Source organism: Gastrolobium bilobum, unplaced genomic scaffold (assembly GCF_033153095.1).
Source record: "Gastrolobium bilobum isolate Gb01-03AN ecotype WA unplaced genomic scaffold, APGP_CSIRO_Gbil_v1 utg41768, whole genome shotgun sequence".
In the NCBI taxonomy this organism is placed as follows: Eukaryota; Viridiplantae; Streptophyta; class Magnoliopsida; order Fabales; family Fabaceae; genus Gastrolobium; species Gastrolobium bilobum.
In genome coordinates this window covers 1-71,586 of record NW_026896542.1, presented here as the reverse complement: position 1 = coordinate 71,586, position 71,586 = coordinate 1, and the positions used below count along the sequence as shown (strand labels likewise).

The window sequence follows — 71,586 nt, the reverse complement described above, 5'->3', positions numbered from 1 at the left end:
TTTCTGGAGAGCACGGTTTGCTAGGAACTCTGCTGCTGCTTGTGAAGCAGGATCAATACCCTCTCCTCTTTCTGAGGGTAGTTCCATGCCATTTTTCTTGTGCCAGAGAAGTATTCGTCTCCGAGCTAGGTCACACACCTCTTCGTTCGTCATTACATCCCACAGACCATCACTGGCCAGAATGAGACATTCATCATCTTTCGCACGAGCAAGAAACGTAACTTCTGGTTCTGGAATAATCCATGGCTTCAAATATCTATCACCTGAAAAGTCACAACAAGGGTAAGCAGAAACATTTCAGCTGAATAGACAACTGCATAATTATTGCAGGTTTCCCAGTTGGACAGACACGCAAGCTGATAATCATCATTTTGCATGCGAAAAAATAACATTGCAGAACAAACAAAAAGATGCCAATTTTGTGCATTATCCATTCAAATCAAAGAATTAAACACGAGGATTTAGAGTTTTGGTCCGGTAAAGATTTCCAAATTTCGATAGTGCCCTACTGTTACAAATTACAAGCAATAGGTGCTGAAATCACTAGCACAAAGAAAAAGACAAGGACACGAACAGAAATCAAATGTCCATAAGGCCCTCAACATCATGTAAAGTTTCCATAATCAGAAATGTTCAAAATAAAATAAATAATAATAAACAGTCATTAGAAAGAACAATAAGATAGCTACTGTAAGCCAATCAGATGTTCTATATTATTTTTATTAGAAATAGAGAACAAGTTTTTTACTTATAATGAAGTCCCAGTTTAACACCGAAAGGTGCACAATGAAAAGAAGAGGATGAAAGGAGGTACTAGGGCTACTACTTCAAAATTTCCTCTAGCAGACTTTGGTTTGAGAAATATCAAAACCAAATTGCCTATACTGAAATATTTAACAAGCAAAATAATCATAATGTCTTGCCATACATAGACTTGCTTTGTTATTGCAACTATACTAATATATAAGCAATTAGGTCAATTGGACATTAAGTGCAAATTATTCATTGTACCCCAACAAAACCTAACAAAAACAGTATTTATTCTGAAAACCAAAAAATAACATAGATGCGCTAATAGCTCCAACATTTATAGTTTATGTTCCACAGGGTACATCTTCCATAAGTATTGCAGACTGGCTGCAAAGGGCTATGTAGGGTATATTTACATGTTTTGGAGAGAACGGGATGGAATGGGGAAAATTTTCTTCCCCGTGCTTGGATGATTAATGAAGGAATAAAGGGAAAGATAATCCATTATAAGTATAGAATTTCAATATAATCCTTCTGAACTTCTAAGTAGCCCAATTTATGAGGTAAAATCATAAATGACATATTTTAAAATAAAAGCAAAGATATTCCCTCTCATTATTCCAATTCAGAGGGGAACAAAAGTGATAAATTTTTCAATTTAATCTCCCAAATAGGGGAATTATTCTCTTTCAATCCTTCCCCTTTCATCCACTTCACTACCCCTCATCCAAACAAATTCTTAAGTGATTTATAAGGAAAAATTTATAGTCCTGCTATAATACTGAAAAAGCAAGTGCTCTTTCTACCATTCATTTTTTGATAAGCATGTAACTATCTCCTAAATATCAGCATCCAACTCACCCAAGTTTTAAAAATAGCTTACTCGTCAAAAAATGAATGGAAACTCACCATTTCAGTATTATTGTTTGACTGGACATTTATACATTTCAAGTAAATCAAATCCATTAGAAATTAGAGTAAATACAAAGAGAATGCAACTAGCATCTACTTTTTTCATTTGTAAACTAAGATAATAAATACAAATGTATTGAGAAAAGGAAGCCCTTGTATCAGTGACCCTCACTAAAAGACTTCCACGAAACTCAAGATAGTACACAAGAGAAACACCCCAAATAAAGTAAAATCTGTGATTAAGAAGTACATACCAATGGACCTTGACATTGCAAGAACACCAAATACTCGATGGCCATTCCATTGTATCACCTTTCCTCCAGCTGCCTCAATTCTTGCATATTCATCATCTCGGTTTGGCTAAATATCACAGCCACAAATCACCAGTTAAAAATTTAACATTTTAAAGGAGATGCAAAACTATAGCTAGAACTCTAGAAGCAACTTACTTTATGGTCCACTGATAATGCCATGGGTTCTTTGCCGCGACATAGAACCGCTCTTGAATCACCGCAATTTGCAACTATAATATGAGATGAACAGATAACAGCAACAACAGCAGTGGAGCCTACAGTTTCTGGGGCAACAGGTTCATTATTAATTTTTCCTCCAACTTCAGCATCAACCTTTAAGAAACAATTGGTGAAAGCTTTTTTCCACTGATCTTGACAACCATCATTGATACTTCGACTAATTAGACCTTCCTTGACAAGTTCTATTTCCTCAGCCAAGGCCAAATGGATACGATCACGACAATACTTTGCCACCTGAATGAGGAAAGCAAGCTCTTCGTGAAGGGTTACATAGAGAAGGCTAAAGTCACTGGACACAAGAATCTTGTTAAGAATGAACAAATTAAACTTTACCTGAGAGCCACCGTGGCCATCATAGACTCCAAAGAAATGAGTTGTCTGCTGACTAAAACACTTTTTTATTCCATCAACTGCCCGATCACCAATTAGCATTTCAATAGGAATTTTCATAAATCGAGGGACAGTTGCAACAGCATCTTCCATCTCTGGTCTTCTTCCACACATAGATATGAATCCCCAAAGTGGGGCATAATCCAATTCGAAAACACTCCGAGCAAGTGTTCCACTCACCCCTTTTTCCTGAGGCAGCTGTTGAAGAACTGCCGTAGAAGGATTTAGGCCAGATCCAACTCCAGTCTCTTCTTCAAGGCTCACTGCCACAGCAAGGGGCTCACTCATAGTATCTGTGTCAACATTTGACTCCCCCAAATCAGCAGCCTGGGCAACAATATTCACAGCACAGATGCTCTTCTCTATGTCTATGGAACTCAGTGTCCCAACATCTGAAGTAGCATCAAAACTGATGAACTCCTCTCCATATACACTACTGTTCTCACTGACTGCTGAATGAGAACACGAGCTATCAATAATCTGATCACCTTCCAATGACAATGAATCATCCTCATCAATTTCTTGGGTTAAAACTTCATCACCAGGAACCAAAGTGCTTCTATTTTGGGATATCATATCCGACAAAGGACTTTCTCCTTCCATATCCTGTTTTGGTGGTGTAACTTCTGTAATACCAACTTCATCCTCCAAATTGGCACCACTATGACTATCATCAGAACCTGCAACCGTCTCAGTAGAAATCTCAGTGACAGAATTAGATAACAACCCTGCATCTGCCATCAGCTTAAATCTGGATACCTCCATGTGGGTAGCTACGGTTGGGTTATCACAGACTGAATTACCTACTCTTAATGGCACTGCAACCGCGAACGACATCTCCTCCATTGAAAATCCCTATCTAGGTAGGACAAAAAGTTACCCTCCCATCCCTCAGGTATCACAAAACTTGTCATACTTCAACTAATTGATCACCTGCTTTTCTGATTGAAAAGGATCTTGGAATGTGAAGTGTGGCATTTTCCATTCCTAAGTAGCCCTATAAGAAAGAGAATAGGCAAATTCAGGCGATGCAAGGCATGAACTAGCTAAAAAGTTGTGAAAGTGAAATGGGGTAGTCAGATCTGGTCAACAACAACGGATCCAGACTTCCAATTCTGGAAATTTTAACCATACAATAGCTATGCCACACCCTTTTCAAACATTACCAATTTCTTCTCTGAACTCTCCTCTATCTAACTTTGTCAACTCTAGTGAGAGGGAAAAAGCCTGAAAAACATTATTAAAAATAATAAAAAGACAAACTTTATCAGCACAAAATCAGATTGCGCTCAAAAATATTAAAAAGGAGACAAATTGAAAAAAAAAAAAAACACCCCTTATCTCTAAACACAAGAAAGAGAAAGAGGTCATGAGAAAGAAACCCAGAAAAGGTAAAGTCTCAAGAATCACATGGAAACCCTAAAAAGATGACACACTTTTTTTCACATACCACCATGAGTTGCCTGGATCTGAGGCAACGCATCACAGGCGCGCGCTCTCTCTAGTAATGATTACTACAAAATCAATGAATGAAAGAAGGCATAAGAAGGAAGTGAAAAAAAAAAAGAAAAAAAAGTGCCACTACCTAATTTTGTCAACTATGTAGGGTCTGGTTCCTTCCCTTCCTTTCTCACTCTCTTTTCTCTCTCCTATTTCTTCTTACTTTGACACCTGAAACCCATGGATTGGAAAAAAAGGAACAAAGCATCATTAACAACAAAAAAACAAGACAAGGGTGTTTTTTTATTTTTTTTCCTTTCTCAATCTTGACCCATAAAACAATAACAGCTCAGCTATGTTCTTTTCTTCGATAATATTCTTTTTTATATATATCATATATGTGTGTGTGTGCATACCTGGGTGTGGTGTGGGTTGGTGTTGAGAATTGGAAGTTGAAGAATGGGAGGGTAGAAGAAAGAGAGAAAAAAATGACCCCAAAATTGTTTATTAAAAAAAAAATGAATAAAAAATGAAAATTTTATAGGTAGGAAAATGCTTTGAAAAGGAAAAGGGACAATAAAAAAGAGTGTGGTTGGGTTGGGTGAGTGTAGTGAGAGAGTGGACACATGTCAAATCCTAAAGAGCATATTAAAGCATCTCCACACATCCATCCATGATCCATCCATTCATCAAAGTGCATGCTGCCTTGGCTTTTCATCCTCCAATCCATGTTTTCATGTCCTGTGGCTTTAAAGGTTTCATGCATCATGCTGCTCTGTAACTGTGCCTTTCTTTCTCTCACACTCACTCTCTATTTTTTTATTTTTTTATTTTTTTGTCATTATTTACTGCTGCACCAGTTCTTATCTCAGCTGGGACTGGGGTGTCAATATGGGTTTTGACACGCGGGTCGACCCGCGACACGACACGAAAATTCGTGTTTGGGTTGACCCGTAAAAAAATTCGTGTCGTGTTCGTGTTGGAAAAAATGACACGCAAAAAATTCGTGTCGTGTTCGTGTTTATGAATTCGTGTTCGTGTCGACCCGTATTATTTTTAATTATTATTTTTTTATTTTTTTATTATTATTTTTTAATTTTTTCTTTATTTTCGATCTATTCTTTAAATATTTTTTGTCAATTACCATTGTGTCTCCTATTTTGCGTGTTATTCGTGTCGTGTCGTGTCAACCCGCAAAAAATTCGTGTCGTGTCAGTGTTGAAGATTTTGACACGAATGAAAATTCGTGTCGTGTTCGTGTTGATGTATTCGTGTCGTGTCGAATTCGTGTCGTGTCGAATTCGTGTCGTGTCAACCCATATTGACACCCCTAGCTGCGACTCTCTCAGGGGACAATGTGGACCTCAACAATAGTAATTAAATTAAATTATTATCCATTTCTTTTTAATTTTATTACTGAGTAATTTTGCTCTTGTTTGATGGATTTTTGAAATCAGGTAAAGAAAGAAGGGGGCTAAACTATATTTTTTATGTGTTTTCTTAAGGGGGAAATGTTTGTTATTTTTAAAAAACAGTTTTATATTATTTTAAGTTAATTACTGTAGAAAAGAGAAGTTAAAATACAAATATTTTAACAGAGTAATTTCACTTATGACACAAAGTTGTATCAATTAAAATACAAATATTTTGTACCAAAAAAAAAATACAAATATTTTCCCCTTTTTAAAATATTGGAATCTTTAAATATAATATTAATCTAATACATTAAATCTCGTATATTTCATTGTCACATGTCATTTTTATATATATTTGAAGAAAATTAGTTATGTGTAGCATTTTCGTTCGGGGAGGCACGAAAGGGTGTGAAAATCATTTTATTAATATTATATTTGAAGATTCTGTTATTTTTATAAAAAAAAAAAAATTAAAATCATCAAAAAAAAAGGTGCAAAAGCAGGGTTTTTCAAATAAAATTAAATGGAATTTCTTTACTCAAATGAAAATTCCATCAAGGTTGACTTTGCACACGTTAACCCTAGGATTTAGACCAGAGATACCAAATTTACACAGAATTTTCAAGAACAGATTCTATCAAATCGAGATAAATGAATAATTATAATTAAATTATGTAAAATTTGAAAGAAAAAAAAATGCATATATATCATTCTTTGAATTGTCACAATTAGGTCCAAACTAGTGTTAATATCATTATTTTCGAGATCTTTACGATCCTCTTGTAATATAACTTAAAATGATGAAAATTGAAATAAAATCAGAAGGAAACATAATCATAAAGGATGAATCCCCTTGATATAAAGAAAAATATATATACACACAAAACTCTACCATGGATTAAAACCATAAAACCCGAATTAAAGCAACAATTTTATGAAAAAAATTATAAAATAACATATAATCAATGTAACCAAATACTATAAAATCCTAGGTGTCATCTATCATAAAGCAAATAAAATTAAAAAGAAAACAAAATACAAACCTTTCAAACCGTGCTCTTCAAAACCGAAGCAATAATTTGATAGGGGAGATTTGAAACCTCAAAAAAATTGAATCATCTTTAAACCACCAAGTGTATTTAAAGAAATCACCATGATTTGGTGTACATTTTCTTTCAGGTTTGAAATCTCCCACTGTCACATTATTGTTATTCGTAGTAATCACAATTTGATAGAAAGCTTGATATAATCCAATATAGTTTTGCCCATTAACTTTTCACTAAGGAATTCTTGATTCAACGTGAAGAGCATATTTAATAAAAACAAGATTGGGAATGAACTTATGAACAAAGGAAAGCTCACTTGGTTTCTTGGGAGACGGTCTGTTTGCCGAAGAATGTAGGGAGACTTGGTTTCCGTAAAATTAAAGAGAATAATATGGTTTTTATCATGAAGCTAGGTCACCGTATCATGACTGATCGTAATTCGTTATGGGTTCGGGTCCTTCGTAGCAAGTATAAGGTGGAGGAGAGGCTCATTCCAAGTATCTCGGCTTCAACAAATGATTCTAGTTTATGGAAGGCTATTGTTAAGTATTGGCCTCAGATTCTAGAGAATTCTCGTATCATTTTAAGGGATGGGGTTGTTACGTCCTTTTGGATGGATTCGTGGGTGCCAGGATGTCCTCAACTTGTTTCTCTGGCCGTTCAACCTATTCCTCCTATTATGACTCATTGGTCTACGTCTCAATTTGTAACTTGTTATGGTAATTGGGACTGGCATTTATTCGAGCACCTTCTTCCTACTTCAGTATTAGACAAGATTCGTAGTGTGCTCCCTCCTACAGTGGATCCTTCTCCGGACCGTGTTATTTGGGCAGGTTGCCAAGATGGGGTTTTTTTTAGTAAAATCAGCTTATAACTATCTCATGGGTACCTCGCATTATCATCAGGATAGGATTTGGAAGGTTATTTGGGCTTGGCCTGGTCCTGAACGTATTAGACAATTCTTATCGCTTCTCTACAGAGGTTCTCTTTTAACTAATGTTCATAGAGTGCATTGTCACATGGCTACAGATGCAGCGTGTCTGAGATGTCATTATAATCTTGAGGATAGTTTACATGCCATTAGAGATTGTCCTGGTGCCAGGGAATTATGGGAGCATTGGGTTCCTTCTGATAACCGTACTGACTTTTTCTCCATGGATCTTCACCTATGGATTCAGACAAATCTAGCAGGAAGAATTACACTTTCGAAAGCTGTTCTCTCAGCTATTCTAGCCTACACAATGCAAGTTTCTGTTGTTCCTCTCGGAATCTGCAATGATATTGAGAAACATATTAGGAGGTTTTGTGGGGTTCTAATAGAGCATCTACTCGTCCTCATCTGGTTGCGTGGGATCAGTTGTGCATGGATAAAGATCATGGAGGGCTGGGTCTGAGGAAAATGAAGGAAGTTAACAGGGCTTTTATTATGAAAATTGGTTATGGGATCCTTTCTAATCCAGACGCGCTTTGGGCTAGAGTTTTAAAGAGCAAGTATAAAGTTCAGTCTGATTTGGTTCCTAATATTTCTGCTACTCGGAATAGCTCCTCTCTTTGGAAAGCAATTGTTTCGTCTTGGCTTGTGATATTACAGCATTCCAGAATTTTGCTAGGTAATGGAAATTCTACTCAATTTTGGGATGACCCGTGGGTTCCGGGTTGTGGTGCACTCTCATCCTATGCTGCTATTTCTGATCCCTCTCAGATAAATCATCAGCTAATGGTCTCTGATCTTGTCTCATCCTCCGGAAGTTGGATGTGGGGGGCTTTCCAGCATAGTCTTCCCGATCACGTCAATGCTCGTATTAATAACATCCTTCCTCCTTCGGATGTTAATGGTCATGACCGAATTTTGTGGACAAGGACATCTGATGGGAGTTTTTCGCTGAAGTCCGCTTATATGGCCATATCCAGGGGTAACGAGGAATCTACCAATTTACCTTGGAATCGCGTTTGGCAGTGGCATGGACCTGAACGGATTCGTACGTTCCTTTGGCTGTTGTTAGGAGATAAAATTTTGACAAATGAAAGGCGCTGCAGACGGCACATGGCGGGTTCAGATATATGTCATCTGTGCAATTGTTTTACGGAAACTTCCTTACATGCGGTTAGAGATTGTATTGCAGCAAAAAAAGTGTGGGAGATTGCAGTTAAGCGAGAGGCTTGGGAGGATTTTTTTCTCTCTTAATCTTCAGCAATGGGTGTTGTCCAATATCTCTGAGGATCGTAATTGGTCCAATTTGCCATCATGGCCTCTTCTGTTTGGTATCATTTCCTGTTTCATTTGGCAAGCTAGGAATAAGAAAATTTTTCAGGGATCTTCTGTTCCTGCTTATGGCACTTTTAGAGCTGCTATGGTCTATGGTGAAGATTTTTCTTGGTCAGAAAACACGCTTCGGGTTGCTGGTCTTGAGACTAACTCGAATAAAGAGAAATTAGTTTCTTGGGTTTTTCCTTCGGACCCTTGGGTTAAGCTCAATGTGGATGGGTCAAGTATGAATAATGGAGAAGATTCTGCTTGTGGGGGTGTATTTAGGAATGCTAGTGGAAGGTGGCTTGTTGGCTTTTGTAAAAATCTTGGCTGTGGTAATGTTTTGTTAGCAGAACTTTGGGGTTGTCTCCTTGGGCTTGAGATTGCATGGAGGAAAGGTTTCCGTTTTGTCTGGCTTGAAGGTGATTCCTTAGTAGCCCAGTTTTTCATAAGAGAAGGGTGCAGCTCTCATCATCCAGCCTCTAACTTGGTCTTGCGCATAAGGAATATGCTGGATTGGAATTGGAGGGTTAGAATTTCCCATATTCATAGGGAAGGGAATGGGGTTGCCGATTGGATGGCCTCTTTTGCCTACTCCTTTGATTGGTCTTTACAAGAGTTTGACTCGCCTCCTTCTGGTTGTCGTGACAAACTTGAAAGGGACTATGTAGGAGTAGTTTGGTCTAGGAGGTGTTCCTAGTTTCTTTTTTTGTTTTTATGTTTCCTGTTTGCTTTTCAAAAAAAGGTCTGTTTCAAACTGATCGAACTTGACCTTTGTATTTTGGGGTGATAGCTTGGTGTTTGTGGGGGGAAAGAAATAAGGCGATCTTTGATCAAACTAGCACCTCGAAGTATAGTCTCATTAGGCGCATTACCTACACTTGTGGTAATATTCAATTGGCCAATGAAACCCTTATTAAGATTGGTCATCAGGAGCTTAGAAGAGAGGAACGTCTTATTCACTGGAATTTTCCCTCTGAGGGTTATGTTAAACTTAATGTGGATGGTTCCAGCATAGACAGTGGGCAAAGGACTGCATGTGGTGGAGTCATAAGGGATGCTGCTGGTAACTGGTTAACTGGTTTTACAAAATTCCTTGGGAGTGGTACTTCTACTTCAGCGGAAATTTGGCGGTTCTTGACAGGTATGGATCTGGCTTGGCATAAGGGATTTAGGAGAGTCTTTGTGGAGCGTGACTCCAAGGTGGCTTTGGAATTTATAAGAAAAGGGTGTGACGTAAGTCATCCTCTTTCTGCTTTAATCATCCGAGCTCGTAGCATGCTTCAAAGAGACTGAATTATTCAGCTTAGTCATACTTATAGAAAAGGCAATTTTGTTGCTGATTGGCTTGCTACTCATGCACCTCATCAGGATGGACAACTGATTGTGCTGGATGTCCCTCCAACGGCTTGTTTGGAATTGCTTCGTAATGACTTGAGGGGAGTTAGTCTCCCAAGATTGTGCCCAGTATAGGGCTTTATTTGATGTTGCTTTAGTTTTCATTGTATTTCCAAAAATAAAAAAGATTGTGTTAGTTATCCAAAAAAAATTTGGAAGTTCGTTGTGGATATTTTCTTGTGTTAGTTATCCAAAACAAACTTGGAAGTTCGTTATGAATATGGATATACAAAATGAAATAATTCCAAAAGGAATTTTTGGGTAGAGTTTTTCTTTTTAATTTCAAGATTTAAGATATAGTTATCATTTGTTTGAATTTCAACATTTCTCTCTAAAATTTCAAATTGAATAGATTGATATTATTAGGATACAAGCCTATTAACTTAAAAAATTTATTTTATTTTTTGGTAGATAAGTATCCCCACACAAACTCCTTCCCTTCAAGGGAAGGCGGTTTCTATCTGACCCTAAAGAATTCCAATAATTTATTTTGACCAAGGTTTGAACCTTGAGTAAAGCAAACCATTGGACATTTAGCTTTGCCAATTAAGTTACCCTTGGGGTTATTAACTAAAAAATTAATTTTAGTTTATAAGTTTGCTAACATGTCTTGATAAGGATTGATTTTATTTATATTTATCTTAATTGAAAGTAAATATAAAAATAAGGATATGAAAGGATTTACAGAATTTTTTTCAAAATCCTATAACATTTGAAAAATTTGTTGGGATTTAGGAAACTTAAAAATTATGCAATGCCATAGATCATGGAGGCTTGAATATATAAATAGAAATGTGGCCTAAGTGTGTGATAAGACAAAGAGAGAGTGTGTGTGTGTGTGTGATAGAAAAGGGTATAGAGTTATCAAAACTGGTTAGAGTTCGCAGTGCATTCGCAAAAATGTCATATTTGACCTTAACCCATAAAACTCACTTTGTGATATGTTTTTTTTTTCTTTTGCCATAACCTTAAAATATTTTCTTTTATCAAAATGCCAATATTTAAAATACAATAAAAATATAGATAAAAAATTTATAAATTTAAATATTTATTTGGGATAGGATATTGTTACTATCATATCTTAACCGTTAATTTTTGTCAATCAACAATTATTATTTCCACAAATCAAACTTATTAATCATTATTAATTCGCAATAAATGATAATCGTTGATTGATGAAAATCAACGGTTAAAATACGATAGTAACATTAATAGTAACATTATTTGGTAGTAACAATATCCTATCCCTATTTTATTTATAAATATAAAATAAATTATAAATAGAATATAATAATGAAAATATACTTTATTTAGTGGATGATATGATTATCAACTATGTGAAGCACATTGTACATAATATTTAAATAAAGTTAGAGATGTTGTGCTAAATAAAAGTTATTGAAAAAAAATAAGCATGAATGCCATGATATAGGAGGTTGGCTTGTGGCGGCAGTGGTGTTGGTGGCTAGCTGGTGGCAACAATGGTGGTGTTTGCTAGTGGCAATAGTGGTGGTGCTAACTTGATAGAGGTGGTGGTGTCGGCTAATAGCCGATGACCATGGTTGGTAGTTGGTGGTGTTGGATGGCGGTCGGGCTGACTCTTATATCCAAGGAAACTTCAAAGAGGTAGAGGGATATTTTTGAAGATAGAATTCCTTATTCTATAATATTGAATGCTAATCCAAGTCTCTCACTATGATAACTTATAGTTTGTGGTGGGTAGGATAAAGTAAGTCAACAAATTTGCTCATCAAATAATGGATAAGAAAAAAATATGATAATAATGCAAAAAAAAAAAGAAAAAAATATGATAATTGATCCTATTATATCTCCATTATCCTATCCAACAAACAAGCCATTTGTTTGGCTATATTCCCAAATTGTCGTCTTGTTTGTCAACTCTCTTATGGTGGATAATGCTAATTAAAATAAAAAAAATTGATTTGAAAATACAAAACAAAAATACAATAGCATAATGATATTGAAATAAATTTGTAAATTTCAATGTTGTTGGATTAAGAAAGTGTGATATATGTCAACATGGGAAATTTTAATAAAATAAATAGTAAAAAAATAAAATAAAAATTTAATAATAAAAAATTAAAAAGAATAATATAATTGAAAGGATTTTCATAGATTTAAGATTTGAACTGTTCAGGTGCCTGGGTTGTTGGATTCTACAGAAACTTGGATTGTGGCAATGCTCTAATCATAGAACTCTGGGCCTGCTTGATCGGGGTTAGAGCTATGTTGGAACAGAGGCTTCAGGCTTATCTGGTTGGAAGAAGACTCATAGATGGCACTGTATCTGATCCAGCATGGATGTAGCAATTCTCCCCCTTATTTCCCCCTAGTGAGGTGCATTAGAGACACGCTTTCTAGGAGCTGGATTGTTCACATTACGCATATCTATCGAGAAGGAAACAACGTAGCAGACTGGCTTGCATGATATTCATATGGTTTCCAGTGGCAAACACAGGAGTGGGAAGAACCACTGCAAGGATGCTTAGGGAGATTGTTCCATAATACCATTGGGGTTGGATGGCCTGGGGTCTGTACCTATTTGTTACTACTATCTTTTTTTTTAGATTCCTTTTGTCTCTAAAAAAAATAGATTTAAAATTTGAGTAAATTAAAATTATCATGCTTGAATTATAGATTAAACAAATAAGAGAACTGAGAATATTTTTACCACAAAGTAATGTTATAGTATTTTTTTTTACATGAAAATTTAGATTAGGGAAGGTATGCCCTCATATAACGCTAAAGAAGATTACCAACCTGCTAGTCAAAAAAGGGAAACTAAGAATCAAATCTAAATTGCAACCAGTGCGAACCTAAATTGAACGACAATGACACGAGACACATTAATTCTAAAAAATGTTAGATTTTGACACGTCAGGACATATTTTAATATTAAATAAGGTAGAATATTCATGCTACCAATTTTTCTACTACCACAGAACAACCACTCTAATCACTATTGGATTCAAAAGTTATTTTTTTCTCTCTCTTTATAATAACCATAACTTTTAAATTATGGAATTATGACTTGATTAAGGGAATTAATCATGGATTAGAAGGATAAATTTAAATGTGAAATTTAATTAGAAGAATTAAAGCCATTTTAGGCGAAAATGCAAAAAGAGTAAGTATAGGGGCAAAATGGTAATTATACAAAAATTTCCCATAGCTTGAAAATAATGTAGTGTGACGTTATTAAACTATATTAGTGAAGATTGGAATTATGGAAAAATGTTTAAGTCTTGAATTATAAGAGAAGTTACAAGAAGAATAATAAAGTAGTTTTTAGATTAGATATTTTCTAAAATAACCAAAAAGTCAAAAATGGTGGCTTAACTTAATTAAGTGTGTTTAACACACTTGGAGAACACATTTTTCAGCATCAATTTCATGGCTTTTCTTCCTCCTAGAAACTGAACCTCCATTGAAGCCAAGCTTGGAAATGCAACTTCCAATTTATTCACCAAATCAAGAAACTTTGAACATAAAAAATGTCTAGAATCACTTGGTGATCAAAACCCATAAAAGAAACCTCATTGAAAGAGTGTGTGGTGGGATTTTCTATCTTGAAGGTGGTGGCCATTTGGTGAGGGAGAAGCTTGGAGTGGTGTTTTATTCCGTTGGAAGCTTGAAATTCATTTCTATGACCATTGTAAAGCCTTTTATGGTAAGAAAATTTTATTTTCATCTTGTTTCATGATGATTTATTTGTGGGTTTTCCTAAAGAAAGTGTTGCTTGAATAGTGATGTTCAAGTGGTTTTTGGACTTGGTTGTAGTTGGAAAGAATGATAAGGATTGAAAATAATCAGTGAAAATGTATTCAAAATGTCATTTTGAAAATCTTTGGAATTTTTGAATTTTTGACATAAAAGTTTGCTTAATTGTGTTGCAAGTAATTGATACATTGGACTTTTGTTGGTGGAGATTGTGTTCATTTGTATTTAGGGTTGAATCAAGTGAGCAAGTGAGGAGAAACCAATCCATGGAGGTGGATTGAAACTTAAGTTACTTCAAGTATAGGTAAGTTTACAACCTTGTGGAATGATGTGTTGGATTGCCTTAGAGTTATATGAATATATGGTCATATTCATATGTGTGCAATTGATTGTGTTGTGTTATTGATTGCAAATTCACCTTGTTGATTAGGTGTGCACATTCACAAGTTGTTGATTTGTTGATTGAATCAAACTTGTTTGGTTGTTGCTTTTGGATAAAGTTAGTTTTGTGGATTTCCTTTGGTTGCAAAAGAGAGCAGTTGGTGGAGAGCTTCACGGGTAAGCTTTCGGACCTTGGGATTTATCTCTTGATTATTCCACCAAGCCCTGAAAGGGTGTTGGTTTGTGTGGTGTATGTAATTGTAATGATTGGTTGTTTAATGCTTCGATATATGTATATGTATGCTTTGTGTGGCATAGGATGATGGTTCCCTATGTCTGTGTGTTGCATGATGATGCATAATTCATACTTGGTAGATTCCCTGATCAGTAGGACTATTTTGTATCTGAGTATCTTGTGGACTATTTCATAAATTCACCTTCATCATCAACCTGCTGAAAGTGCATTATATGATAAACTAGTGTGGCATAAGGAAGAGCACCATAATTCTTAGCTTTCATCAACATAGAGCATATGTAGGCAGGCCAGTTAAAGTCAATCTCAAAGCGAATCACCCACATAAGAAAGGGATCATAATCATGCTTACTTGGAAAGAATGATAAGGATTGAAAATAATCAGTGAAAATGTATTCAAAATGTCGTTTTGACAATCTTTAGAATTTTTGAATTTTTGACATAAAAGTTTGCTTACTTGTGTTGCAAGTAATTGATACATTGGACTTTTGTTGGTGGAGATTGTGTTCATTTGTATTTAAGGTTAAATCAAGTGAGCAAGTGAGGAGAAACCAATCTATGGAGGTGGATTGAAACTTGAGTTACTTCAAGTATAGGTAAGTTTACAACCTTGTGGAATGATGTGTTGGATTGCCTCAGAGTTATATGAATATATGTTCATATTCATATGTGTGCAATTGATTGTGTTGTGTTATTGATTGCAAATTCACCTTGTTGATTAGGTGTGCACATTCACAAGTTGTTGATTTGTTGATTAAATCAAACTTGTTTGGTTGTTGCTTTTGGATAAAGTTAGTTTTGTGGATTTCCTTTGGTTGCAAAAGAGAGCAGTTGGTGGAGAGCTTCACGGGTAAGCTTTCGGACCTTGGGATTTATCTCTTGATTATTCCACCAAGCCCTGAAAGGGTGTTGGTTTGTGTGGTGTATGTAATTGTAATGATTGGTTGTTTAATGCTTCGATATATGTATATGTATGCTTTGTGTGGCATAGGATGATGGTTCCCTATGTCTGTGTGTTGCATGATGATGCATAATTCATACTTGGTAGATTCCCTGATCAGTAGGACTATTTTGTATCTGAGTATCTTGTGGACTATTTCATAAATTCACCTTCATCATCAACCTGCTGAAAGTGCATTATATGATAAACTAGTGTGGCATAAGGAAGAGCACCATAATTCTTAGCTTTCATCAACATAGAGCATATGTAGGCAGGCCAGTTAAAGTCAATCTCAAAGCGAATCACCCACATAAGAAAGGGATCATAATCATGCTTACTTGGAAAGAATGATAAGGATTGAAAATAATCAGTGAAAATGTATTCAAAATGTCGTTTTGACAATCTTTAGAATTTTTGAATTTTTGACATAAAAGTTTGCTTACTTGTGTTGCAAGTAATTGATACATTGGACTTTTGTTGGTGGAGATTGTGTTCATTTGTATTTAAGGTTAAATCAAGTGAGCAAGTGAGGAGAAACCAATCTATGGAGGTGGATTGAAACTTGAGTTACTTCAAGTATAGGTAAGTTTACAACCTTGTGGAATGATGTGTTGGATTGCCTTAGAGTTATATGAATATATGTTCATATTCATATGTGTGCAATTGATTGTGTTGTGTTATTGATTGCAAATTCACCTTGTTGATTAGGTGTGCACATTCACAAGTTGTTGATTTGTTGATTGAATCAAACTTGTTTGGTTGTTGCTTTTGGATAAAGTTAGTTTTGTGGATTTCCTTTGGTTGCAAAAGAGAGCAGTTGGTGGAGAGCTTCACGGGTAAGCTTTCGGACCTTGGGATTTATCTCTTGATTATTCCACCAAGCCCTGAAAGGGTGTTGGTTTGTGTGGTGTATGTAATTGTAATGATTGGTTGTTTAATGCTTCGATATATGTATATGTATGCTTTGTGTGGCATAGGATGATGGTTCCCTATGTCTGTGTGTTGCATGATGATGCATAATTCATACTTGGTAGATTCCCTGATCAGTAGGACTATTTTGTATCTGAGTATCTTGTGGACTATTTCATAAATTCACCTTCATCATCAACCTGCTGAAAGTGCATTATATGATAAACTAGTGTGGCATAAGGAAGAGCACCATAATTCTTAGCTTTCATCAACATAGAGCATATGTAGGCAGGCCAGTTAAAGTCAATCTCAAAGCAAATCACCCACATAAGAAAGAGATCATAATCATGCATAACAGAGTAATTAGAAGCTCTTGGAGATAGTATATGAGTAATCACATAGTGGAGAATCCTATTTTCCATAGTCAACAGCCTTACACTGAACTTTGATTTAGTGACAATGACTCCAGGTTCCACAATTGACTGAGCAAAATCATTTTTGTTATATTCAGGAAATTCATCAGTGTATTTTCGGCCCTCATAGGCATGACCAATCAGACTGGGCCATTGACTAGGTGGAACAGTAAAATACTTCCCTTTAACATCAGCTTTCAGAGTGTTATTTGCAAAAGTCATAGTGCAATAAAAAACTCGAACCATATCTTCTACATATTGTTCATCCATGATAGCCAAATGAAGCATATGTGCATGACCCGATAATTCACAAATTTCAAACCATTCATCATCAAGAAATTTAATATCTAAAAATTTGGGTTCAATAATATGCCTTTGTGCAAAATTCTTCAAGAAAGAAGCATGGTGAGAGGCATTAGAAAAATACCGACCATGAAGTGTGGAGACCCCTTGAAATTGGACAGACCTTATCCTCTTTCGCTTCTGGTTGGAGGTGTCTGCCATGGAAAACCCTTGGAGGTGTTGCTGATCCAGAAAAAAATTTCGAGAGGCAAAGATAGTGTGAACAGATAGAACATGAAAGTGAGGTCCCATAACCCTTAGAGACGCACCAACAGACCTTGGAGACGCACACAAAGGAGATGAAGATGGGGATGAGTTGCAGGAATAGGGTTTTGTGAAAGAGAGAAGGGAACAATTTTAATGAGGGTGAAAAAATAAAACATATTGGATGGAGGAAGGAAAAAGGATGGAGGTTCAGGAAGGGATGGGGTCACTATTTTGAACCCTAGAGGAGTGGTGGTGGATGATGGTTTTAGTGAAGGAGAGGGGATGAGGGAAAGAGGAATAAGAGGAACTTGGTTTCTTGCATTTTTCAAAATGTTGTCAGCCCGTGGGAATCGATTCCCAAAGGGTAGGAATCGATTCCCAAAGAGGGGTAATCGATTCACCCCATGTCTGAGAGATGAAAATGAAGGGATTATAACCTGTTCTTGATGGATAATGATATTGGATCACATACAAACTAAATGTTATCATTTTAAGCATATGAAATACTTTCTTAAACATGTATAAACGCCTCCAAAACTTCAAAATTAATGATGGATATAAGCAAAAGAATAAAAAGGGCCAATCAATTATACAATTAATCAATCACATATATGATACATGAATTTGTCCATTGAACTTCACATATACTTGTTACCTAAATCCTTTGCTTTTCCATCACACTAAGCAGATGAGGTACCTACAAAATACTTATTGGAAAGTCTCCAATGTTGAAGTTAGTATTGGAATCAAAATATGGTCGAAATTTTAAATTATTCATATATTCACAAGTATGATGGGTCAATTAAACCAATCCCTCTTCTTAAATTATAAAATACTTCATTTGGGAGAGGTTTGGTAAAAATGTCATCCAATTATTTTGCAGATTCCATAAATTCTAAAATACAATTACCATTTTGCACATGATCTCTTATGAAGTGATTCTTAAGTGCATTATGAGATTCTTGGAGAGATTTATGGCACTAGTGTTATCACACCTAATAAGGATGTGATCAAGTTCAACCCCAAAGCCCTTGAGTTGTTGTTTCATCTAAATGATTTGAGCAGAACAACTACCGACTGTCAAATATTCAGCTTCGGCCATGGACAAGGTCACACTATTTTGTTTCTTGCTATGCCAAGAAACTAAAAAGCAACCAAGAAAGTGGCAAGTCCTACTAGTGCTCTTCTTGTCCAATTTACGTCCTGCAAAGTTGAAATCAAAATAGCCTATTAAATCACATGGTGCACCCTTAATTCACCTATTGGATTGGGTCAGTCTTATCATGTAGCCCAAATTATTTATCAAATGAAAGATCCAATGTAGATTGCCTACATTAAGCAGCGTGGAATGTCCAAGGCAGTGACATCACCTCACTATGCTTTTAAAATGAATTGGTCAACTGAAAGCTTGTAATTCCTTTTCTTTTATTGATACTCGGACAAACCTAAAGTTACGTCAATGAGAACTTAAATCCATTTAACGAAGGCGCCAAAGATAACGACTAAATGCAGGAATGAGAAAAGGCAGGAGTTGTGGTCTGATCTTAGACGGTTACACTCGACGTTTCAGGAGCCTTGGCTCCTCGCATGGGATTTCAATGAAATAATCTCGGCTGAGGAGAAACATCGAGGTGCTCCAGTCGATTTAAACAGGTGTGCTTCCTTTGCCTCTGTCCTTGATGATTGTCATCTTTTGGATCTTGGTTCTTCTGGCCATCTTTTCACTTGTAAAGGTCCTAAATTCTCCCACTTGGAGTGAGTTTTCAAGAGACTGGACAGGGCTGTTGCTAATGCTTGTTAGCACAAAAACTTTGATGAAGTTGTTGTGGATGTTATTCCTAGGATATATTTCGACCATAGTCCTCTGCTCCTTTCCTTATTCAAAGTCTCAAATAATTGGGAGAATAGACCCTTTCGTCTCTTTCCCCCTTAGCTTGAACATCCCAACTTTAAAAGTGTCCTGGCTGAAAAATGGAATGAGGAGGATAACACTGCAACAAACCTGGCTGATCTGGTTCCCATTCTTCGCGAGTGGAACAACAACACTTTTTGCATTATTCATAGGAAGAAGTCTTCCATTATTCGCAGGCTTTTTGGTATCCAAAGAAGTCTGGAAAAAGGGGCATAATTTTTTCCTTGAAAGACTCAAGGTGGAGCTGTGGTGCGACTTGGAAAAAACTTTGGAGCTTGAGGAACAACTTTGGCATTAGAAAGCTAGGACTCTAGATTCAAGATGGGGATCTCAACACAAAATTTTATCACACTACAATCACAGCTAGGAGACAGAGAAATAAGATTCTAGCCTTGAAGAATGATGTGGGAATTTGGGTTAGAGGAGTTTCTGACCTCAAGAAGCTGGTGACAAGTTTTTATCACAGACTGTTTGAGGAAGACCATGAGAATAGGAGTTGGACTGATACTTATGTGCAGTGGCCTCAGCTTGAGACAATGCAATTACAGGCTTTGAATAAACTGCTAGCTATTGAAGAGATCAAGCTTGCTTTTCTTTTTTTTTCAGATAGGACCCACAAAGCTCCTAGGCCTGATGGGTTTGCTGCAACCTTTTATCATAGCAATTGGGAGTTCCTCGCGGAGAAGGTGTGTAAAGACGCCAGGATGTGCTTTGACAAGCTTAAGGAAATTCACCAGATAAACAAACCTCTTCTAGTCTTCATTGCTAAGGTGGAGAACACGGAGAAATTGGACCAGCTGCGTCCCATCGCGTTGTGCAATGTGCTTTATAAGGCTATATCCAAAATCATTGTGCAATGTGCTTTATGAACAAACTGATTTCGCCTTTCCAGACCAGTTTCGCCCATCAGAGAGACATTCATGACAACATTATCATAGCGCAGGAAATGACCCAATCTATGAATAGGCTAACGGACAAGAAAGCTTATATGTCCATCAAGATTTATCTTGCCAAGGCTTATGACTGTCTAAATTGGAATTTTGTCAGCAGGGTTCTCTTAGAAGTTGGCATTCCCTCCTCTTTGGTCGGTATAATCTGTAGCTGCATCTCCTCCTCTAGCTTTCAAGTCATCTGGAATGGTAGTGCTTCTGATAATTTTTTTCCTTATAGGGGAATCCGACAAGGTGACCCTTTATTGCCTTATTTGTTCGTACTCTGCATAGACAAGTTGTCCCACTTAATTGCTAAAGCTGTCAGAAATAAGGGTTGGAAACCGATGAAAGCTGGCAGGAATGGGCCCCTAATCTCACATCTTATGTTTGCGAACGACTTAGTTTTATTTGGTGAAGCTAGTATTACTCAACTTGAGGTCATGTTAGACTGCCTAAAGAAGTTTTGAGACATGTCAGGGCACGTTGTCAGCATCGAAAAACTATAATTTACTTCTCTAAGAACACTGGCCAAGATACCAAAGATGTTATCACTCAAGCTAGTGGTTTCTTATCTGCTAACTCGTTAGGTAAGTATCTAGGCTCTATGTTGTAACATGGTCGTGGAAAACAAAGAAATTATTCCAGTGTCATCAATCGAGTTAAATCTCGTCTTTCTAACTGGAAGAGCCATCTCATCTCTTTTGCGGTTTGAGTGACCTTAGCAAATTATGTGTTTAGCTCTATTCCGAATTACCATATACAACAAGGGTCTCTTCCTCTCTTTGTCTGCAATGAGATTAAACAATCCCAACACTCTTTTATTTGGGGCGATTCCGTTGAGAAAAAAAGTGCACCTCATAGCTTGGGATAATCTATGTAAACCCAAAAGGGTTAGGGGTCTCGAAATTCATAACTTAAAGGTTCATAATGAAGACTTCTTTTATAAGGTAGCATGGAGAATTCTTAATAACAGGGAGGTGCTTTGGGTTCAAGTTCTAGTAGGGAAATATGAGAGGAATGTGGGTCTTAGAAGACAACTCATAGCACAGCAGTATGATTCTAATCTTTGGAAAGGAGTGGACCGTATATAGAATGGTTTTCTTAATAATCTCCAATAGAATGTTGGCAACGAGAATGAGACTTTCTTTTGGTTGGACAAGTGGACTAACCTTGATAACCCTCTCATAGAGTATGCCCTGCCTATTGTTGAAATTTTTGATTTAGAGATTAAAGTGGCTGATTTGGTGGATCCCAGGTCTGGGGTATGGAATTTCGAGTTACTGCATAAGTGGCTTCCCCTTGAGGTGGTCCAAGCCATTCGTGCTAGCCTCCCTCCAACAGATGACAGGGGTGAGGATTGCTTAGTGTGGAGAGAATTTGTGAGGTCTAGGTATGTGGTCAAGTCAATCTATAGCAATTTGATGAAGTTCAATAGTTTAGTCCTTGATCCGATTTGGAATCTGAAATGGAAATGGAGAGGTCCTCAAAGAATCCGCTCCTTCTTATGGATGGTATCTCATGGTCGTATTCTTACGAATGAACTCACATCCAAATAGGGAAGTTCCCCTTATTGCCATATTTGTAGTAACAAAGTGGAAGGTATCACCCATGTTCTTTGTGATTGTAGTAAAGCAATGCCCATCTGGAACAGCTGGTTCGCTGGTAACATTCCCTCGAATTTCCTTACTTTACCGTTAGGAGTGGCTTCGGAAAATTTTTCTCGTAGGTACTTAACTGGAGAGACATCTTTGTTACCACAATTTGGTTTCTTTGGAGGTGGAGAAACAATGACATCCATGACCCTTAATTTTCCAGTCCTACTAATCCCATTCAGTTAATCTCTGTTTATATCAGAGACATTAGTGTTAGCCTGAATTCCAATTTGTAGGTTCAGAACTTCAACCCCCCCAGGCCTAGGATAGCTTGGTCTGCTCCTTGCCAAGGTTGGTGGAAACTCAACTGTGATGTTGCTGTTAAGAGGAACCAATCGTTCACCTGTTGTGGTGGCCTTATAAGGGATGATCAAGGAGCTTGGTTCACAGGTTTCAATTACAGGATTGGCATTTGTTCCCCTCTTATGGCAGAACTTTGGGCCATTCTGGTAGGTCTTTGGGTTGCCTAGGATAATAGTCCTCAACTCTTGATGGTTGAAAGTGATAACTTGTTAGCCATCCAAGCCATTACCAGCCCAAAGAATGACTCCCCACATCATCAACTAATTTTCAGAATCAAGCGCTGGTGTAATTTGAACTGGCAGGTTGTCTAAGGAAATTATTGTGCTGATCACTTAGCCAAGAATGCTTTCTCCTCTACAGAGAATTTCATTTTGTTTCCAGTAGCTCCTGTTGAGATGGGTCCTCTGTTGGACTCTGATTCTCCTTTCTCTTAATCTTTGTTTTGGGCTTTGCCCTTTTGTTATACTAAAAAAAAAAAAAAGATAACGACTAAATTTCTAAAAGGGAAAACATGTAAAATGTAAAGACCTCGGTTCAAATATAAATCATCAAATATGGAAAGCAAACATGTAAATCATGCGCTCTTTTTTTCTTTTCTTTTCTTTTTTTTTGGAACAGTATGTCGTGTAAAATTTACATAAATACTTCCAATCTGTCAACGACTTATAATGAAATGTACATGTTTCAAGTTCAATTATATGTTAATATATAGGGGTTCTATTTTCTCATGTTGTTGGAGATAGCTATCACTACTATAGACACACGGGATGGTGGGGGCCACCACCCATTAAAAAAGAAAAAGAAAAACTGGTGATATAATTTTCTATGTGAGAAGAACATGAGATAATTATCTCATGTAAAATGATAGAATGATTTCCCTAATATATATGTAATGAAAAGTATGAGACTTCATGAAGGAGTTAAGGTATCAATATTACACATATCAAATACTTAGGGGAGATTGGTGGATGATCGCCTATAACATACCTGGTAAAACAGTAACCAAAAACAAATTTCATCAGTATAATTTTGTCAATTATAGCACTGGCCTTTGAAAAAAAAAAACTGCTTGTAGTTTCCCTGAAAAGCATTTTGCAGGGAATAAATTAGAGTGATTGAAGAAGCAAGTGTTGTTTCTTTTACTCGGATGCCAACTCTCTACCATTTAACACAGCAATCTATTTAATTTACATGGTCAGGGGAAGCATTATGAACCATGAAGAATGAGTTACATTGACATTAACATGGATTTATCTCTCTCATTTTCTGGTATCAACAGAGCCAACCCAAAAGCCTAGACCAAGTCATTGCATTAACAGGAGGGTGAATATTAACCTGAACTTCAAGCCAAGATGCACAGAACAGAAGCACATAAATTGGGATGGTGGAAGATATGCAGCACTCACAGCTCTCAATCTCTACCTCATCAGTCAAAGCAATTTGCTCAACAGTCATCTCCACTGTATTGAGTTCAAAAGGAGTGACAGGGATCATTCTCAAGTAAGTTAATTTAGCCCTGCTAGTCCAGGAATTTAAACTAACCAGTGTGTCAAAAAATAACATTGCTTACCACTTGGTTTAATAGAACTAGTGTCTGAGACTGAATGAGTCAAACTATGAAACAAATATAACATAACCATAATATGAAATTGAAAGATACAGAAGTACAGTTGCAGTGTGTTATTTATACTAGAATCCTGTCTGCCAAAGGAAGTAGGGCATTGGTTTCATCATTCCCCTGTTAGGAAAAGTGCTTCACCAAACTGATACGAGAGATTAATTAATCTTCGGATATTGATGGATAGGAAAAAAAACATAAACAAAGAAGTAAACTAGCTTCTAGTTCTGAGAATTGGTGGTGTGTAAGAAGCCACAGGCATCATAAAAGCAGAAAAAGGAACAGTGGTCACATAAGCTTTTAAACATTTATGATATCAAAAGAATCCAAGAAAGTAAAGGAATGCTACAAAAGAATGTTTTAATTTTATTAATTAATCTCTTATTTGGTAATTAAAGTATGGAATTGAGCTACAAGTTCGGATCTAAGCCTATGAAGACTATAACCATATATCTGTTGCAGCCTTGCAGGGGCGGATACATCTTTTACAAAACCCCTTCAACAAATAAAGATGAATGACTTCAATATTATGTAAACAAGCAAAAGAATTATGATCTCGAGTAGCAAAATAGTAATCGTTTACAAGGTTTCAGTTAAAGAAAAGAAGTGCCTGCTAGGCCATGGGGCAAAAGATTATGAGCAATTGCATTCCTAGCCTTCAGGGAGTTTACTGATCTCAAAGCAACCTCCAGCAACATCTAATCATCCACGGGATCAATCTTCATATGGGGATCCATTTTTTTCACCCTTCAACTCACATATCTTTACAGCAAGCCCCTAGGACAGAAGGAAAATCTTGCAGCTTCACCTCTGTCCGTTTCTGCAAGCAACACCACCTCCCTTTCAATCTCGCAAATGAATCCCCAGCAACCTTCTGAATCTCTCCAATCTTCTCATTGAATGCATGCTGTGTTTAAGATTCTGCTGAATATAGGGCACCGAAACCCAATCCATCAAAGGGTTCCCGGAGCTTCCAACAATCTACAGATCTTTCAGAAGTCCCCCATTAGCCCTATGGAAAAACGCAGATTTCTCAAACACCTGATCATCAGACAATGAGCCAGTCCACACATCAGTGAGTCAGTGACCACCCCACTAGGGTCAACACCATGAACCGTGATTGAATAGGAAGTCTTCTGATTCCTCTTTGTTGGGTTTCTCCTTAATAAGGTGAGACAAAGCATTAAAGCTTTGTTGACTACATAATTCCAATGCAACCTTGGAACAATGCATAGTGCAGGTCTCCATGCATGGAAAATTGATTTTTTTGCATGGCTCCATACATTAAAAATTCCCCTAATTAATTGGTGAATACTCCAGAGCATAGGAGAGGTTTCTCTTCGCCATCTATAAACAGAGGAGGAAAAGACGGGTTGAGGCAATCCACAATCCACAGGAAAAAGAGATCATCCAAGAGAGAGAGAGAGAGCCACCATTGAGTGAAGAGTTTGAGAGATTGTCATCCTCTCAAACTAGAGTGATTTCTCCAACAAAGGTGAGGGTGATCCACCAAATTAGGGGAGAGAAAATTTGTTGTAATGCACTCTATTAGTGTGTGGGGTGTTGTGTGCAATCTTCTAGCGGTATATTAGAGAAGAAAAATATTCTTGTAATCTGTAAAGAACCTTGAGATACACCACCCCAAAAGCTAGCTCAAAGGGTGGAAGTGCCCAAGACCTTATAAACTCCACATTAGTTGTACATACAACCAATGTAGGACTATATATCTCAACACGCCCCCTCACACAAGAGCCCATTGGGCTTGAAGAGTGGACAATGCAACAGGCCCAACCTACCTGTGCTAAGAAACGCCACAAGAGAAAGTGGGGGGCTGCGAGGCTCTGATACCATGTAAAGAACCTTGGGATACACCACCCCAAAAGCTAGCTCAAAGGGTGGGAGTGCCCAAGACCTTATAAACTCCACATTAGTTGCACATACAACCAATGTGGGACTATATATCTCAACATAATCCTATCATTCTTATACCGGAATATTTGAACCTCCGTTCCCGTGGTTTTTCCCTTCATTTTTTATAGGTTTTGCAAATAAAAGTTTGTGTGTACCGTCTTTATATTTCTCTATTTTCTTGTATATCATAATCACGCAAAGAGGAAAAAGGGTTTGCTTTCGCATTACTAAACTCATTTTTCCCAACAATGGTATCAAAGCTTGACTCAAGGGCACTATGTGATTTAAGAAGGAGGATACCATGATGATGGTGATATGTTCAAACTCAATGGAGAGAACTATTCCCTATTAGAAGCCCATGATGGAAGATCACCTATATCTTAAGGATTTGTACTAGCCAATCACAAATGAAAAGATGTAGGAGGAAAAGAGTGGGAACTCTTAAATCGCGAAACGAGCATGAGTCCATGCATACAATACTCACAAATTATGGACGAAACTAGAGTCCCTAATTCAATCGGTGAACGGCTTACTAATCGGATTCAACAGTATTAAATCAGTACCAGTTTGTTGAACTGGTTTTTTGGACTTTTATGTAAATTATGTAAAGAGTGTCACTATTGAGAATCAAACCTGGGAGCTTTTGAGGGATAACAGAAACATTTACCACTAGGTCAATGCTATTTGTTAGTTGTTATCAAGTTATTATTATATTTATTAGATAATGTTATATAAACTCAATTTGATCGGCCAATGACCCATTACCCTAGTCTAGTCGATGATTGGTTTGAGTTTAATAACATTAGTTGGATTATAAGTATGCTCGAGCACCTAAACACTTGTAAGGGACTCATGTATCAATCGAAAAAGATTGAGATGAAGTTTGATGATGAGTTGCAAGCCCTTCCACTCCTCAATTCCCTACTAGAAAGTTGAGACACACTGGTTGTTACTCTAAGGAAATCTTCCTTGGAAGGGAAGCTCACCATAGATACCTTAGTCGATAGCCTATTAAATAAAGAAGCCAGGAGAAAAGAACAAGGCACATCCAACCTGTTAGAGAATAGTATAAACCATTAAAAAGCCCTCACCCACTAGCTTAAGCTTTTGGGTTGAATTGATTCTTTACATAGTATCAGAGCCTCGTGTCCCGAGTTCGATCCTCACCGCCCCCTACTTTCTCTTGTGAAATTTTCTTAACACAAGTAGGTGGGTCTGTGCATTGTCCACCCTTCAAGCCCAGTAGGCTTTCGTGTGAGGGGACGTGTTAGAGAATAGTATAAACCATTAAAAGCCCTCACCCACCAGCTTAAGCTTTTGGGTTGAATTGGTTCTTTACACAACCAATATGAGGCCAATATCATCATGAATCGTGGGAGAAGTGAGAACCGTGGAAGAAGTAAAAATGACGGTCATGACAAGTCTTGAGGGCGGTCTAGATCTTGCACCAAAATAATTTGTTAGTATTGCGGGAAACTGAGGTACAAGAAATCTTAGTGCTGGATTCATAAGAGATTAGAAGGCTGACAATGTCAAGCTAGACCAAGTAAACCTAAAGAAGATTGAGGTGAAGTGCACTAAGGCCGTCACAACAACTAAAGATGATGATGTCTTCCAAATTGGAGAAGGTAATTACCTCAACGTTGCCTATGATAATTGTTCGTGGATTATTGACTTAGGTGCATCCTTCCATGAGTAAATTTCTAAAGGGGAAATCATGTAAAGAAACTGTAAATTAAATATGGAAAGCATACATGTGAGTCAAGCGCTAGTCATGCCTAAAATTCATACAAATACTTCCTATTCACGGCTTCTATTGAAATGTGCATGTTTCAAGTTCAAGTATATGTTAACATATTTGTAATAAAAATAATGGGACACTTCAAGTAGGAGATGAGGTATCAAAATGACACAGAAAATACTTACAGGAGAGTGGTGGATGATCACATAACCTTGTAAAACAGTAACCAAAAACAATTTTCATCAGGAGAATTTTGTTAAGTACAGCTCTGGCCTTTGAAACAAAGTGCCTGTAGTTTGACTGTAAAGCATTTTGCAGGGAAAAGATTAGAATAATTGAAGAAAATGTTGATTTCTTTCAGTCGGATGCCATTTAATACAGCAATCTATTTAATTTATATGGTCAGGAGAAGCACCATGGCATGAACCATGAAGTATGAATTGAAATGACAATAACATGGATGCATTTCTCTCATTTTCTGGTATCTACAGAGCTAACCCAAAGGCCTAGACCAGGTCATTGGACTAACAGGAGGCTGAATATAAGCTTCACTCTTCAAGCCAAGCTGCACAGAAGCACAGAAAATTGGATGGTGGAAGGAAGATATGCAGCAGTTCTCAAAAGGAGTGATATGGATCATACGCAGTAAGTTAATTCAACCCAGCTAGCCCAGGAATTTAAACTAAACCACTGTGCCTAAAATAACATTCCATTTCAAGTTGGCTTAACAGAACTAGTGTCTGAGTGAGAAGAACCATTAAACAAATATAGCATAGCCATAATGTGAAATTGAATGATACAGAAGCCCAGTTGCAATAAGAATCAGCATCATTCACTAGGTAAAAGCAAAAATGTCATCACACTCACACCGTATCTTTTTCTTACACTTCAATGTCAAGATCCCAGTCATTAAATGATGACCGTTGACTTTAATCAGCATGATTCTATTTTAAGTATAGGTCCATCCATTACGTGTTTTGCTCACGAACAGACAAGAAAAATATGCTTTTGGCGACATTGTACTGCCTGATATAAGCTCCTCTTAGGAATGCAATTTGCTATTTATAATGGAATCCTGTTTGCCATAGGAAATAGGGCTTTGGTTGCATCATTACCCTGTCAAGAAGAGTGCTTCAACAAGCTGATACGAGTAAACAATATTAATTAATCTTCCGATGATAGATAGATAGAAAATAAACTATGAAGTAAACTAGCTTCTAATTCTGAGAATTGTTGGTGTGTAAGAAGCCACAGACTTCATAAAAGAAGAAAAAAGAACAGTGATTATGTAATCTTTTAAAAGTTATAATATGTAAAGAATCCATGAAAGTAAAGGAATACTATAAAAGAATGTTCTAATTTTATTAATTAATTTTTCATTTGGCAATTAAAAGTATGGAATTGGGTTACAAGTTTGGATCTAACCCTATGAAGACTATAATCATATATTTGTTTGCAGGGGCATATACATCTTTTACAAAGCCCCTTCAACAAATAATGATGAACGACTACAATATCATGTAAACAAGCAAAAGAATTATGAACTCAAAGTAGCAAAATAGTAATCAAATACAAGCTTTCAATTAAAGAAAAGAAGTGCCTGCTAGACCATGGTGTAAAAGATTATGAGCAATTGCATCCCTAGCCTTCATGGAGTTCACTGATCTCAAAGCAACATCAGGCAGCATCTCATCATCGACGAGATCAATATTCAGCTCAAGATCCATTTTTTCACCCTTCAACTCACATATGTTATGCAGCACACAGCAAGCCCCAAGGACAACAGGCAAATCTTGCAGCTTCACCTCTGTCCGCTTCTGCAAGCAAGACCACCTCCCTTTCAATCTAGCAAATGCATCCTTTGCAACCTTTTGAATCTCTCCAATCTTCTCATTGAAGGCATGCTGCGTCCAAGTAAGATTCCGCTGAGTATAAGGCACCAAAACCCAATCCATCAAAGGGTACCCTGAGCTTCCAACAATCCACACACCTTTCAGAAGCCCCCCATTAGCCCTTTGAAAAAGTGCAGATTTCTCCAACACCTGATCATCAGGCATTGAGCCAGGCCAACCAATGCACACATCAGTGAACACCCCATTAGGGTCAACAACACCCTGAACAGTAATTGAATAAGAAGTCTTCTGGTTCCTCTCTGTGTGCCTCTTGTTAAAATAAGATGCCACACTAATCTTAGGAGCTATAATGGGAACATGTGAGGTATACATAGACCCAACAACATTAGGAATCCCTGAAATGGACTCAAACTCACCCTTGACCTTCCTCAAGGTACCCTCATCAGGCCACTGCAAATACTTAGGCATCAACACAGTCTTAATAGCCATGCAAACCTCAAGAACCAGTTTGTGACAAGTTGATATACCTAAACCAAACCTCTTCGAAACAATCCTAAGAGGGTCACCAGTTGCTAACCTCCATAAACAAACCGCAACTCTTTGCCTAACTGGGATAGCATTCCTGAGAGTTGTGTCCTCTTTCACAATCGCTGAATTCAGCTCTTCACATATCAAATTAAACGTTGACCTTCCCATTCTAAACGCTTTCCTAAACTCTTCTTCAGGAAAATCATCCCTGTTACACTCATCCCACCATGCTCCTGAACGATCCTTCACCCAAAGCCTCCTCTGTGGACCACCACCACCACCACCACCACCAGATTTAACCCCTTCACTCTCTCCTTCTTCCAACCCTTCACAAGCTGCTGCAGCAACAGCCACAGCACTAGCCATGTTCCGAGATTTCTTCCTCTTAACTCTTTCAGATTCTACAACCTGATTGTAATAACCATCGAGGTTGGAGTAATATTGCAACATAGCTTTGGTCTTCTTCTTGTGATTGGTGTCCAAAGAGAGCTTCTCCTCCTCCGAGACCTTGTTGTGTTGTTCATTGTCATGATTCTCTTGTTCATCGAGAATCAACAAAGAAGTGATGATACCCTTCAATTCTTCCTTCTTCTTCTTGTTGTTCCTGTTCTTCTTGTTTGTTCCTTCTTCTTCTTCTTCTTCTTGGTTGTTGTTGTTGTTGTTGTTGTTGCTGCTTGACCCATCATCATCTTCGTTGTTTTTTCTTCTTCGCTTTCTGGTAGTGGCAGAGTTGTTATTATTGTTGTTGTTGGGGTCATTCATTTGGTCGAATGAACTCTGGAGCAAGGTGTATAGGTAAGACAATGATTCTGGGTCTGCAAATGTTGGGAGTTTCATAAAGAAAATCGAAAGGCACAAAGCTGTTTGGTAGCAATAGTTATGGTTTTGGGGAAGACAAAGTCAGAAACAAAAGAGAAACTCACAAAAACTCACAACTCGCAAGGACAAGACAAAATTCACATTCACTCTGTGCGTTGAGTTTTGGAATATACAATTTTTTTTTTTTTTATGTTATGTTTATATATATATATATAGCGTGTGAACACAAGGTGTGGTGTGAACGCGGAGTTGAAATTTGAGGAAAACAATAAATAAAGATGCCAGCTAAACAATTATTGCTAATCTCATTATTTAATTAACTTAAAAATGGGGCTTTGAACCTTTGGTTTTTCCTTCACTTTGTTTAATCTGCACATTACTTGGTTTAAGAGAATTTAACAAGTAAATGGGAATGGAATTTTCATACGTAAATTCCTGATGAAGTAAAAGCATTAAATATGTGGGGTTATATTAATATTTATGAAAAAAGATATAGATATAAAATTTTTACACAATCACATAAAATGATTCATTCCCATAGTAAATAATATATGAGATAGGTTATTTTATTTATTTTTTTATGTCTATTTTACTTATCATTTTTAAATATTGTTAAATCAAAAGTTCAATTTATTTTTATTATTTTTATCTTCTCTTAAGATTTTAATCTAATAATATTGAAGAATAGTACATAAGATAGTCATAAAAAAAGGTAAGTAAAATAACATATTTCATAATATATAATATATAAATCAAAGCTTAATGTTAATATATATAAATATGTAGGTTGTGTTTAGTTTATTTTTATATTTTAAGTTGATTTTTTTATTAAATTACAAAAATATCACTTTGTTTTTATTATTTCATTTAGAATATCACTAAATCAAACACTTATTTAGTATTAATTAAAGAACTTCAACATATAATATAAGGGGAATGATCTGTTTACAAATTTTTTGATAAATTTTTACAAATTATATTATCTTCTCCCGGGAGAACCTAGTGAAATTAGTGTCCTCCCGAAAGAAGATAATGTGGTTTATAAGAGTTTGTAAACAAAAAAGTTTGTAAATATAACATGTCTCGTAATATAATTACTAATTAATGTGGCATTTGAATCTTCTTTTATCTTTTTAATGTGCATGTGTAATAATCATTATCAACATAAAATGTAAATGAAAGAAAAAAGAAGCGCAAGATGTTTTGAAATTATTATAATTATACGTGATAATCTTTAAAAAGTAGAAAAGAAAATGAAGAGAATTGTTAAAAGGGACCAACGAAGGATGACGTAGAAGTAGATAGGATAGGAGGTTATGACTTATGAGGTAATAGTGGTGGAAGTGTGAACACGATTCAGGATTCGAATATTTTGAGATTTGATTTGGCGGTGTCAGGTAAAGGGCCGACGCGGACTTGGAATTTTCCTAACTCGTGTTCATATGCTGCTTACTTTCATTCATTAGCTGGGATTCTCAGATAATAATAAATAATAAAGTTACATAGGCCACTTATGATATTTTTCATATTCTATCTTAATTAGTTGTTTTTTTTATTCCATCAGACTCAATTTTTTTTTTTTGAAGTGAGTCAAATTATTCTAGACAGATATGAAAATGAGATTGTACAAATGTGGAACTAATATTATTAGAAAAATTTAATATAAAACTATTAAAATAATATTCACTTAACAATTTAAATTTTTAGGTCTTCACCACCTTTATTCTCTTAATAAATATTAAATTGTAAATTTTTTTTAACACAGACATATGAGACTATATATTATTTACCCTTTATCTAATGAGTTTTTGTGTGTCAAAGTAATATTTACATAATAATTTAAATTTTTAGACGAGATAATTATGGAAAGGATATTGTAACAATCAATTAGTGTTACTACTAATATTACTATCAATCAATTTCACTGTTAAATCAATTATGTTGATCCGGTGTGGAAACTTAGCCCTAAACACACAGATCCATTACTAAAATATCAGAGTACAAACATTTTACCTATTGAAGATTCAAACTTTAGCGAAAAATTAGGGGGTGATAAGGTTTTTCTTTATGTAATAATAACGGTGCATGAGTTTACTTTTTGCAAATTATATAAAATCTCTTATCGTAGACTTGGAGGAGACAAAATATTGATCAACCTGCCTAATTGGATAAAGTTTACTTTAATTTATATAATTAATGATAAACATTTTTTACGGAAATAAGAATCATATTGCAGGAATAATACTGTTCATTCATGCAATCATTTTTTAATCATGTGCTCCCGATAACACATAATTAAAAAAAATAATTTTAATATTACAACTACGTACTTTTCGAAAGTACATAATTAAAAATGAGTTGCAGAATATCCTTAACAGAACATTCGATGCATCCATATTTCTACCCCGGTATTTTTTTTATAGTTAGATTAAACTTTATTCGGTATACATTCTAAATCTATGTATACTATTCATGGCGTTTGAATTGACGCAAGATTTTTTAATCTAACATTGAAAATGTATATCTCATTGTGTGATTTCGTCTAATAATATTTTTTGTTTATATTTTGAGACTTACCGTTGGCTCCTTTTAGACGATATTACACTTGATACAATCCATTATAATTTAATAACATTAATTTCACTTGCGTAACATTCGAGTTCTGATCTTATTTTCTTCTGAATTTCTTACTAATTAGAAGCAATTATTAGGCAGACATATGGTTCGTTCTTTTCTATTAAGGCTCGAGCATGCGAGACTTTGACATTGAGCATGCACGTTCAGACTTCAGATTGCCCAAGATGTGTCCTAAAATTCTACACCTTGATACACTAATTCAACAATATACGCTGCTTTTGACCTTTTGTCTGTGTGGCCATACATAGCCAGGGTAACAAGCAAGCGTATGTGCTAAAAGTGTATGTTGTGCTATTATATTCTTATTAACTCAGCATGCACTCTGCAAAGAGTATCACACAATCACATGTATATAGTGCATTTTATGAGGTACTATATCATATGGTAGACGCACCAAACCCCAAATGCCCCCTTTTTCTCTTCTTCTCCACCCGCCTCTCTAAGCTCATTCTTTTCTTCACTCTTGCATTACGTTCTCTTAAGAAGTTGTGGGTTTATATAGTCTAAAATTAGGTTTGTTATATGTAACAAAAAAAAAAAAATTAGGTTTGTTATTGGTTGTGTCAGCCCTACATAGAAGGGATAAATTTTTGATACCATTGTTGTACCAAATGGGTACAACATTTTTCCAATTTTGAAAAAAAAAAGTGCAATTTGACAGAAAAAACAAATTTGAAAAGTGTTGAATTTTTTTTCAAAAGTGAAAAAATGTTGTACCTACTTGAATACAACAGTAGCACCAAAATTTTTTCCACGCAGAAGATATTAGTCTACCTGATGCTTTATGTGACAGTTTACTTTTCTAAGAAGGTTGTGATTTATTTTTATTTCTTTACAAGTGGCACTAGTCAATGCATCATGTGATGGTGTGCCATATGCACTGTATCATAGGCTTAGGTAAATAAAAATGGGAAATAATTTTCTTATGTTGTAGGAAAATAAGTATCTTATATTGTAGAAACAAGATTGTAAGTGGAACCCATAGGTAAGAGGAGAGAAAAAAAAAGAAGTGAGATCTATCCATCTTTTGTGTGTATAAAAAATTTAGTTATCTCATGCAAAATGAGATAAATATAACCCATAAAAAAAAAAAGGTTAGCTTGCTAACATGAAAAAAACGATCCCAATGTGAAAAATAATTTGAAAACCATCCCAAAATAATAAGTAGCCCCAAATTGACCCTAGTTTGATCAATTAGCCCAATATCCGGAGAATTGAAATTCCAAAGTTAGGTCTAAACCAGTTATGAGGACAAATTGTCAAATTACTCAAAAGATTTCTTCAACAAAATCCATAAAGGTCCCACAAACGTATTTGCTCTAGAATCTGAATCTAGAAAGCTTAAGTTAATTTGAAGGTAATATACTACTTGAGAATTGTTAATTAGATTTCCATATTTTAAAAAAAATAAAGTTGTATACAATATTTTTAAAATTTTATAACCTAGTCCTTACAGTTTTAAAAACTTTTAATCGAGTTTTTTGGGCGAAATTTCTTCCATTTTACCAAATGGGAATTTTTTTCTTTTTTTTTGCATTTCTATCCTCTCATTTTTTATCTTTGTATTCCAAAATCTTATCTTTTTTGGCAAAGATGTATATACATCTACTGCACATAAGGTTTTCTCACCTTTGGACCTCCCTGCCACCAGAATGCATGTCAACAAAGTCATAGCAAGATTCCAACCTTCCACCACCAGACACTAGCCTCGACCCCTACGTCACATGCCCAACGGCTGAAAAACCCGAAGTCCCGAACCGAATTCAAAGCTGATGTGAAAGAACAAGGGCGTGTCTCTTTATGGTTCATAACTTATTGAAGTGATTTTTAAGTATTCAATCTTCTCCATAATGAACATGTATAAGTACATCTTAAGATATGTACGCTTTTATTAAAACATTTACTTATGAACATGAACATGCCAATTTAAGAATTTTTCAACTTGTTCCTAAAAAAACACATTGTGTGCACACCTAAATAAATATAACCATTAACCCCTTGAAGCTTCCACCGACGGTCCAACCAAAATATTCTCTAACGCTTGGTTCACGTTAAAAGCCTAACAAAAATTCTGTCGTCCAAGTAACGTCTTCAACTTCAAAATTCGTTGGTTCTACGATAATACAACATCCGTCGTAATATTTAAACATAACAACAATTAGGTGTGTTAAAAGCTAAAATATACATCTGTTGACGTTGCACCAAAACTACAATGAATTCAAAGTAGATCCTTTCACGAGGGCATAATGAACGAGGAAGTCCTTGCATGAGATCCGAGGGAGTTAGGTATGATTCAACAAAGATTAAGATTTGCACAATAACCCCACATCTCACTCACCAATATTAAGATTCGCATACCAAGTTCACTCAACTCCTCTATGCAACAACTTTCTCCTCGGTTTTCCTCAGAGCCAGTTTCCCTACATAATACATGAGACACACCCGGCCACATGAGGCGCTCCCGTCAGCGCAGGGATATGTCAGCCTTCAAAACCAATCAGCTTTGCATATTCACGTAGCCATTTTGGCTCATGCAAGATCAAGTAAGAGATCTCCCAGCCCACTCACGTTCTCGTCTCTTTTGTTTGGCTTGCATCCTATTGAATTTCTCTTTTCCCTTTTCCAAGAGAGGGTCATGCACAACATAGTCATTTGGGTCCTCTTTGCGAGACATGCGGTCCTGCATATTTACAGAAAAATTACAGGCAAGATATAAGGCAGTAGAAAAGGACTCACTACGTTATTAGAATTCAGAAAGGAATTCTTTCAAATTATAAAATTAGTGTACATAGATTTCAACAAAATTTGTCTAGTTTCAACAATTTCTGCTCGGATTGATAGACAAGCTTAAAACTCAAACGATAGGTAAGGTGTACTGGTGTGGATGGAAAATATAATGATTTCATATCTAGAGGTTTATATATCTACAGGTCTTTACAGCCCCTTTGATAAGGAATGCAAAGAGAAAACTCACCTTGCCAGAATCGGGGGCAAAGTTTAAGCTAGCACGTTTCCAGTCAGACAATTCCTCACCATTATTATCTCCAGATTCACCAGTTGTGGGTGCCGCCTTTGCTGATAAAGCATTCGTAAATTTTTCAAGTTTGGCTAGAACCTGAAGATAGACATACAAAAAGAAAAATGTTACTCATAAATAGAGATTGAAAATACCCAAACATTTTATCCCCCAAAATACCCAAAAATACTTAGTGCTATTGTCCCCTACACCCTACTGATGTCCTTTGTAAAGGTTATTTCATTCGAACATCACTGCCAAACAGTAAAATACAACCATGCTGTTCTCCTCCCTGAAACACACAGTAATATGCCCTAATGGAAAATGCTATGGATCATTGATTTGACATATCAACAAAAGTTCAATTAGCTATCATTCATTTCTTCATTTATCTAGAAATTTCGAGCCAATTATTCTTAACATGTTTCATATCATATCAGATTATCAGACAAGCTATCATTCCCTGTTCATCACATTTCTTGACAGTCTAGAACGATCAGCCAGCATAAAGAATACAAAGGGAAAAAGAAAACAGAGGATAGAAAATCTAAATCGAAATATCATAACATACTTCATCTTCACGCCCTTGAATTCTGCGTTTCTTCTGCTTCCGCAACTGTCTTCCTCTCTCACTTTCATTCAATAGCTGCAAATCTGTATCTGCACTAGCCATTCGTTCAGCTCTTGCTTCAGATCCTACCCCCTTTTTCTTCAAGGACAATTTTTCCACCCTTGGTTGATCCTCATCAACACCTACATCATTGGACCTGGCAAGAAGACATTCAACCATTAGGCTACTCATATATGAGCCTAATCATAGATGATATCTTGTTTCATAGCCATAATGCCATATTATACAATTTAAAAGACCTAAAATTGATTTTTATTATATTATAAACCACCACCATTCAAATGTCCGTGCATTGACACTTGTGTGGCAATTGCTAAACAGATATTCAAGTTCTAAATGTGGAATAACAGAATTTCATATATTGATATTTTTACCTGGCTGCTGACGTATCATGGTTCTCTGGGCTTGACCTTCCTGCTTATGAAAATGATAAGATGGTGAGCCTTAATAATACAACAATAATTTTGAATAAGAAAAGTATAAAAAAAAAGGGAGAAAGATATTCTTAAGCTGTTCAAAAGAATCAGCAGATAAAGTGTTGGCAAGTTTAACAATTACAGCATTCACAAATTCGACAAACTTCTGCTATAGACTTATAAATTAAAATACATACCAAATCTCAGTAATCATTAATTCATTGCCACTATGATAATTAAATGTAATGCATCTTTGTATGTTTGTCACATTCATCTACTTTTGTAACTGCAAAATGGAGTAACATTTTCGTAGAGAGTTGAGAAAGCAAAAAGGACTTTATAATTTATAGTCAACATAATGATCCAACACATCATAAGTGGTTGCAGGTGTCTTGATTAATTGATGTCCCTATTGAAGTGTGGAGGGACCTGGGGATGTGACAATTAGTTGGTTGACAAATCTTTTCAATCAAATTTTCCAAACAAATAAGATGCCTGATGTATGGAGGAAAATTATGCTTTAAACCTATTTATAAAAATAAGAGAGATATATAGAATTGTTCTAAATATAAGGGCATTAAACTTATGAGTCATACTATGAGATTGTGGGAGAGTTATTGAACTGTATATCACCTAAGAAGAGAGACCAATGTCTCTGTAAATCAATTTGGTATGCCGGGAAGATTACCATGGAGGCCATTTTCTTAATACGATAATTAATGGAAAGATATCAAGAAAAGAAGGAGTTACATACGGTGTTTATAGATCTTGAAAAGGCGTATGATAGGGTTCCAAAAAAGGTTCGATGGTGGATTGATGGATTCTTGAGGAGAAAAACATATCATCAAAGTATGTAAAGGCAATGAAAGATATGTATGATGGTGCTACTACCTGTGTGAAAACTTGTAATGTAATATTAAATTATTTTCCTATCACAATGGGTGTACACCAACGCTCTGCTTTGAGTCTTTACCTGTTTGCTCTAGTTATGGATGAACTAACAAAAGATATCTAGGATGAAGTGCCATGGTGTATGTTGTTTGCAGATGATATTGTGCTTATTGATAAGACCAAGGCTGATGTTAACAGAAAACTAGAATTGTGTAGAAGCACATTGGAGTCTATAGGATTTACGTCAAGCCAGAGCAAGACTGAGTATATGAAGTGTGAGTTTACTCTGGCAAGAGATGGAGATCAAGATTTTGAGCATTTGCTTGGACAAGAGATACTCAAGCAAGATGCTTTCAAATATTTAGGTTAAATTCTGCAAAAAGGTGGAGAGATTGATAAGGATGTAAATCATAGAATCAGAGCAGGGTGGATGAAATGACAGTGTATCAGGATTTTTATGTGATCACAAGATTCCCCTTAGGTTGAAAGGAAAGTTCTATAGAACAACTGTAAGGTCTGCAATGTTATATAGAGCTGAATGTTGGACTACATATAGGAAACATAAGCATAAAATGAGTAGCGGAAATGATGATGTTAAGGTGGATGTGTGGTCATACAAAGATGGATAAAATAAGAAATGAAGATATTCGACGAAAGGTAGGAGTAGTACTAGTGGTTGAAAAGATGAGAGAACATAGATTGAGATGGTTTGGGCATATAATGCAAATATCTCTAGATGCTCCAGTAAGAACAAAAGTTTGTTACCAAGAACATAAGTTTGTTACCAAAAACTTGACACAAAGAGAGGAAGAGGACGACTGAAACTTACTTGGGGGAAGGTAGTAAAACAATACTTAATGAAGTGAGATATAGATTGGCGGACGATATGTCTTAGGAAGGATTGGAGGAAAGCGATTAGCATTGTGGAGAGTTAGACCCGTTTTTCTTCCTATGTTCCAAATAGTTCCTTTTTAGTCCTTCTTTCCTATGTCTCCTTCTATTTCTTTCTTTACCTCTCTTTTTCTTTTATTTCTCTTTTCTCCTCTCTATTTTTCTTCTCTTGTTTATTTATGTATTGTCTTTTTTTCTTTCTTTTCTCCTCTCTATTATGCTTTTTTTTTATTTCTAATGTCATTTAGATATATTTTCAATTTCATTTATTTTATTTATTTTATCCTTTCTTTTTCTTTTCCTTAATTTTTTTCGTCCTTTTCATTTGGGTTCTTTTGCCACTGACCCCAGCTAGTTTGGGATAAAGGTGTTGTTGATGTTGATAATAACATTAATATCTTCTAATCATTTTGTCAGTTGTTAAGATTTAAGACTAAAATTTTTATCCCTAATCATTCATTGATTCCCTTTTACAGGTGCTGGATGTCACTTCTATGACTTGGATCCTATCTCACCTTGTGCCTTTCACAATTTTCTAATTCTATTTTCAGAATGTTCACTATTACTATTTGTTTCTTGTATCTGTACTGGTGCAACAAGCATTACCAAAAGAGGGAGAAGTTTGATTCCATAATCTTTAAAAGTACCTCATTCCTTTGTTTAGTTTTCAAATTTATGTCTTGGAAGTAGGAAGTGACATAAATAATTGCCAAAACATTCATCTTCTGTCAGAGATGTGAAGGGAATAAACATGGCAATCTGACAGTTACTCTGATAACACAATGTCACAGTTATAAGCTTATAGAAATTTCCATGCGTAGAACCAGAAATACTTCCTAAATCAGAGGCTGGGAATTTACAAGCTACAATATATCACACAGCGATGATTGACGTACCATTTTGCAACTTGGGCTTGGGAGGGAGATCACCTATATCCTTCCGCTTTTTGAGTATTTGCATGCGCATTCTTGCATCAAAATTCGCTTCATCATCATCATCACTGGAATCAAGACGACCAAATTTACCAGTTTCTGAATCTTTCTGAGGCTCTTCTTTCTTTGAGCTAAGCGCATCCCTTACAGATAACTGCAGATTCCTTCTTGACGTACCGTCAGCTGAACTCTGCAAAATAAATACAAGCAAGTTTATATGCACAGCCATACGATGTAATTTTACAACATTAGGTTTACTTTAAAATATGAATTTTCAGGGTAAAATTATCAGAATGACTATGTAATACTGGAACTCTGGAATCTGTAAGCCAAAAACAGCTTCCATAAAATATAAACATATAAAATAATAAAAATTGCAATTAGTATATTGATGGTACCAGATTCTCAATTCACAATATTAACTTACAGATATTGAACACTACGACAAACAGAAATTATATTCCCAGAATACTCGTGCAAAACAATCAGAAAGTGTATCTCAAGGTATATAACAGTATGGACATGACACAAGTGAATTATCAGAAAGGAGAGAAAATCCCACTCCCCTGACCCCCTTACACCCAGCAAATGACACAGCCCATGTATCAATGGCTTCACCTCCAAATTGGCAAAATGCATAACCCACTCATCAGATTCCCCACCTTTTATCAGCTTCTCATTCTCAAAGAATCCTCACCTCCTATGCCTTCCAAAACTCCTTCCTCATTCATAGCCTGCCATGTGGCATCCTCCCTAGCTAACTCTCTTCCCTCTCCCATACTTGCCATACAGTTGTTAACAGTCCCTTTTCCTTGGGCCTTGCTTCTTCGTTCGTGTACTTCTTTATAAGGCTCAAAGGGCCCATCATATAAGCAATGTGTCATGCAAGAGTTCTATTTGAGAAACAGAAGAAAAACTAGCGGAAAGGCCTCATTACCAATTCATTATTAGTAGTTTCGTCCTTTAGAAGACGAGGATCATTCAAGACATCGTGACTGCTCCTAATCTTTTGCTTCACCAATGCCAATTCCTTTTCCTCTTCTTCAGTTTCTTCCCCAAAAGAAAGCAAGTTCAATTTTCTGCAATTTGAATTTACAAAAAAAGCAACATGTTGCTTTAAGAATAAACTTTTACAACATAAACTGCTTCATTGAGTGCAAACAAGAAAGTTAGGTAGGAGAGAGCACTTACTTTACACCTTTCTTCTTTGAATCTTTACTGTCTGTATCAGGTGTAGCTTTAATCTGAGGTTTCTGAAGTGTTCTTGGAACAATATCTTCAAATGGATTCCATAATACCTAGAACAAGTAGTTTAAGAAGATACTAGGGAGGTTAAATTCTGCCTTCCCTGAACACGAACTTTAAATAATTACCCGTGATGTTAATCAAAATCACAATCTACCTCAACTGATAATATCTTTGGAGGTGGATCTAAAGGCCGGTCGTTCTTATCAGTTTCAACTTCACCCAGTCTCAAAAGATTATACATTGTATCTCCCGTCACCTGAAAGAAAATAATAGTGAGAACAACCAATGTATCCCGAGAAATTGACAAATTAAGAAAAAGGTAAAAAAATAAGAAAAGGTTTGCTACAACATTATTGCATTTGCATCTGTTACCTTTCCAAAAATGGTATTCTTCCGATCAAGCCAGTCACAACGGTCTAGAGTTATGAAAAACTGACTTCCATTGGAATGCGGTGATCCAGAATTGGCCATTGCAACCAAACCTCTGTGCTTGAATTTTAGACGTGAATGAAACTCATCAGCAAAAACACTCCCATAAATACTTTCACCACCTACGTTAACAAACAACTTGTTAAAGAAAAGAAAAGAAAACACTACACAATCAGAAGTCAGTAACTACAAACCAAACGGCAATCACAACTCAATTAATCAGTTACTCATGAATAAAACAAAACCCGTATGCCTAGTCTCACCACGTTTCAATGATAAGCAATCAATTTAGTCCCTGTAAAATATATAGTCTTGGAAGATAAAAAGTACCATGTAAGTCTTGAAATATGTACTTTATTAGTCAAATTAGTTTCTGAAAGTGTTAACTCAGGGATTAATTTGACAAATGGAATCCATATCATATTTCAAGGACTAATGTGGTAAGAGATTAAAATTTACCACATTAGTCCCCAAAATAGAGAGACTTATTACAAGGGTCGGTGTTGTCACCAAAACCATGTAATCCAAAAATCACATGTTCCAATCAAGGATATAACCCTCTTTTTGCATTGCAGGAACTTTATAGCACCAGTTTGCTTCAAAATCTCTAAAATATGCATTAGGTGGGTCATATTATTGTAAGAAGCAGTTAACTCAAGTATTAATTTGATCAAATGAATGCATATTTATGTGTTAATTTTTACTGACTAATTTAGTTATTTACTCAATCTCAAAAACATGAAAGACCAAGACTCAATTAGAGCACGTGGGGAATTAGCTGTGACGGAAATTATAGAAGGGGGAAAGTTACCGGTGCCGGTGCCGGTGGGGTCGCCACCCTGGACGAGGAAGTCCTTGATGATGCGGTGGAAGATGGTGTTATCGTAATAGCTTTCGAGGCATAGCTGCACGAAGTTCCTTACGGCTTTGGGAGCCTCTTTGGGCCAGAGCTCAATGTCGATAGGGCCGCGCGTCGTGTTCACCACCACCTTCCCCTTCGTCGGGGGTTCTAGAACGTACACCGTCGACATCTTCTTCTATTCCGATCGCTCCACCGGAATCTTCTTCTATTCCGAACGTACACAGGGTTTGTTTTGGATTTCAGAACGATAACCAGAACTCCCTAACTGAAGAAAAGAGCTTAGCTCGGTGTAATTTTCTTTGGGCCATGGCCCTCCTTATTTACCATAAAAAAAAAAAAAAAGCAAGCTTAAACGACACCCCGTTTTCTCAATTGTATTATTATTATTAAGGATAAATAAGAATTATGTTATATGAAAAAAATTGACATCATGCAACTACTACCGACAACACAAATCTTTGAATTCCATGCATTTTTCATTTTCTTTATTATCATCTAGTTTGTCGTTTTCTTTGTAGGAAAAAAAAAATTATTTCTGTCACAAGACAAAACCAAAGCCCTTATTGTTATTATAGTTAGCGTTTATCTTTTATTATATCACATCACATGAAAAGTTATGTCCTGTCATTCCAAAATTATCCCCAAATTACATAGTTTTAGGAGTTAGGAAAATTAATTAAGGGTGTTTTAATAAAATTTATATAATAAATAAACAAACAAAAATATCAAAATTTTCTTCATTAATTCCCCTAACTTCTAAAACGACATAGTTTTCGGGTGACATGACATAACTTTATGTCATGTGACATAACAAACAATAAATATATATATATGGGTCAGGATCATTTTACACCAGTGTAAGTTACACTCTTAATCTTATCCGTTGATTTCATTTATATCTAACGACTAAATTTTTTTAGTAATGTGAGCCATTAAATACAAGTGGATCAATGGTTAAGATTGAGTGTAAGACTTCTAACTCTTACACCGGTGTAAGAATATCCTTCCCCTATATATATATATATATATATATATATATATATATATATATATATATATATATATATATATATATATATATGAGATAAGATCCTTTTTTTTTGTAATAAAGAGGGGCAAAAGCCCCAAACAAAACAAAAATTACACGACGCGAAAACTTAAAAGATCTACAGAAGCATCCTGAAGAAGGAGCTCTAACAAAGAAGAAGGAGGAGAATGATAAACAATAAGATTATTATCATCCTCAAAATGTCTAGAAGCAAACCAGTGAGCACATCTGTTATTTTCTCGAAAGGTGTGGACCCAACGAACATCCCAATCTTCAGCAAGCCATTTGTGAATACGGGAAACAACCTGAGAGTTTCTGTGATTGTTGCTCCCTTCTTGGATAGTGCTAAGAGCAATTTCTGAGTCACATTCCAACTCCACTCTCCTAACACCAGTACCCCAGGCCAGCTCTAAACCTTTGAGGATACCCCAGACACTACAAGAAAGGAGTCATGTAAAGGCGGTTTGTGTTATATATATAGGCGGTTAATGTTGGGAAAACTCGGTTCCCTCAAGCTCGGCTCAGGGGCCTTTGTGCGGAAGTCAATCAACAAGATCCTGATCTCGGATCTCGGCAATACCTCAGCCTGAACTTCACCAGGTCAGGCAGCGCAGTGGAACAATCAAAAACGAAAAAATCAAAATAGGAGAGAGAGAGAAGAAGAACACAACCAGTTTTAACGTGGGAAAACCTTCTCTAATGAAGAAGTAAAAACCCACGGGACCTAGTCTAGATCAAAAATCCACTATGATGATAATGGTTACAAATAATCAAATACACCAATGTGGTGGTTAACTCAACCTCTCCAACAATTGTGATAATCAAACTACCCTAGAGATGTTTCACTCAAACTCTCTCTAGAGATCTCTCAAATGCAAAGCATAAAGCTTTTGCTCAAACAATCAAATAATTCTGTCAAATTTGTTCTCTCAAATCTGACCTCTCAAAAATCTACCCTCTCAGATCTCACCTTGCCTCCACCCACAACAATGAGTATATATAGAGGAGGTGGAAATTAGGGTTAGGGATTTTAGAAAACCCCTCAAATGGGCTTGGGCTTAGCATTGAAGGAGGAAGCCCAACAAATCTCCCCCTCCGACTTCAATGCGACGGCTTTAGCATCAGCCCGGCTCCTTCACAACAGTCTTCAAATTTTCTTGTTGGAACCGGCTTTGACCGACCTCTGGACTTGTCTCGTCTGTCACGACCTCTACCTCGGCTTTTGCTTCTACCGCGGGAGTCGGATTTCCCTTTGTTCTCAGCAACGTTGGCCTCAGACGTACTCGAAGTACCTCGTTCTCTTCTCCTGGATTCTTCGCCCAGGAGGCTGTCTGTCACGACATCCATCTTCAATTTTCCATCTGGAGTCGAGTTATTCAGGGTCACCACCAGAGTATCCCAGCTTTCTGGCAGCGAGCTCAACAGCAGCAATGCCTGCAATTCTTCATCAATTTTCATATCAGCCTTTGACAGCTGATTCACAATACCTTTGTAGGTGTTCAGGTGTTCAATCATGAACATGTCGTCCTTGTATTCAAGCTTAACAAGTCGGCGAACCAGGTGTGCTTTGTTCCTGGGAGTTTTCTTCTGAATCATGGACTCTAATTTCGTCCACAACTCATACGCGTTCGTGAATTCGGACACGTGCTCAAAGAGGCTTTTATCAATATATTTCCTGATCGTGGCTACCGCCTTCCGACTCAGGATCTCCCACTCCTTATCAGTTTTGCCTGCTGGTCTCACATCAAGGATAATGGGCTCATGCAAATCTTTGCAGTAGAGATGATCTTCCATCATCGGTCTCCAATATGTGAAATTGTTTGCGGTCAACTTGAACATATCTCCATCATGAGTTATGCCACTGGTCTCCATCTCGTCTCCCTCAGAACCCGTCGAACTCGGGCTTTGATACCACTGTTGGGAAAACTCGGTTCCCTCAAGCTCGGCTCAGGGGCCTTTGTGCGGAAGTCAATCAACAAGATCCTGATCTCGGATCTCGGCAATACCTCAGCCTGAACTTCACCAGGTCAGGCAGCGCAGCGGAACAATCAAAAACGAAAAAATCAAAATAGGAGAGAGAGAAGAAGAAGAACATAACCGGTTTTAACGTGGGAAAACCTTCTCTAATGAAGAAGTAAAAACCCACGGGACATAGTCCAGATCAAAAATCCACTATGATGATAATGGTTACAAATAATCAAATACACCAATGTGGTGGTTAACTCAACCTCTCCAACAATGTTGATAATCAAACTACCCTAGAGATGTTTCACTCAAACTCTCTCTAGAGATCTCTCAAATGCAAAGCATAAAGCTTTTGCTCAAACAATCAAATAATTCTGTCAAATTTGTTCTCTCAAATCTGACCTCTCAAAAATCTGCCCTCTCAGATCTCACCTTGCCTCCACCCACAACAATGAGTATATATAGAGGAGGTGGAAATTAGGGTTAGGGATTTTAGAAAACCCCTCAAATGGGCTTGGGCTTAGCATTGAAGGAGGAAGCCCAACAGTTAAAACCGCCTGCGTTTTCTACATTTGGCGGTTAGTGATCCGCCTGGGTTATTACTGTCGAGAATCATACACAGGCGATTTCTATAAACCGCTGGAATATCAGCCAGTAGAATTTGAGGGCGGCCGACGTGACGGCCTATATCGTCAGAGGTGACTTCAGAAATGGCATAGCCCATGTTTCCAAGCGGTTAGATTAACCGCCAGTTCTAAACAAATGCAAGCGTTTATTTTGGCGGTTTATATCGTCAGACTGATTTGTGGAATTGCAATAATAGTTAAAAAAAGCATGCGGTTAGATGAACCGCCAGAAGCTCGAAATGCAGGCGTCTCTGGTGTCCATTAACTCTGTCTGCAAATTGACTATATGCAACGGTCTTTATAACCCGCTAGCAGATTTGCATATATTTCTTTTTTTAAAAAGCAAATATTTTTTATTTTAGTTTTATAACAAATCCTATATTGTAAAATTTAATAGTATCAGAGAAGGGAAATTTAAGCATTGAGTAGGATACTACAGAAAAAGGTAAATATGTATTCAATATTGTCATTAGGATTGATCAGTGCCATACATATTGGGGTGCCACTGAATGACCAAAAATATAAAACCTATTCCTAGGTAATAAGCAAAACATACCCAGGAAATTGCTAACACCCAAAACAGAATGAGTGAGTGACATACATATTGGGGTGCCACTGAATATACAAAACAACACAAAATATAGAACCTACTCCTAGGTAAGCAAAACATACCCAAGTAATTCCTACCATCCAAAACATACCTAGGAAATGCTTAACATAAAAAACATGAAAATTCAAAATATAATGTCAAACATCCAAAATAGCACTCAGTGTACAAGCAGTGGTTTGGGGAACTTAATATCCACAATACATGTTCCATCAAAAACTTTGAAATGATGTCCAATATTAAGATGATGGTGGTGAGGGTCCATGATTTGAAGATTCTGGTCCAAGAGAAGGATTATGACTAGCATTGGAGGACTTTCTAATTCCAGGAGATCCCAAGTCAGGAACCTGATATTGTGGGGGAAAATAAAATAGACATTAATCAAAGAGCCAAAGTGGGAAACAAAATATTTAGGTTAGGAACAGTAAAACAATTAGGCAATAGAACAGATGTATGAAATATTGACTTCCTACCAATTTGAGCTTTAGTGATTTTAGTTAACTTCGTACCCCATTTTCATAATTCAATCCCAAAATACCACAACGCTGAAAATTGTAACATTCAACCTAATTTCCTAAAGGAGCAATGTTGGTTTATGTGACAAGTCAACATGCACTATAAAACGACAAAAAGGCATAGAGTCAAGCAACACACATTAAAAAATGCATGTGATATTCTGACAGCATTGATCCAAGCAACAAATATTGATCCAAGTGACAGCAATTGATCAAACTTTAAGGTACATATACATTTTTTATCCAAGTGAGGGCAATATGATTTATATAACAAGGTGACAATATTTAGACCGGTGACAACAATTATTACAAGAAAATGATGATATAAATTTTAAAACCTAATATTAAATGGACATGAAGAGTTTTATGGCAGATGATAGCAATGTCAATTATATAACAAGGTCCAGTGACAATATGTAAACCACATTGGAAGTGACAACAATTAATAGGAAGAACAGTATTGAGATCTAATGTCAATGTTAATATGAAATGGACATGCACAATGCTGATCCAAATTATAAGGGTTTGTCAACTATATAACAAGAATGAAGATGATATCAGAAATCTCAAAGCAGATTTAAGACACATTTACCTCATTAGATGGCAATTGACTTCCAAAATTTAGCAGAAAATGTGCCATTTGTGCTTTTAATGTGTCAAGCTCTACCATCTTGTCTTTTATAGTGTCCAACTCTTCTTTTAAGGCATCATATTCAGCTTGTGTAGGACTACTGGAAGAAGTTGAGGCTGAACTAGTTGATGTTCTACGTATTTGGGATGGAACCACCCCAAAACCCATGCCTCTAACCCGACCTGGGTGTTCCTTCCCAAATACATTAATAAAAGCCTCTACTTCAGAATTGGTTTGTTGCATCTGTACTAGTAATTGATCCTGCATACAATCAATTAACGATCAGAAATTGAACTTGAAAGGTATGACAGTAATTAATCAAAATAAATTACAACAAAAATTGGTTACATTTTTCAGCCTAGCTTCCTCATTCACAAAATTTCCACACTTTTTCTTATGAGCAACAACATATATTTCCCCTCTGGTCATTGTTGTTCCACGTTCTATTTCCTGACATTTGGCATTGCACAATAATATTAGTTCCATAATTCTACAGAAGTGAAATATATTAATACTAAAGTGGCAATTTACATTATTTAAAGACCATACCAGCTCTCTTTTCCTCCTTGCAATGGTCTTTGAGCCTAGGGTATGTGGGATAGTTTGTTTCTGTCTATTAGCAGTATTGATTCTACTATATTTCTACATTGTATAGGGAAAAAAAATTAAGGTATTTGTTGGATACAAGTGACCACAATAAAAAATTAAAATCATCCTTCATTACCTTTGCTTTCTCACTTGTTTTATAAGTCAAGAAACTACCCCATTGTTCCCTTGTCATCCCATCAGGGAAATTTTCTAGATTTTACTCAAAGCTTTTGTCTTTTTCATACATTTCATTCGCTAGCCTCCACCTGTTGTCTTTCCATTTCTTACCCATATTGCCCATACAGAAATGATAATGGTCATCATTATCCACAACGAATCTTTTCTGGAAGAGAGTAATAAGCTCAAAATTAGACACAATAACGACATAATTATAACACGGGCCTGTTACAAAAGTTATGAACCATTGTTACCTTAATAGTGTTTAGCCAAACATCTTCCTTGTAGATGGGGGGTATTTTAGGCCACCTCTCATAACTTATAGGGAATATGTTTGGGTTGCATGCAAGGTGACCCAAAAAACCAAGCAATAGGGCAGCAGCCTCCCCGACAGGCTGATTGTCCTCATTCCATTCCACTACTACTTTCTTATGAGGAGGAAGTACCAATACATCCCGCACACGTAGTCTTTCCGCATCAGTCACTCCATTATCAGCTAGTACAATTTTGTTAATGCAAGAAGAAGATAAAAAAGAAATTGTAAGAATTAAAGGCTGTGTATATAAGATTAATACAAGTTTAAAATATTGGTTTAGGACTCAGTTACCTAGCACATCAACAACCCAGTATTTGTTGCATGTCCTTTGGGAAGGGTTTCGTGGTGGTCTTTGATCGGATGGCTGAGATTGACCAGAGACTGGTTCAGAGGCAGCAGGTGCTAGGGTAGGTTGAGCAGATGATGGTGGAGGTTCAGTATTTGCAGCTGCAGCTTGTGCAAATCCTGATTGAGCAGAAGGTACTTGTTGTTGGTGGATCACCAATTCATGTGGCTGAGTACTCAATTGTTGAGTGGGTACTACCGAGTTTTGGTTTTGTTGTTGCACATTGGTTGTCCCTTCATTAGCAGAGGAGGTTGTGGGATGCACCCTTCGGGTGAACCTCTTTGTACGTGCCATTGTCCTGCTTGGAAAAAAAAATTGCAAGCACACATAATAGTGGTACAAAACAGAGAAATCTCAAATGTCTATTTGGGATATAATTAATGAAATCAGGCAAACCAACATGTACACACTTAATGTAATATAATATTAAAACAAGCATTATACAATTTGACAGTAAAATTAGCATGTACATATTCATATAGTTCAAAACCTCTATTAGCAGCATGTACTCATACATTTCAGATAAACTAGTATGATCAGCAAGTAGACATATACCTGAATAGTGTACATAAAACCATAATTACACATTTGTATAACAAGTTAAAATAGCAAAGATAGTCGATGTACATATGTATTCAGTTTAAATTTACCAGTGTAAATCAGCATGTACTCAATCATTTTGGATAAACTAGTATAACCAAAAAGTACACATATACCTCCATAGTACCAATGAAAGCAACATTACACATTTTTTGGACAAGTTTAACCAGTAAATCCAGCATGTACAGACCTATACACATTAAATATACCAGTGAAAACAGCGTGTACAAGTTTTTATAAATTTAAACCAATAAAATCATCAAAAGTACATGTCTACTTTTGCATGCATGACTTCAATTTTCTTGTTACAAATAAAAGTTATGTAGTGATGTGATCAAAAACCACCACTAACCCGGAAGCTTTGCACAAAATACAAAATAACAACCATGTAAAGAACATGTAACTGTAATGAACCAAACTATTATCATATTCCTATTTCTTCATCCTCAGTTAGATTAGCATGCAAATTTAGATTGTCATCATCTGTGGAAGGTCTTGATAATTGAACAGGTATTGTGTCATCCACAACAAGATGGTCCAAGTTCTGTGATGGAAATTGGCTAGTCCATGTCATAATATCTTCACCATCTCTACTACTTGAATAGCTTCTAGTGTCAAACGTTCCATAAACCCCACTATTTTGAGTTTTGAGGTTGTTGTCTCTTTCTAAGGTACGAAATTTCATGCCATTTACATTAAATGCTTTGAATTTTCTAGCTTGATACAATGGACCTTTTGCCAGGGAAAGCATGATAGCTACGTCTGGTTGTTCTATATTGTTGACATCTACAATAATCTATATCACAATAAGTAGTAATTAAAATGTTAAGTATTTTATATTAAAGTTTAAGTATTTTATATTAAAGTTTACACTATAGTTGAATAAACTAATATGTGATACATTACTCACACGTTTAGAGAACCATTCGACAAACTCTCTTATGCACCCGCTTATCTATCTCTGCTTGATTTCGACTAGTTCTCCTTAGTTGCCTTTTAACATCGGTCCTAAATTCCCTAAATAAATAAATGACTTTATACTTAATATCATCACCACTTACTGAATGACAAGAAATTATATATAAAATACCTACGTACTTACTGAAGATATCTTTCAACAAGTGGGCAATTGGTAAGCACATGTCTATGCACTTGTAATCTTTCCATGTTAGTTAGATTGAAAAATGTTGATGCACCAATTGGCTTACCTACTTGGGGAAATAATTCCTCTACACGCGTTTGTGGCTGTGTATCAACATGAGCATCATCAACACGACTTGTTCGATTCCATCGAGTCTCGATATTGTCCAAGTATCTTGAGCAAAATGTTAGGATTTCTTGCATAAGGTACCCTTCTGCAATTGACCCTTCTGGTTGTGCCCTATTACGAACATATGATTTCAATTGTCCCAAATACCTTTCAATAGGATACATCCACCTATAGTGAACGGGACCTCCAAGCTTAGCTTCTTCAGCAAGATGAACTATCAAATGAACCATGACAGTGAAAAATGAAGGTGGAAATAACATTTCCATGTGGCATAAGGTTAGCACAACTTGACGTTGCATATTATCCAAATCTGTAACGCTCAACACCTTACCACATAGTTGCTTGAAAAATGAGCATAATTCAATCAAAATGCTAGATACATTATCAGGCAATGCTATTCTCGTTGCCAACGGTAGTAATTGCTCCATCAATATATGACAGTCATGACTTTTCAACATCCCACTGATTCGCATAGAATCAACATCAATGCACCTAGATATGTTGCTAGCATAACCATCGGGTACTGTGATATTCCGCAATGTCTTCAGAAAAGCCTTCTTGCCTTGATTGGTCATTGTATACACTGCTAACGGATATTTCCCGTTCTCATTTGGCCAAAGGTCATGCTTGCAACCTATTCTTTGTAGATCTCGTCGAGCATTCAAATGATCTTTTGATTTTGAGGAATCATTAAGCAAGGTGAAAATGATATTGTCGCACACATTCTTCTCAATATGCATCATGTCAAGATTATGACGCAGTACATTATGTCTCCAATAGGGAAGCTCAAAAAATATGCTCTTTTTCTTCCATTGTTGGGCGTTGCCTTGTGTATCACGATCACCAACCCGTAATCTTTTCCCTCTTCCACTAACTTCAGGTGGTCGACCAAAGCATGTATTCACATTTTGGACTTGTTCAAGAATTTCACAGCCAGTTAATATCCTAGGAGGATTGCGCAGTTCTTGTTTTCCATTAAATCTAACCTTGTTCAATCTAAACCGGTGTCTATGTGGAAGAAAACGACGATGGCCCATAAAACACCACTTCTTACTATGATAAAGCCGATAAGGTTCAAAGTCAAAGTTGCACACTGGACAAGCTAATGCAGTGTATGTGTTCCACCCAGATAGATTACCCAAACCAGGAAAATCACTAATCGTCCATAGTAAAGCTGCACGTAACTTAAACATCTCCCGTGTTGAAGCATCATAAGCATCTATACCATCATTCCATAGTTCAATCAACTCTTCCTTTAGCGGTTGCAAGTACACATCGATGTCATTCCCAGGCATTTTTTTTCCAGGTATTATTGTTGAAATGATAAATGATGTGGACTTCATACACATCCAAGGAGGAGTATTGTACAAGATTAGAATAATTGGCCAAATGCTATAGCTAGAGCTCATATTACCAAACGGATTAAAACCATCCGTAGCTAAACCAAGCCGAACATTGCGTGCGTCTGATGCAAATGACGTATGCAAGGAATCAAAATTCTTCCAAGCTTCTGAATCTCTAGGATGTCGCATCTTTCCATCACTACCACCATCTGTAGCATGCCATCTCATGTCGTTGGCAGTCTTTGATGACAAGAACAATCTTTGTAACCGTGGTTTAAGTGGAAAGTAACGGACAACTTTGGCAGCCACTTTACTCTTGGTATTCCTATGTTGTGGGTCACTTCCTTTGGCAGGTGGTTTCCATCTAGATGTGTTACAAACCTTGCAAACTTGTCTATCTACATTGTCCTCACCCCAATACAACATACAATTTTTTGGACAAGCATGTATCTTCTGGTAATCCAATCCCAACTTCGTAATAGTCTTCTTTGCCTCATAAAAGGAATTTGGAATTTTTGCATGAGGAAAAGCATCGTGCAATAGCTCCAATACCAAAGTCATAGCCTTGTCACTCATCCTAGTCAAACACTTTATATGATACAACTTCACAATAAAGGAAAGCTTAGAAAATTTGGTACTCCCTTCATACAAAGGTTGTTCTCCATCTTTGAGTAATTCGTAAAAATCATTCCCAGCAAAACCTTCTTCGTGTCCATTATTTGGCAAATCTTCAGCATTTTGCTGGCCATCAACCCCAAAAGCATCATTTACCATGTTTCTTATGGGATCCTCATGGACACTGTTGTCTTCTGGTACATGTAATATATCTGCATCACTGGCATTGCTCGTTTCTCCAGCACGTGCACGTGACTCTCCGTGAAAAACCCAAAAGACGTAACCTTCTGGGAATTTTGTGCAAATTAAATGGTCATACACTACTTCCTGTGAATGCCACTTTCCAAAACCGCAACCTGAACAAGGGCATAATATCAAACCCTCAGCGGAGCTATTTCTTACAGCAAATTCAATAAAACCTCGTACTCCTTGTTCGTATTCAACTGTATTTCGTGGTTTTGCAATCCATGATTTATCCACCCGCACTGAAAAAAAGCAATGCAGTGTTGTCAAATGCGGGTATATATCACCGGTCCTCATTGACAATGTGTATTGGTAACCACAACTGTTTGTACTGTTTGGGTTTGGGGATAGTTTACTAGATTTACGTTTACGGTTAGGTGGGGCAGTGATTATTATGATTACAGCGCACAAACGCGTAATTGGTACTATGCAATTTAATTGCAATGGTCATTACTTACTTGTAGTGTCGGAACTCCAAGTGGCTGAAGTTTCAACACTACATATATCAATGTATAACACTACGACTACCAAAGGCCAACAATCAACCATCATTGAAGAACAAGCGTTCAGTAACACAAAATGAATTCAATTCTTACCAGATTATGAGTTCCTTTGGTTTTGTTGATGTACTGCAAAAGATATTGAACAAGACTGGTTCTTAACTGCAACAAAATAAATAATTAAGGAAATTATAATATTATCTTTACAAGGCATGGACATGTTCCACTTCCGACCGTGACTCAAATCTCACATGGAACATAACAATTATTAAAATCACTTAGTAAGAATATGATCTTTACCAAAAGAAAAGCATAAAGCATGCATACAAAGTTAAAAAAAATCCAAGATCTTTACAAGGCATGTGTAAATTCAATAAAGAAAGAAGTACGATTAATTAAGGATAATAAAATTTAGTTCTAATAAATACACAATTTGTTGGAGTGCAAAATATGATGTGGATATCCACGGACCAATTCATACAAATTATAGAAAATGGTAATATTAATAATAATTACAAAATACTATACTTACAAGCCTTCAACTATACTTTCTCCCTTATCTTTCTCTTTCTATTCAACTCATTGTTCTTAAAACCTCGACGAATGACTATAACAGGAGTAGCCAACAAAGATAGAGATTAGAAAATATTAAATGGCAAAAGTATCAAACCAGGTCCATGAAAGTTTAATTTGGCCAAAACATACAACGCATAAGAACTCATACATATTGGAACCAGAGTTAGCTTCACGAACATTCTTGGTTTGGTAAATACAAAGTTGTTCACACACTTGCAGAACTAAAAACCAGAAAAATGCCAGTTCATGCAAAACTCATTTACATAGCTCAGACGATTACAAAACTCAAAGCCAGAAAACAAGTTACTGCGAAAAATGATATAAGCCAGGACATTAGATTATGCAATTCACATGTACACAGCTAACAAAGTTACATATCTCAAACCCATAAAACTAGTTTGTTAAAGAAAACGAGATAAGCCACAAAACTTAATTATATAACTCACAAAACGAAAAAATGACAGAATAAGGAAGACAAAATTTAAAATGAGTAAAACTTATAGGTTACTTTAATTTCAATAATCGTAGATGCATCATCGTTGTTATTTTATAAAAATTTAAAATTGAAAAAGTAGTATAAATAAAGGCTAAAACAGTTTTACTAGCCATCATGGTTGTTACACTTGGTGAAACCTATTAACTATAAAAATTGTGGTTTTGTAAAAAAATTTATTTCAAACCAAGAATTCAAGACTGGTTGTTACACGTTAGTGAGATTAGATTAATAAATAAGAATATAAAAAATTTATTTCTTTATAATAAGGCCTAAGTGGCAACACGTACTTCCTTTATATATTTTTAGAAAAAGAAGGGTTCCAAATCCAAGAGGGCAGTTATGAATGTCAAAAAGAAGTTTAACTAATCGATACCAACATTGGTTCAAGAAGATACATACAACCAAGATAATAAAATAATTTCAGTAACTTTTAAAAGATAAAAGGCAGATGGAAAATAACATTGCCCGAAAACAGAAAGATCATTACTGGTGTAAGAACCAAGTAGAACAAGCAATGATTCACGATAATCGGGATCTCCCAAATCCGTTTATTACAATATTTATATTCAGATTATATGTCACTCATGTACACAGCTAACACGGTTACATATCTCAACACCCATAAAAATAGAAAAATATAGAAAACGAAATAAGCCACAAAACTTAATTATATAACTCAGAATGAGGAAAATGACAAAATGAGGAAAACAAAAAACAAGATTTTGGTAAGAAAAATTATATTTTTTACAACATGCAGAAAAATAGACGGGAAAATAGAAAGGCCAAACAATCTTCAAACCGTTTACACATGCAGCAAAATAGATAAGAGGGATAATACAAACCTGTCGACCTGAAGAGCCGAAGAACTTTCCAAGTGCGCAAAAATCAGATTTAGTTACAACCCTTCAAACACTAGAACAAAAGCATTACATTAAAAGGAAACAATGTAAGACTGCCAACGGGGGTTATGGCAAAGGGGGATGGAGACAGATAAAATAAGGTAGCTATGTTGCCATCGCTGACCTTCGCTTGTGAATGAAAATGGAAAAGACTAACACGCTGATCCTATGGACCTGAAGAAATGAAGATCTTTCCACATGCAGAACAAGAAAGTCGAAGCCTGCAAAAACTACAATAATAGCAATAAATAAAAAAAGAATCAAAGGAAAAATGTCAATGGGGTTTAAACCAAATGAGGAAGGCGATAGAGAAAATAAGGTACATATGATTTATTTCTCAGACCTTCGTCTATCAATGGGGGTTAGGGCAAACGAGATAAAGATAACACCTTGGGGAGAGAAAAAGATAAAGCTTTGAGGGATCAGATTTGGCTGAGTGTTAAGACAAAAAGTCTGATGTGACTTTTTGACGCACAGTGTGACTTTCGAAAAACTAAGAGGGAATAGTTTTCACAAGGGAGGGAAAACTATCCGCCTCGGCAAAAGCACCAAAACCGTCTGATGCGTTTAATTTAAGAAAATATGTTCTTGATAACATTACAAACCATGCAGGCAAAGTGGCAAATTTCATACGATATTTCCTGTGTGAACGTGGCTTCGAATCCTCAATGCATTCATTTTAAATTCACTATCATGTATATATTTTTTACGCTTCAAATAAATCATACGATCTTATATATAAATTATAATAGTGAATATATACTATATTAATATTACGTATATAATTATAATAAATATAAGTTATTTTTAAACTTAATATTAACAAATCTCATTAATAAAAATAAATAACGCATATTTTTTTTTGTGAAATAAACAACGCATATTTAAGTGTTAATAAAAAGTATTAAAATAAGTAATGGGTATATCAAATATAAGTTATTTTATACATTAATATTAACCAATAATTTATATATATTAATAAAGCATAAATAAGTGTTAATTAATAGTATTAATATAATTATGCATTTTATCGATAATAATTATATATTATTACTTATGGAAAGAATATATATATATGGGAAATTTTTTCTTATTTTACAGCAATTAAAAACTTATCTCATGCAGACACAAAATGGTGGGACTATCGTTTCTAAAAAAATTAAAAAAATTAAAAAAATAAAAAAAATAAAAAATTTGACACGACTCCATGTATGTGCAGAAAAGACACCTGTACACACGTTGATGGAGAAAATCATTGCCCATATATATATAAAAGGTTGGTAGACATACTCCTAAGAAAGCCTAAGAAATGAGTGGCTATAGAAAAAAAAACACAAGAGCACATTCTTTGGTGATTATGGTAGACATACTAAACACACAACACGTGTAGATATAGTTAAATTGGACCAACCCCGATAGGTAAGTTAATAATGTGTATCGGGGTTCAACCATCTAACATCATTCACGTATATCGTAAATTAATATTTAAAATCTCATATATACGAAGATTGACATGCGTGACACGTTAACACTTAATCAAGCAATCTAAGTTAATACTATCTATCTATGGAGATGTATTTTTGTTATATGTCATTCCTCCTCTGTTTGTTGCCAAGTTATAAGAGGGTGTGTGTCAACACATAGAATTGTCAAATTCAAATTCTTTGCAAGTACGAATTGTTAATCGGTAAAAGACACCAACAAATGTATGTGAGAGTAAATCCCTTAGGTTTATTGCAATTCGGAGAGTAGTAGGTGAAATTATATACAAATAGTGTTCTGTGGGATGATCGTGAGTGGTTTACGTGTGGAATCACTTTGTGCCCATATATAGAAAGAGGGCACCCACAATAATTATGCAGGAGTATTAATTAATGTGTAACGCATGTGGCTCAGTTAAACAGAGATGTTCTACATTATAAACATACTCAAATCTCACATATAGTCAGTATACTGATACTTATTACTTGAATGTTGTCATTGGTTCAATCGGTGGGTAAGTGGTTCAACAACATGAACTGATTCAAGAAAATTATAAACATACTCAAATCTCACATATAGTCAGTATACTGATACTTATTACTTGAATGTTGTCATTGGTTCAATCGGTGGGTAAGTGGTTCAACAACATGAACTGATTCAAGAAAATTATAAACATACTCAAATCTCTATAAAAAATAATACTAACTGACAATATTTGAATATGGAAATTATTAAATCACACATATAGTCAGTATACTGATACTTATTACTTGAATGTTACTTCTATGGAAAAGGTTATACTTACTATCTATTTTTCTTACTACCTCTTACTACTAAATCTTAGTCGCTGATTTTCGTCAATCTAACGGTTATAATTTATTACAAATTAATAATTAATTAATAAATATGATCTCATAAATTACAATCGTTAAAATTTAAATATAGGTAGTAAGAGGTTAAGATTTAGTAAGAGGTAGTAGTAAATATGATCTCATTAATTAATAAATATGATCTCATAAATTACAATCGTTAAAATTTCCGTCAATCTCAGCAGTTAAGATTTAGTAGTAAGAGGAAGTAAGAAAAATAGGTAATAAGTATAACATTTCCCTACTTCTATAGTTAAAAACTTAATAATATATATATTATATATATATATATACTAAAATATTTAAACATTATTATTTTTCAAAATATTTAAATTTCTTAGTATCAGCTACTGCGAATGTGTGTGTTATTTTACTGGACACAAAACTTAGGTTATTTTAAGAAAGATAGACATAAAGAGGTGTGAGTCCCAACCAAAAAAAAAAGACCAAAAATGTAGACACAATACGTTTTTAAATAACGCTCAAATTCAATCAAAATAAAGAGCCGATGAGACTTGTAAGAAAATTATTGTTGGAGTTTCATTAGATCTGGCCAAAATGTTTCAAAACCCTAGTATTCACCTCTCACACTAGCTTTCTTCCACTCTCATTTCAATAAAGCACAATAGCCTCAGCCGAATGCTATACGCTCATACGCAGATCCGTTTGGTTTTTGCTGCTGTTTGTCGTCTGCTGTTTGTAACGGTAGTAATTTGCTTAATTAGTTTTGTGGTTTAGTTTGTTTTCTAGTTTTTTGGTATCTTTGGGTTGTGGTTTATTTTTTGCTTCTTCCTTTGGTGGCTGACAAAGCATATTCTTCCCCCATTCGCTGCGCCTCCCCAAAAAACGTAACTTGATTTGATTTTCTTTATGCCTGTATGAACCGAAACAATAAGCTCCACCCAAGAAATCTTACTGCACCGTCTCTTTCTTTCTATGACATTTTGAGGAACAATTAACTCTTAGCTTTGTGTTTAGCTTTAAGAATAATTTATAAAATATTTTAAATAGGAATTAAGGATAGGAACAAATGACCCTTCTGTCTTATATGATTTGGAGAGGCCATAAGATTTTGGATTCTGTCTGCACAATTCTAAAATTAATAAGATTTTCACCATGTTATCAAATAAAATTTAAAGTTATGGAGGGAGATTAATGATACATCGTATGAAATTGCTTTTTAAAATCAATCATATCACAATTTCCAGTCAAGCAATTATCATCCTTAAAATATCTTGCATGATGAGATACGAAAATTGTCTCCATGGATGCCCAGAAAAAGCGTGAAACAAGATTAGTACATACTAACGACCAAGCAGTATGCAATATAAATTACAAATAAACACCGTCTGGATTACATTTGATAAAATTGGCTAGCATTTCCTCCTCAAAGAAATAATTTAAAATCCAAAAGAAGTCGCTAACATAAGGAGGCTAACAAAATTTAAGTGCACAAATATTACATAGCCACCTAGGGGTCATCATCATTAAGATCAACCTTATCCTCAAAATAAATGTTTGAAGTACTTTATGCAAACCATGTTTTTACAAGTCAGGTACACATGGTCAGTGCTGCCAAAGAGCAACCCAACTACTTTTCGAAATGAGCTTCATTCATGTTGCCAAGGCTTGGATGTTTTTATTACATTGCAACTGGTTAGTGTGGCTCTCTCATGTTCTCCAACTCTTGCTCCTTGATCTTCTTCTCTGACCTGATGCAAGATGCAAGAAATTAAATACCCATTACAAACTTTCTAATTTGACAGAAAGATGCAAGAAATATTTTTAACTTCAACTAAGAATTACCACTCTGTAAAAAAATATAGTTTCTATGAATCAAAATAAAAATTTAAATGTCAATGGGGAATTAAGGGACTTAACTTATATAATGTGGTTGCATCACTAAAAACTCACGAGCATTGTGTTTCCAACATAGGAAGATATAACATGGATAGTGAAAAAATGTCCATGCTTTCATTTTTTACCCCAGGAAATGCTAAACATAAATTTCATTAAGAAACCACATAGAAATATTAGGTTCTTATCTCCAAGAGACAAAAGGAGAGAAAAAGAGAGAGATATACTAATTCAAAAATCAAAATGATAGATGTTGGTATATCATTTGGAGAGGGGTGGGGTTATACATTTAAGAATCAAAAATTTATGAAATCACATCAAGTACTAGGAGGAAAAACAATGATTATCACAAAATCACCTGATTGAATGAAATCTTATCACATATTCATTCCAGTCTCGCCTTTAATATGTGGCACTGTGTCAATAGTGTCCAAGATTGTGAGACTATTTAATTCATATATATATGCTTTGTCTTGTAAAATGACAATGGGCCTGCATTAGAGAGAAACAGAGATAGATGGGATTATTCTTAATGGTCAAAGAATTATGCTAATTGAGTCATTGAACTAGATTCTAAACTGAGAAAAATTGTAAATAAGGAGACTACAAATTTATAGGAAACTTGGCTAAATCAAAAAGTTGTAGACTAACATGTATTTTACAAGTCCACTTGTCCAATATAATATGTAAAATAATCTGACCATATGAGTCTGCTACACTAAAAACACATACAAACACACGAGGGAAAATCAATTTAGTAAAACATTCTTGGGTCACCTGAATGATCTACAAATCTTTGAACTAGAAAAAACCCATTGACAAGTCTCAAATTTTCTCCTTAGTACTTCCTACTTCATATATTTTTTTCTAATAGAAGATATTCCAAAGCAAAGAGTAACCTCACAAAGTAGGCCCCTCAATTCATATTGAGGAAAAAAAACGTTAGTTTGTACACAGCTACTACGGTGAAATACATAATTACAAAAATACGCAAAAAGAAGCATTTGGCAATGTAATACTAAGTATACGAAAAACAACATGATGCCCTAATCATATATTCATAAATAAAGACTTGAGGTAAACAACAATAGGTATATGATTCCCATCCTCACCGCTACTTTGTTGTTTCTGATAAATAAAGAAGACAATACACTCCCTCCAAATCCAGACAATAGGTATATGATTCCCATCCTCACTGCCACAAGTTTGACAAACGAAAATGTTAGGTCATAACCATTTATTAAAGTAAAACTTTTAAAGGTGTCCTTAGATCAGATGTCTAATGTTCATCTTATGTTTTATTTTTCCTCACTTTGTACTAAAGATGTTAGTGTAATCATAAGAACATATATTAGTATGAAAAAGAAAATATATACCAAACCCAAATTACTGTTTAAGGTGAATGCCGATGAAGTCAGGCTTAACATGTTTGCTAGCAAATGAATGATTCCAGCATGTAACCAAATGCAAGTCACAAGTCTCCATTCTTGGTGTCCATGCACAATATCATCCCACCGAAGGGCTCCCATCTTGGTTAATCTTCAAACATCAACAAAACATTTTAAATCAATAAATTTCTTCAAGAACACAATGGGTTACCACTTAAACTATACACAGAACTGCAAGTTACAAACTAGGAGAACCCATACCCAACTTCAGAAGTTCATCTAAAAAAATGATAATAGTAATATTTTCTTAACCATCAAACATCCACTCCCCTAAACAATTTATCTAGAACCTCTCCCCACCCCATTAAAAAATATATATACATCTTAAAGTTACCGAAATCACCAATAAGATCAGAAAACTAGATATTCATCACAAAAATAAAAATCTGATGTCACCAATTAAGTTCACCCAATATCTACCAGCGCAGATAATTGAAACAACCAAATGATTAGATAAAGAAAGGGGTTGTACATCAAATACCTTTGGATTTCCTTTTTCTTCTTCAGCAGCAATGGAGTTGTCAGATGACTTAGATCTGCTCGTGGGATTCTTCTTTTCTTTTTCAGCAGCAACCCTCGAGCGTTTGAAGGCGACATTGCCCTAACCAAAAATACACCTTCTGAGACCCTCGAGCGTTGGACAGTAAGAACCAACCAACCCTCAAGTCACTTGCCTAAACCAACTAAATGATATTCGAGCTTCACCAAGATTTCCTATACAAGCATGAACGACAACAATGATGCAAGATCCTACTGCCGTGAAAGATCCTTAATTTTGCCCTTTCCTCCATCACTGCTCTGTTGTTGCTTCTACAAGGAAAAGAAACTCATAAAATCAGTCCTTCGTTGACATTTGAAGAACAATTAGATATTCACAAACAACCTCTAACAAAATGAAATAAAATTTAAAATGAAAAAAACATTTGTACCAAAAGTTCGTTCACTCTTCGTGACCTTGGCAAGTTCCTTCTTCTCTTTGAATTGTAAAACCAAAACTATTGACTTGTTTGGCCGGACAGAAGAAGAAGAAATTAATTGAAAAAACATAGACCCGTCTCTGTTTACCTAAATTGCCTCAGATTTTTGGGCGGTTCAAATCTAACCGCCTCTTTTTACACGAATTCAACGACGGCCTCCCATATCCGACGTCAGACCCGCCTGGTATTGCAAATGTTTGAAGGCGGTGAAGCTCAAACGCCAGAATTCCGCCTCAGAATTCTATTTAAACAAAGGCGGTCCTAATTAAACGCCACTGAATTAGACGGGTTATGTCCCCAAACATCGTCGGCCTTCTTATCCGCCCTTATATCCGCCTAAAATGCTTCTTCACAGGCGGTTTGATGGTAACCGCCTGTATACGACCGACGGGATTTGCCACTTTTCTTGTAGTGATAATAGTGATAACCTCGGCAAATGACTGGAGGAAACCCGTAGTGGCTTACCTGGAAAGAGGAATATTGCCGGAAGATCGTTTGGAATCCAGAAAGTTGGTCCGAGATGCGACACAATACACAATTGTGAACGACCAGCTGTTTAGAAAGGGGTTGCACATCCCCATGCTGAAATGCTTGAACTCGGAAGGAGCAGAATACGTCCTTGCCGAGATACATGAAGGAATCAACGACCATCACATGGGAGGCAAAACTCTGGTTAGAAAGGCCCTTAGAGCTGGTTATTACTGGCCGACGATGGAGGCAGACTCTAAAGAACACGTCAAGAGATGTGACAGCTGCCAGAAGCATGCCAAATTAATCCTTTCACCACCTGAAGAACTGAAATGCATCTCGGCTCCATGGCTCTTTTTCAAAGGGTGATATAAAATCTTTTTTTAGCCTAGGTTATCCAAACACCCTCCGGTCTTCATGTCTGCCTCTCCCTCACGGTAGTCTTCGTCTCTCTCTCGCCCACACATCACCTCTGCCTGCATCGCCGCACCGCCTCACGGTAGCCTTCTTTGTTCGTCTTTGTTCCTTGTCCCATGTTCGATTGTGCCATCTTAATCAGCCACCACCGTCTCATGTGCGCACCATCAGCTTGGGAGGTGTTAGATAAAATGCCACACTCCCACCAGCCCCTTCATTTTGCTTTCTTCCTTTTGTGTTTGGTGCATCAGAAAGTTTACAATTTGAATAAAAGTTTGTGTTTTGTTTTGAAATCCAGTTGGCTAAGTCATAAAGGTTTGATCTTTATGTTTTTTTTTTTTCATCAATTTGTTTTTGGGTTCTGGGTTTTGGGAAGCATGAAATTGCTTATTACTTCGAACAAAAATCAACTATATATATGACTAATTTTTCAGCGAAATGAAACTTATTATAAGGGCATCCTTGTTTGATTCATTGAGTTGTGGATAATTTTTGTACAAGGACTTGGTGTTTTAGAAGATCATGGAGTTTAAGCTTGGTTTGAATAATCAGATTCGCTTCGACCTTATTTCGCTTGATTTCTCTCATTGTCGATGAGAATATGTTCCGGATGACTAGTTTTTGGAATTGATTTGATTTTTTTCTTTGTTCTTGAAGTTTTAAAGTAAGGACTTATTTGATTTTGAAATCCATGAGTATTTTGATATCCACTCAAATTTGGCGGGATTTGATTGTAGTTTTAATTGTTTGAATTAACAACCTTATTTATTAATTTATTCATTCTACTAATTCTTATCAAGGATAAGAAAGTAAAAATTATTAAAACAAAATGAATTCCACTCGGAAGCTATTGCAAAACTAAAATTGGATCTCAATTACAGTCAAAGGCTATATTTTTTTTAAAACAAAAAAAAAATTACGGTAAATTTTTTTTAATTTTTTTTTCAAATCTTGTGTGTTGTGTCGTGTCGACTCGTGACACGTAGCGGGTCGTGTCCGGGTTCGTGTTTTTTGACCCGTCAATAAAACGTGTCGTGTACGGGTCAAGCGGTTTTGTGTTTGCGTGTCGTGTCGTGTCGGGTCGTGTTGACCCGTATTGCCACCCCTAATCGTGTGAAAAGAGGCTAGATGAGAGATATTACTTAACATGATTGTCAGGGTCTTGTGGATACTTAGATTTGTACCTGACATACTTTATTTTGAGTTATATATGCCATGTATTTTTTTGAGAGCATAGGAGATGTCTATGCCAGGTTGATAGTCTGTATATGCTGTTAGTGATGCATGCTCAGGTCTATGTTACTTATTTAATTGCATCTCTTTTGTTTATTTGATATAATTATATAAGTAACATCATGGGCGTTATTTTGAAACAGTATGATTATGTGATGGCCTAAGCATGGATGGCTGGGCAATTAATTTTATCTATGTTGTAATATGTCTGAATTATATTAAATCGTCAATCAGGTTAAAATTTTCATAGTAGAAATTATCCTCAGTAGTCCAAAATACAGAGAAAATGTTGTCCGTTTTATTTTGGCCATAGAAGTGTAAAGGTTTGAAAAAAAATTATGTAGTCAACTTCCGCATTAATTAAGTTTAGTATGTTGCGCTTATGAATGTTACAATTATGTGAGATAATTCTGCCATCGTCTTGTCATGTAATCAGTTTTATGTGAGATAATCCAATTTCTTCATAAAAAAAAGTGTAAATACTTGAAGAATAGTGCTTGTTTTTCAAATATCAATGCTATGCTTTGGGATTTTGGCGGAGCAGATGCTTATGAAGATAATTCTAAGTTGTAACTCAAGGGATGCTGGCATATTAGTAGGATCTACTCATATATTGTTTTTTTGCTTTCTTGTTGGTACGTGCAACTAATAAGAAGTGTTACTCAAGATATATAGAATGTAAAACCTTCATGTTTTACATGTAGTATGTTAGAATACTCTTCCACTAATATCCAAAAAAAAGAATACTCTTCCACTTAGAAGAATCTACCAGACTTAGAAAGTAAAATTGTGATGTGTAACCCATGCACAGAGCTATGTGGTTAGCTGTCCTTTTATTAAGTAGAAGGTGTCATGTTAGTAGAAGGTTAGTAAAACAGCTGTCCATTAAGTCGGTTAGTTAATAGAAGCGGTGTATGTAAAAGGTTTTCGGTGGCGGTAAGTAGAGCCGTAAATGGGTTAGGCCGACTTAGAGGAGTTTATGGCCTCGCCTATACTAGGTCAGACTTGATCTAATACAAATAATAAAGTGGAATAGACTTAAATTTTTTTAAAAATCTATTTAGAAAACAGACCATAAGCTTTCTTGTACATATCGAATTTATAAACCTACAGACCCGCTTATAGTTATTTTAAATAAAATAAAATAAATTATTATTTTAATAATTTTGAATAAAAAAGTAATATTATTTTAATTATTTTTTTAATTGTTGAATGTTTAATAGGCTTAGACGAAAATTTTTATTTTTTAAATATAGATTATGTCAGATTTGTAATTTGGGGTCTACACAGGCTAATAGGCAATGCAAGGCCAGACCCAATATTTTTCACACAGACCTGACCTATTTAAGCCAAAGGCTAGCCTAACCTAGTCTATTTATGCCCCGAGCTGTAAGTTATATAAATAGCTTATGTATTTGTAACAAATATAAATAAGAAAAGAAAGAAATAGAGTTTGTGTAAAAAAGAAAGGGTTATATTTAATTCATTTTATATGAGATAATTAAATTTTTTATACAAACAAAAGATGGATAGGTTTCACTTCTTCTTTTTTCTTCTCTCTCCTCTTACTTATGAGTTTCACTTGCAATCTTGTGTTTATACGACATAAGATAACTATTTTACTACAACATAAGAACATTATTTTCCACAAAAGAAAAGAAAAGTGCCGAATCACGGCATGTGATACGACGATGTATTTGTAACAAATATGAATAAGAAAAGAATAAATAGTAGCCATTGATGTAAGAATTCCTTCATTGAAGAAATAATACGAACACCTGAGTCATATTCGGTTACATGAGAAGTTTGTCATGTTTGATATAATACAAGAGTGTTTGATTCTATTATCTCTTGTTTTTATTCATTAAATTCCTACATAGTAATGGCTTAAAAAAGAAAAAATATAACATTACAAATATATTTTAAATTAAAATGCAATCACATCAAAAAGTTTATTGAAATTAACACAGATTTTGCAAGTCATTATTTCACACAAATGATCTGTCAGGACTTATTGTAATTTTCAATAATACATATCTTAAACTTCGAGCAACCCGTGATGCTTTCATCCTAGATCAGAATTGTGTAGCTGATCCGCAATAAACTGCAAATTTTATGGTACAATTCAAGCTACAGACATTAGTGGTGATGCAGAAAAAAAATTTGAAAACATAATTTTACTGATCAACTAAATCAAACAGAAAATGTAGCTACATGGTGTATGTATAAGCACATTTTAAGAGGTACTAGATATCTTCTCTAACTTACACACACTCTAATTTCTTTACAACCAGAAAATAATCATTTCGTGAAGAAGTAAGAGGCTTGAACAAAAGAACAAGGAGAATTATATATACTCAAATATCACTATTAAACTTAGCATAAGTGGCTCAATATGGTGGAGGAATTGGTGAAAGCGAATATACATGTATTAGAGAGAGAGAGAGAAAGAGAGATGTAAGTGAGAGATATACTCTAGTTAAAGCAATACTTGTAGAAGTTAGGATTAGTTATGATGGTGATTTAAATAAGTGAATTCTAACAATTAAATTCATGCATTATGAGCATTATTATTAAAAAAAAAAAAAAAAACATACTTCTCCTCGATGCAAATAAGAAGTAATTATTGATTTATGTAACTACAACAGAGAAAACAATACAAAGACCGTCATAGAAAGAAGTTTTTAAAATTAAGTACCTGCTAGCCTTTGAGAAACTGGCGACATCTTGCCATATTCACTGCTACCATTACATATGCAAAATCTGTCAATCTATTCAAGAACCTTATGTAAGCATTTCTCCAAGGTCGCCACAGTAGTATTGGCCCTAATAAGCCCCAAAAACCTGTGAAGAATCCTAACCCCATGCTCATGTATAATGCTTCATAGAAAGCTGAATTGTCATTTTCACCATGAACTGCAGATCCTTGAGGCTTTCCCTTTGTCTCATCTTCCGGACAGGTTTTGTTAAGTTGTTCACCACAAAGATTCAAATTTCCTTCAAAACTAGGGGCATCAAAAGTCTGCAATTGTCTTCCAAATGGAATTTTTCCAGAGAGAGAGTTGTTTGATAAATCTAACTTTGCAAGACGATCAATTTTGGAAAGAGTAGAAGGAATTTTTCCCCAGAAATGATTTCTTGACAAGTCTAGAAAATCTAGAAAAATTAAATTCCCAATCTCAGAAGGGATTTCTCCACTCAAATTGTTTCTTGATAAATTCAAAGAAACTAAGCCAAACAAATATCCAACCTCTTTTGGTATTTCACCTGTTAAATTGTTACTTGACAAATCAATGATTTTAAGAAGAAACTCTGGATTCTTGAACCCATATTCCTCACCTTTCCACATCAACGTTATGTTTAGGATATAATCATCACCGGAATACAATACACCATAAATTTCAGACGATGTATTGTTGTTCCAATATATATGACTTCGAGTTTCAGTTGAGTTGATGCTCTTTTCAGACATTGCAGTAAAATTGTTTATGCATGTTGGAATTCCTTCTGATAAGTTATTCCTTGAAAGATCCAACAGTTGAATACGCCTTAAATAACATAGATGAATAGGTAGATTTCCAGAGAAGCCATTACCTCGCATGCTCAAGATGATCAATTGCTGCATATTTTCTCCTATCCATGATGGTATTGGACCTGAGAACAAATTTTCACCCACATCCAACATAATTAAATTACTGCAATTCTTCAAAGTGAAAGGTAGTTCACCCATTAAACTGTTGTTTCGTAAAACCAAAGCTTCCAATTTAACAAGTGTGCCCATAGTTGGTGGAATCCTCCCTGACAACTTATTATTGCTTAAATCGAGAAACAATAATGAGTTTACAGATTTCCAACAATGTGGCAACTGTCCCTTTAGTTTATTGATTGATAAATCTAAAGTGGCCAAGTTTGCAGTTCCACTTTTGTCACACAAGAATGAAAATAAATCTGAAAACTTATTTTGGGAAAGCATAAGTTCTGAAGCTTGTAGCAGAAAAGACGGAACTGCACCCCCAAATTGGTTTGAATTCAAAAGTATAGACGGTTTGAGAGGAAGCTTGAATGGTAAATTGGGAATTGCACCCATGAGATTGTTATGAGACATATTCATCCATGCAATATATTGTGAATTGTTCCAAAACCATTCCGGTACAGAGTCATTAATCCCAGCATCAGAAATATCTAGATAGAATAAGGAACTCTGAATTTGGAACCAACTAGGACCCAACTTGCAAGATGCTATTCTCAACTCTATTAACTGGAAAGGAGGAACCCAGCTAGACGCAAATTTTAGAGACAGTGAGTTGTATGATAAGTGTAAGCTCGTCAACTTAGAAAAATTAGAGAGATGCGATTCAGTGACGTCACCCTCCAAAGAATTCCCCGCCAAGTACAGATCTTCCAACTCAGAAAGTAATCCGATGCTTTCAGGGATCATGCCAGCAATTCGGTTATAAGATAAATACAAGGTCTGCAATATGTGTCTATTGCACCATGAAGAATTCTGAATGAAGCTGGAAAGATCCCCACTCAAGTTGTTATATGAGAGGTATAATGTCTGTAAGGTGCACATATTTTCAAGAGATTTCATCACTTTCCCAAATCCATCTGGAATGGGACCTTCTAACAAGTTCCCTTGAAGGTAAAGTGTATGAAGATTGGTGGTGAAGTTAAAAAGCCAATGGAATACAGCCGATGATGTCAGCAAGTTCTGAGAAAGATCAAGGGAGACAAGAGAAGATGAAAAGTTCATATTAAAGGCAGGTGGTACAAGAGAGGTCAAGGATCACGAGAGAAGGGAAGTTTGGATAGAGAGGAGCTGATGAAACAAAATTATTATGAGAAAGATAAAGCTCCTTAAGATTAAGGCTAATGTTTGACAGCAATTGAAATGTTGATGATGTCAGCATATTGTAAGAGAGATCAAGGATGGTGAGAGAAGTGGAAAAGTTGGAATGAAAACGAAACAGATATGGAATATCATAATCTGAAAGACTACATTCAACTAACCTCAACTCTCTTAAGTTTGGAATAAGCTTACTGATGGTTTGAAGCAAGTGATGAGAAGAGCCAAGATTATGTAATGAACTGAACTGAAGAATTGTTAAGGAATGGAGATTAGACAACCACTCTGCATCCTTAGTTTTGACATCAAAATCTCCCTGGAGCCTAAGAGTATTCAACATAGGAAGATTCCCAATCTGAAAAGGGATTGCTCCAGAAAATGAATTTCCTCCAAGATCAAAATATTGAAGTTCTGAGAGATTCCCAATTTGACAAGGAATAGCTCCAGAAAGTGCATTTCCTCCAAGATCAAGATAACGTAGTTGTCTGAGATTCCCAATCTGCAGCAAAGGTATTACTCCAGAAAGATAATAATTTCGTCCAAGATCAAGATATTGAAGTTGTGAGAGATTTCCAAGCTGATAAGAAATCCTCCCACCAAACTCACTATAGGAGAGATTGAGATATCTTAACTTGGCGAAGGAGCCCATGAGTTCTGGGATGTGACTCTGAAAAAAATCACTATGGCTGAGGTCCAAATATTCCAAATAGTGCAAGTCAATCAATGGAGTGATATTGACTACACCTCTCAAATATTGTGTATCGTGACCACGAAGATCAAGCATAAGTACATGACCTGTTGTTGGGTAGTAATTTTTCGAAAGAAAAAGAGTTATCGTTCTCAGGGAACAGGTTGTTTAGTTTTCCTTTTTAATTCCAATTTCTAATTTCTTGAAATTAAGTAATCAATCTTTTAAAACTAAGAAAATTCTAAATGAAACGAGGTGTTTATCAAACTTGCATTAAACAAAATTTAACAGAGGAATATCTATTCACAAATGTATCAATTATAAGGTTCTGGAATTCTTTGAATCATGGATGAAGGAGAAATTTCGCATTCCTGCGTTTTATAACTGCTACGGCACTTTAGTATCAGAATTCGAATTACTATGGCTATTTTATCTAAAACTTCCCAGTTCCAGATTTTAATCTTTAGAAGGATCTTTTCCCAAAGTCTTCTAAATCTTCAAAAATTGTATCAAAGACCTCCTTGGGTTATCCCTAACCTCAAGGGTTCAATTAACAAGGGACATAACCTGATTTCCCAATCGTAGCTATGCTAAAATTATTCAAGACCCATTCCCATGGTGTTCTTGAACTTAAAATCAAAATCTTGCTAATCAAATGAAACTAAAGCAAATCATCACAGTATTCAGAAAATTAAAGATCACCCAATCATCGTGAATCCCAGAAAAAGAAACTTAAAATATCATATTCAGAAATATTGCAAATCTAAAAAGTAAAGAAACATGCATTACAAAATATTCAGTAAAGAAAACTCAAAGTAAAAGTTTACAAACCGGTTCTTCAAGAGTCAAAGTTCCTAAACTAGAGCTAGGAAGAAAACTTGCAGTAGTATGAAAACAATAGCTCGCATGCAGATCCGTGATTCCTTTCCTTGAAGGTGCGTTGTCAATGCACTTCGAGTACAAGAATTGAAGAACAAGCATTCAGCTTTCAAGGAATTTCTCAACACTCAGATTCAAAGAAAAAGATTACAAAAGATTCAAAACATAAAACTGAAAACTAAAAAAAAACGAAAGTTCTCTATATGTGGCCCTAATGACTCAGACTCCTATTTAGCTAGAAACTAAAGAGCTCCAAGAAATTGCATTGCTGTCCATCCATATTTTTGTCCATCCAATGGTTCAGATTTGATCTCACTTTCAAAGAGTTGATCATATGGCTCTCTAACTGCAGTAAAAATAGTAAAAGAGAATAGTAAATTATCAAATTATCTCTTTCTCTCTCTTTTACCTTATTGGGCTGATTGGTACTCATTTGGCCCATTACCATGCACTTATATCCAGCCTTCAACTCAAATATTGTAAAAATAAAGCCATTAAAATAATCATAATTTATAGCTAAC

At 35.6% G+C, this 71,586-nt stretch overlaps 6 protein-coding genes and 1 pseudogene across 15 annotated transcripts in view; 1 reads left to right on the top strand and 6 right to left on the bottom strand.

Annotated features, from left to right (window-relative positions):
• Positions 1-4,562, bottom strand: part of LOC133300362 (protein phosphatase 2C 50-like) — a 5,355-nt gene extending 793 nt beyond the window's left edge. The window contains exons 1-8 of one of the 7 annotated variants that reach the window (XM_061499886.1): positions 4,442-4,562; positions 4,171-4,256; positions 4,036-4,099; positions 3,519-3,812; positions 2,529-3,440; positions 2,112-2,429; positions 1,917-2,022; positions 1-263 (exon numbers count right to left, since the gene is read on the bottom strand). The exon at positions 1-263 is cut by the window's left edge and continues 793 nt beyond it. In XM_061499886.1, coding sequence (XP_061355870.1) covers positions 1-263; positions 1,917-2,022; positions 2,112-2,429; positions 2,529-3,440; positions 3,519-3,563 — 1,644 coding nt within the window. In that variant the 5' untranslated portion in view covers positions 3,564-3,812; positions 4,036-4,099; positions 4,171-4,256; positions 4,442-4,562. Of the gene's footprint in view, positions 264-1,916; positions 2,023-2,111; positions 2,430-2,528; positions 3,813-4,035; positions 4,100-4,170; positions 4,407-4,441 lie in introns of those variants that run through there. The other 6 variants (XM_061499888.1, XM_061499884.1, XM_061499883.1 and 3 more) reach the window with 6 other exon arrangements.
• A 15,614-nt stretch (positions 4,563-20,176) lies between these two features.
• On the top strand, positions 20,177-22,284 carry LOC133300367 (uncharacterized). The gene is made up of 4 exons (XM_061499893.1): positions 20,177-20,599; positions 21,110-21,181; positions 21,281-21,673; positions 22,051-22,284. Exons 1-4 carry the CDS (start codon positions 20,177-20,179, stop codon positions 22,282-22,284), a joined length of 1,122 nt encoding a protein of 373 aa, XP_061355877.1.
• A 6,461-nt stretch (positions 22,285-28,745) lies between these two features.
• On the bottom strand, positions 28,746-30,739 carry LOC133300374 (protein ALP1-like). Its single transcript, XM_061499904.1, has one exon. It carries the CDS (start codon positions 30,603-30,605, stop codon positions 28,971-28,973), a length of 1,635 nt encoding a protein of 544 aa, XP_061355888.1. The 5' UTR covers positions 30,606-30,739; the 3' UTR covers positions 28,746-28,970.
• A 4,454-nt stretch (positions 30,740-35,193) lies between these two features.
• LOC133300370 (peptidyl-prolyl cis-trans isomerase CYP57) lies at positions 35,194-42,796 on the bottom strand. Of its 4 annotated transcripts, none has more exons than XM_061499898.1 (10): positions 42,490-42,796; positions 41,622-41,800; positions 41,404-41,505; positions 41,193-41,299; positions 40,939-41,080; positions 39,962-40,191; positions 37,246-37,281; positions 36,812-37,007; positions 36,199-36,339; positions 35,194-35,904 (listed from the first exon to the last, which is right to left on the bottom strand). In XM_061499898.1, the coding sequence occupies exons 1-10, from the start codon at positions 42,707-42,709 to the stop codon at positions 35,764-35,766; spliced, it is 1,494 nt and encodes a 497-aa protein (XP_061355882.1). In that variant the 5' UTR covers positions 42,710-42,796; the 3' UTR covers positions 35,194-35,763. The 4 variants fall into 4 exon arrangements, with proteins under 4 accessions (XP_061355882.1, XP_061355881.1, XP_061355880.1 ...); XM_061499897.1 differs by having other exon boundaries at positions 37,246-37,288; positions 39,966-40,191; XM_061499896.1 differs by having other exon boundaries at positions 37,246-37,285; positions 39,966-40,191.
• Positions 42,797-47,025: 4,229 nt separating this feature from the next.
• On the bottom strand, positions 47,026-49,653 carry LOC133300366 (uncharacterized). The gene is made up of 8 exons (XM_061499891.1): positions 49,305-49,653; positions 48,952-49,193; positions 48,809-48,863; positions 48,657-48,730; positions 48,482-48,574; positions 48,281-48,382; positions 47,894-48,193; positions 47,026-47,133 (listed from the first exon to the last, which is right to left on the bottom strand). The coding sequence occupies exons 1-8, from the start codon at positions 49,651-49,653 to the stop codon at positions 47,026-47,028; spliced, it is 1,323 nt and encodes a 440-aa protein (XP_061355875.1).
• Positions 49,654-50,383: 730 nt separating this feature from the next.
• On the bottom strand, positions 50,384-53,727 carry LOC133300365 (uncharacterized). The gene is made up of 3 exons (XM_061499890.1): positions 51,062-53,727; positions 50,883-50,976; positions 50,384-50,755 (listed from the first exon to the last, which is right to left on the bottom strand). Exons 1-3 carry the CDS (start codon positions 53,725-53,727, stop codon positions 50,384-50,386), a joined length of 3,132 nt encoding a protein of 1,043 aa, XP_061355874.1.
• A 12,893-nt stretch (positions 53,728-66,620) lies between these two features.
• LOC133300378 (receptor-like protein EIX2) lies at positions 66,621-70,293 on the bottom strand (annotated as a pseudogene).
• Positions 70,294-71,586: the final 1,293 nt, after the last annotated feature.

Bases quoted from the DNA above. Each gene is read 5' to 3' on its own strand.
- LOC133300367 (XM_061499893.1), top strand. From the start codon at position 20,177: ATGACCCAATCTATGAATAGGCTAACGGACAAGAAAGCTTATATGTCC. The intron at 20,600-21,109 runs GTCATGTTAGAC...TTCTTTTATAAG, and splicing joins CTAGTATTACTCAACTTGAG to GTAGCATGGAGAATTCTTAA. The intron at 21,674-22,050 runs GTATCTCATGGT...TCCAATTTGTAG, and splicing joins TCCGCTCCTTCTTATGGATG to GTTCAGAACTTCAACCCCCC.
- LOC133300374 (XM_061499904.1), bottom strand. From the start codon at position 30,605: ATGAAACTCCCAACATTTGCAGACCCAGAATCATTGTCTTACCTATAC.
- LOC133300370 (XM_061499897.1), bottom strand. From the start codon at position 42,709: ATGTCGACGGTGTACGTTCTAGAACCCCCGACGAAGGGGAAGGTGGTG. The intron at 41,506-41,621 runs GTAACAGATGCA...ATTTTCTTTCAG, and splicing joins AGAATACCATTTTTGGAAAG to GTGACGGGAGATACAATGTA. The intron at 37,008-37,245 runs GTAAAAATATCA...TCTTCTTGCCAG, and splicing joins CATGATACGTCAGCAGCCAG to GTCCAATGATGTAGGTGTTG.
- LOC133300366 (XM_061499891.1), bottom strand. From the start codon at position 49,653: ATGGCACGTACAAAGAGGTTCACCCGAAGGGTGCATCCCACAACCTCC. The intron at 48,575-48,656 runs GTAATGAAGGAT...TATACAATGTAG, and splicing joins AAACAAGTGAGAAAGCAAAG to AAATATAGTAGAATCAATAC. The intron at 48,383-48,481 runs GTATGGTCTTTA...GCCAAATGTCAG, and splicing joins CAAGGAGGAAAAGAGAGCTG to GAAATAGAACGTGGAACAAC.
- LOC133300365 (XM_061499890.1), bottom strand. From the start codon at position 53,727: ATGAGGACCGGTGATATATACCCGCATTTGACAACACTGCATTGCTTT. The intron at 50,977-51,061 runs GTAAGTACGTAG...TTATTTATTTAG, and splicing joins CTTGTTGAAAGATATCTTCA to GGAATTTAGGACCGATGTTA. The intron at 50,756-50,882 runs GTTCTCTAAACG...ATTGTGATATAG, and splicing joins ATAAGAGAGTTTGTCGAATG to ATTATTGTAGATGTCAACAA.